This window comes from Bufo bufo, chromosome 1 (assembly GCF_905171765.1).
Source record: "Bufo bufo chromosome 1, aBufBuf1.1, whole genome shotgun sequence".
Lineage (NCBI taxonomy): Eukaryota > Metazoa > Chordata > Amphibia > Anura > Bufonidae > Bufo > Bufo bufo.
In genome coordinates this window covers 460,952,214-461,024,302 of record NC_053389.1, presented here as the reverse complement: position 1 = coordinate 461,024,302, position 72,089 = coordinate 460,952,214, and positions in this window count along the sequence as shown.

Here is a 72,089-nt window from a genome sequence, read left to right as displayed (position 1 = left end):
CTCCCACAGAGGACAGCTTGTCCTTACCTCTGGGCAGCCTGGCACACATGAGCAACTACATGCTGCAGTGCCTGCGCAACGACAGCAGAGTTGCCCACATTTTAACGTGTGCAGACTACTGGGTTGCCACCCTGCTGGATCCCCGGTACAAAGACAATGTGCCCACCTTACTTCCTACACTGGAGCGTGATAGGAAGATGCGCGAGTACAAGCGCACGTTGGTAGACGCGCTACTGAGCGGATTCCCAAATGTCACAGGGGAACCAGTGGAAGCCCAAGGCGAAGGCAGAGGAGGAGCAAGAGGTCGCCAACGCAGCTGTGTCACGGCCAGCTCCTCTGAGGGCAGGGTTAGCATGGCAGAGATGTGGAAAAGTTTTGTCACCACGCCACAGCTAAGTGCACCACCACCTGATACGGAACGTGTTTGCAGGAGGCAACATTTCACTAACATGGTGGAACAGTACCTGTGCACACCCCTCCACGTACTGACTGATGGTTCGGCCCCATTCAACTTCTGGGTCTCCAAATTGTCCACGTGGCCAGAGCTAGCCTTTTATGCCTTGGAGGTGCTGGCCTGCCCGGCGGCCAGCGTTTTGTCTGAACGTGTATTCAGCACGGCGGGGGGCGTCATTACAGACAAACGCAGCCGCCTGTCTACAGCCAATGTGGACAAGCTGACGTTCATAAAAATGAACCAGGCATGGATCCCACAGGACCTGTCCATCCCTTGTGCAGATTAGATATTAACTACCTCCCCTTAACAATATATTATTCTACTCCAGGGCACTTCCTCATTCAATACTATTTTTAATTTCATTTTACCATTATATTGCGGGGCAACCCAAAGTTGAATGAACCTCTCCTCTGTCTGGGTGCCGGGGCCTAAATGTGTGACAGTGGCCTGTTCCAGTGGTGGGTGACGTGAAGCCTGATTCTCTGCTATGACATGAATACAGATTCTGCGCTGACATAAGGCCAGATTCTCTGTTACGGGACCTCTCTCCTCTGCCTGGGTGCCTGGGCCTAAATGTGTGACAGTGGCCTGTTCCAGTGGTGGCTGACGTGAAGCCTGATTCTCTGCTATGACATGAAGACAGATTCTGCGCTGACATAAGGCCAGATTCTCTGTTACGGGACCTCTCTCCTCTGTCTGGGTGCCGGGCCTAAATGTGTGACAGTGGCTTGTTCCAGTGGTGGGTGACGTGAAGCCTGATTCTCTGCTATGACATGAATACAGATTCTGCGCTGACATAAGGCCAGATTCTCTGTTACGGGACCTCTCTCCTCTGCCTGTGTGCCTGAGCCTAAATGTGTGACAGTGGCCTGTTCCAGTGGTGGGTGACGTGAAGCCTGATTCTCTGCTATGACATGAAGACAGATTCTGCGCTGACATAAGGCCAGATTCTCTGTTACGGGACCTCTCTCCTCTGCCTGGGTGCCTGGGCCTAAATGTGTGACAGTGGCCTGTTCCAGTGGTGGCTGACGTGAAGCCTGATTCTCTGCTATGACATGAAGACAGATTCTGCGCTGACATAAGGCCAGATTCTCTGTTACGGGACCGCTCTCCTCTGTCTGGGTGCCGGGGCCTAAATGTGTGACAGTGGCCTGTTCCAGTGGTGGTTGACGTGAAGCCTGATTCTCTGCTATGACATGAAAACTGATTCTGTGCTATGGCATGAAGAGACTGATTCTCTGCTGACATGAAGCCTGATTCTCTGCTATGACATGAAGCCAGATTCTCTGCTATGGCATGAAGAGACTGATTCTCTGCTGACATGAAGCCAGATTCTTTGCTATGGCATGAAGAGATTGATTCTCTGCTGACGTGAAGCCAGATTCTCTGCTATGGGACCTCTGTCCAATTGATATTGGTTCATTTTTATTTTTTTAATTTTAATTTTATATAATTTCCCTATACACATTTGTTTGCAGGGGATTTACCTACATGTTGCTGCCTTTTGCAGCCTTCTAGCTCTTTCCTGGGCTGTTTTACAGCCTTTTTAGTGCCCAAAAGTTCGGGTCCCCATTGACTTTAATGGGGTTCGGGTTCGGGACGAAGTTCGGTTCGGGTTCGGATCCCGAACCCGAACATTTACGGGAAGTTCGGCCGAACTTCTCGAACCCGAACATCCAGGTGTTCGCTCAACTCTAGTCACTACAAATAACTTGACCAGCTAAAACAGTACAGATTTGGTTGAATAGAAATGGTAGGCCTGTTTTTTTTTGCGCTGTGTGACAGGTATAGGTTTAATCACAGAATTTGACTTGTATCTGCAGGGTAGCGTGTGTGTTAAGTTTTTATGAATGACACTATCAGCACCTTTAATGTAAGATATCCTTTTTGGGATAGATTTCAAGTAGGCCTCATATAGCAGAAACTAGTTATTTTGAGAATGGCAAATTTGGGAATAGTTTTTCAACCCAGAACAAAAAGTGTGCTTTTACGGTCACTACAAATAACTTGACCAGCTAAAACAGTACAGATTTGGTTGAATAGAAATGTGAGGCCTGTTTTTTTTTGCGCTGTGTGACAGGTATAGGTTTAATCACAGAATTAGACTTGTATCTGCACGGTAGCGTGTGTGTAAAGTTTTTCTGAATGACACTATCAGCACCTTCAATGTAAGATATCCTTTTTGGGATAGATTTCAAGTAGGCCTCATATAGCAGAAACTAGTTATTTTGAGAATGACAAATTTGGGAATAGTTTTTCAACCCAGAACAAAAAGTGTGCTTTTACGGTCACTACAAATAACTTGACCAGCTAAAACAGTACAGATTTGGTTGAATAGAAATGTGAGGCCTGGTTTTTATTGCGCTGTGTGACAGGTATAGGTTTAATCACAGAATTAGACTTGTATCTGCACTTTAGCGTGTGATTAAAGTTTTTCTGAATGACACTATCAGCCCCTTCAATGTAAGATATCCTTTTTGGAATAGATTTCAAGTAGGCCTCATATAGCAGAAACTAGTTATTTTGAGAATGCCAAATTTGGGAATAGTTTTTCAACCCAGAACAAAAAGTGTGCTTTTACGGTCACTACAAATAACATGACCAGCTAAAACAGTACAGATTTGGTTGAATAGAAATGTGAGGCCTGATTTTTTTAGCGCTGTGTGACAAGTATAGGTTTAATCACAGAATTAGACTTGTATCTGCACGGTAGCGTGTGTGTTAAGTTTTTCTGAATGACACTCAGCACCTTGAATGTAAGATATCCTTTTTGGGATAGATTTCAAGTAGGCCTCATATAGCAGAAACTAGTTATTTTGAGAATGGCAAATTTGGGAATAGTTTTTCAACCCAGAACAAAAAGTGTGCTTTTATGGTCACTACAAATAACTTGACCAGCTAAAACAGTACAGATTTGGTTGAATAGAAATGTGAGACCTGTTTTTTTTTGCGCTGTGTGACAGGTATAGGTTTAATCACAGAATTAGACTTGTATCTGCACGGTAGCGTGTGTGTTAAGTTTTTCTGAATGACACTATCAGCACCTTCAATGTAAGATATCCTTTTTGGGATAGATTTCAAGTAGGCCTCATATAGCAGAAACTAGTTATTTTGAGAATGGCAAATTTGGGAATAGTTTTTCAACCCAGAACAAAAATTGTGCTTTTACGGTCACTACAAATAACTTGACCAGCTAAAACAGTACAAATTTGGTTGAATAGAAATGTCAGGTCTATTTTTTAGGCGCTGGGTGACAAGCTCAACTTGCCCCTGATGTAGTATATGGCTAAAAAATAACCACACTATTGATGGTTAAATGCACTTGGGTGACACAGGCTCAGCCTGCACCTGATGTAGTATATGGCCAAAAAATAACCAGACTGTTGATGTTTAAATGAACTTCGGTGACACAGGCTCAGCCTGCACCTGATGTAGTATATGGCCAAAAAATAACCACACTGTTGATGGTTAAATGCACTTCGGTGACACAGGCTCAGCCTGCAGCTGATGTAGTATATGGCCAAAAAATAACCAGACTGTTGATGGTTAAATGCACTTCGGTGACACAGGCTCAGCCTGCAGCTGATGTAGGATATAGCAAAAAATAACCACACTATTGATGGTTAAATACACTTGGTGATAGCTTGTGCTGGCGCACCACAAGCCTCAAAATGGCCGCCGATCACCCCAGAAAAAAGTGATCTAAAAACGCTTTGGGCAGCCTCAAAAAAGTGAGCAAGTCGATATTAGCACTTCAATGATCCACAGCTGCAGATCGATCACAGAATGAAGTCTTTTGGAGGAGTTAATCTGCCTAATCTCGCCCTAACGTCGCAGCAGCAACCTCTCCCTATGCTTGAATCAGCAGAGTGACGTGCAGCGCTACGTGATCCAAGTTTATATAGAGGCTGGGTCACATGCTGCACTGGCCAATCACAGCCATGCCAATAGTAGGCAAGGCTGTGATGGCCTCTTGGGGCAAGTAGTATGAGGCTTGTTTTTTTGGCTGCTTTGCAGCCTTTCAAAAAGCGCCAAGAAAGCGCCGAACACCGAACCCGAACCCGGACTTTTACGAAAATGTTCTGGTTCGGGTCCGTGTCACGGACACCCCAAAATTCGGTACGAACCCGAACTATACAGTTCGGGTACGCTCATCCCTACTCGTGAATGGTATAAAATTATTTTTCGCTGTTGTCTTATAATGGGTATTGCACCTATATTTGTTATCACATTGTGTGATCTGAATGTCCAGAAATTCTATAGATACCTCTTTTATTTTGGACAGAAAGATCAGGTTTTTGTCATTGTGGTTCAGGGCCTCTAGGAATTGTTGCAACTGATGCATATCTTTTCTTCAAACAAACAGGACGTCGTCAATGTGGCGACGCCATAGGGCCAGGTCCGTCCCCAGTTTGGGGGTGATGTTTTCATATTCCCACTGTGCCAAAAATAAATTTGCATAACTGGGGGCGAACCTGGTCCCCATGGCAGTCCCACATAGTTGTAAAAAATGATCGCCCTCAAAATATAAATAATTATGATGGATTATGAATTGAATCCCCTCCATCAAAAATTCTATTTGTTTGGTACATAGGGTGCCGTCCATTTCTAATTGTGATTTTACTGCTGCCATACCTTGGTCATGTCTTATACTAGTATAAAGAGACTGGACATCTAAAGTGCCAATGATCCAGCCTGGTTCCACATCAAGACCCTCCAACGTCCCAATAATATCCATGGTGTCTCGGATATATGACTGGGTCTTCCTCACTACAGGCTGTAACAGTACGTCAATGTGGTTTCTCCAAGCACTTGTGGATTTTGGGCAGGCAGTAAAAGACAGGAAGTCTCCCCTGCGTGCCCAAAATAAAGTTGCGTTCTTGATCGGACAATATCTTGTCCCTTACACCTCCATCACAATAGCTAGTGAGACTTTTATTAAATTCCTGTCCTGGGTCTGCTTTTAATTTTTTGTATGTAGTAGTGTCTCCCAGTTGTCTGAGACACTCATCAATATACTGTGTGGTATTCATGACCACTATGGCCCCCCCCCCCCCCTTGTCTGCGGGGCGTAATGTGATATTTTCTTGTTTCACAGATTTTTATTAAGTAATAAACATTACAGAAGACATAAAGGAATAATAATATTAGCAGCAGCAGTGCAGACTAGCGCTACGACAAGCAGCTCATTTGTCGAATAGGGGGTGTATCTGATCCTAATACAGGGGGAACATAAATGCCGCAAAAGCAGGAAATATAAGGACAAGCGCCACTTAAATATAAGTAATCCCTATAAATATGTAAAACCACACTAATATGAGCATTATGAGGGCCAACTAGAAAGCACCTCCAACAAATAGCTCATAGGCAGTATAAGAACCGGCATCAGTAGTAATAACAAGCATGTAAAAACCGCAACATATTACCTGAAATGAATGGGATCACAAAGGATCAGACCCTGAATCAAAAAGAGCGCACCCCGACGTACGTTTCGCTCCGCTTCTACAAGCGGCTGAAGCTGTCGATGACTTGCGAAAATGTGCACACACGCGACGCACTGTCACCAGTAGCTCTGGCAAATTGGGATAGGTTTTGAGAAACCGCTGAAGCACTAATTTAAGACTTGGGCTAGGCATGGGATGTGTGTGAGCTTGCTGAGCTCCAAAGCCGGCCATTATCAGACACAACCATGCCTGGTTGAGTGACGAGAGCCACAGCTCAGTCTGGTCTCTTATCCCCTGCCACAGCTCTTCTGCGGTGTGCTGTTTGTCCCCTAAGCATATCAGCCTGTTTCCGCTTCCCCACTGCAGTGATGCACTGCTTCCAGCTACAGACTGGTGCTGCACGTGGAAAATTTGGAGGTGGAAGTGCAGGAGAAGGCAGAGGAGAAGTGGGGGTTGGAGCCACTAACGTAGGTGCTGGCGGAAACCCTGATCGAAGTAGTGCCTGCAATCCTTGGCATCGGTAGCACCTGTGCCATTCCAGGGTACGACTTTCTTCCGGCCTCCACAAAGTTCACCCAGTGTGCTGTCAGGGAAATGTAGAGTCCCTGGCAGAAAGCACTTGTCCATGTGTCCGTGGTTAAGTGGACCTTCCCAGTAATTGCGTTGGTCAGGGCACGTGTAATGTTACGGGACACATGTTGGTGTAAGGTGGGCATGGCACACCGTAAAAAAAAAGTGGCGGATGGGGACTGCGTAACGCGGTACGGCCACCAACATCAGACTGCGGAAGGCCTCAGTTTCCACAAGCCTAAATGGCGACATTTCCAGGTCCAGTAATTTGGAAAGCTGTACATTTAGTGCTATGACCTGTAGGTGGGTGGCTGGGTATTTGTGCTTGTGTTCAAAGGCCTGCGGTAAGGACATTTGGATGCTGCATTGGGACACGGAAGTGGATGTGGTCATGATCATGCTTGCAAAGGTCCAAGTGCAGGGCGGGACGCATCCGGGCCTGTGCCTTCAACAGGGGATTGGTCAGCATGTAACATAGGGGAAGAGGAGGCAGTGTTGTGAGCCACAGACACAGATTGTGGACCCAGGCGTTCGTCTCACTTATTACGGTGCTTGGATGCCATGTGGCGGATCGTGATGGTGGTGGTGAGGTTGCTAGTGTTCACGCCCCAGCTCATTTTGGTACGGCACAGGTTGCAAACTACTATTCTTTTGTCGTCCACACTTTCCTCAAAAAACAACCCATTTGGCAAGGGAGATTTCGGCAAGGGGGTGCTTCGTGGAACAGTTGTTTGGTGTGGCCAGTCTTCTCCCTTTTGCCACCCCACTGCCTCTTCCAGCTTGTTGAGGTGCTGCAAATCCTTTCCCCTCTGTACTGCTGTCCTGGCTCGGCTTTCCACTTTCCCAGGTTGTCTCAGTGACTTCATCGTCCACCACCTCCTCTTCCACTTCCTCACTCTGCTCATCCTCCTGACTTGTTGACCTAACCACAACCTCAGTGATTGACAACTGTGTCTCATACTCTTCATCAACCTCTGAGACAGTAATTGCCATTGACTTATTGGCAACTGTGTCTCATCATCATCCACCTCATTAAACAGTAATTGCCGTTCCTCAACGTCATCTTCTTGTGACTTTGGATGCTCAAGAGTTTGGGAATCAGGGCACAAGATCTGTCCTTGTCAGCATTAAAATTTTGAGATGATGCTTTGTCACAACCGTTTTTAGAAGTAAATAGCATATATGAAAAAATGTGACTTTTAAAAATACCTTTATTTAATATTCAAGCGGGTATAGGTATGTATATACCACCAGTGGTGTACTACAGTTGACAAGATTTCTAAGTAGGGGAGTAGTGGCCCCCAAAAAGAAAAACATTCACGGTGACGGGATAGACACTCGGGTTCGGGTGGGCCCTAACAACTTGGTGTTTTTTGTGGGGAATCCACCATCCTCCTGCTTGCATTTTTAGCGGGATAGAGTTTTCTCTCCTCTTTCCTGGGGTTTTGTGTGTTTTCTTTTGGTTTAGAGAGTGGTGGTGATGTCCATCCAATAGGACAACCAGCCACTCGCTACCACATTATTGTTAATATCTTCCCTGTTGAGGGTTTTCTAGGGACCGGGTAGCATTAGGTTCGGGGACAGGGAACCTCCACCATCAGGGGGTCGCCCTGGGCTTAGCAGTCTTCTAGGGTCTTTAGGGTAAGGTTTTGTCGGCCCTGCCATCTTTTTGGGCTAGACTTACATCCCTCCACCCGAACCCGAGTGTCTATCCCGTCACCGTGAATGTTTTTCTTTTTGGGGGCCACTAATCCCCTACTTAGAAATCTTGTTAACTGTAGTACACCACTGTTGGTATATACATACCTATACCCGGTTGAATATTAAATAAAGGTATTTTTAAAAGTCTCATTTTTTCATATATGCTATTCACAAGATCTGTCCCTCTTCAAGCGTATTTGGCGAGAGGGCCAAATCAAGGAATGGCGCTGAAAAGAGCTCCTCAGAATATCCGAGTGTGGGATCGCTTGTTTGGCAAGACTCTCCATGGTGGGAGGAAGGAGGATCAGGGTGATGATTGTGTTGAGCAGACTCTAGGCTAATGAGACTGGACTTGGTGGAAGACAAGGGTGGTGCTTAACCGACTAGAAGCATTATCTGCTACTATACCAACTGACCACCTGGTCGCACTGGTCTGACTTCAAGAGTGGTGTCCTGCGATGCCCTGCAAACTGGGACATGAAGCTAGGTATCGTGGATGATTGTTTTTCTTGTGCTCTGGCAGCAGGCACAGTTTCACCGCGCCCCAGGCCACGGCCTCTGCGTGCACCATCATCATCACGGCCACTTCCCCGTCCCTTACTGATCGCCTTCTTCATATAAAATGTTAAATATGCTTGAAAGTCTGTCACACGTACAGTAGCGTAGGATTTGGAAGTGTATGCGCAAACAAATTAAAAAAGGTATTTGCCATGTGGAAGCATCACACAGGAGATATCCCGCAGATAATGTCAATGCTGTCACCAGCGGCTAATAAAAAATTACAGGGACTGTCACAGGTATTTGGGATGAAGAAACGTTATACAGGAGAGGTACCACCGGTAATGTCACTGTCCGCAGCGTTTACGGAAAAAGTACACTGGATGTCAGATATTTTTGGGATGCGCACACATTACACTGCAGATGTGGCACTGGTAATGTCACTGTCAGAAGCGGACACCGTCTATTGAAAAAGTACACTGTATGTCACAGATATTTTTTGGATGTGCACACTTTACACTGGAGATGTGGCGCAGCTAATGTCACTGTCAGCAGTGGACATAGTCTACGGAAAAAGTACACTGGATGTCAGATATTTTTTGGATGCGCACACTTTACATTGGGAAGTGGCGCAGCTAATGTCACTGTCCGAAGCGGACACCGTCTACGGAAAAAGTACACTGGGTGTCACAGATATTTTTTGGATTCGCACACTTTACACTGAAGATGTGGCGCAGCTAATGTCACTGTCCGCAGCGGACACCGTCTACGTAAAAAGTACCCTGGATTTCACAGATCTTTTTTAGATGCGCACACTTTACACAGGAGATGTGGCACAGCTAATGTCGCTGTCTGCAGCGGCCTAACTATTGCATGCTATTTAGCGCAGGATGTGCTAAAAATAGATATTGCTGCCACATAGTGATGGACGAACATCTGCCGGCATGGTTCGCGAACGCGATCGCGCGAACATGATCAAATGTTCGCGAACCGCAAGTTTGCGGCGGGTCCCATTCATTTTAATGGCAGGCGAACCTGAAAAACCTTCAGCTCATATTTGCAGCCAAGAAATAATTACTAGAAGTGCACAAATAGTCCGACAACATGGACAGTGACATACCATGTATTATTCGAATTTGCGATCTCCATTCATTTTTTTTTCAATGCAAAATATCGGCAATTAAATTTTCGCGTACGAGCATGCGCAAATGCACTATACAGTACCGAAATGCACTTTAAAGAAAGTATATTGGTATATAACACCCCACTTCAATCTGTTTTTTTGGGGGATGACTGGTATATCACACCAGTAGAAATTATTTGTTTCAATAACGCTTGTCCCTCTATATACCTGCAGTATCGCAGCAGAACCGCACACAACTGCCGCACAATACAAATGTACTATAATATACTTTCTAATATAGAAAGTATATTATAACATTGTACAAGGAAGGCAATCCATTAGAATATACATGAAGATAAAACATAACCTTTAATAATTTTACAATGAGGGTCCATTCACACATCCGTAAGTGTTTTGCGGATCCGCAAAACACGGACACCGGCAATGTGCATTCCGCAATTTGTGGACCGCACAACTCCGGCACTATAATGGAAAATGCATAATCTTGTCTGCAATTGCGGACAAGAATAGGACATGTTCTATTTTTTGGTGGAAAGGGAAGCACAGATGCGGAAGTGCGGATCCGCAAATGCGGATGTGGATCGGCAAATGCAGATGTGGATCCGCAAATGCAGACAGCAAATTCCGGCCCCATTGAAAATGAATGGGTCTGCACCCATTCCGCAAAATTGCGGAACAGATGCGGACCCATTTTGCGGATGTGTGAATGGAAAAGATATCCCTCAAAATGAAAATATATAAAATTATTAAAGTTAACCAAAAAGCATAGATGTGGTAGGCAATAACAAGTGCTCGGCGGCACTAAATCAGGTGCTCGGCGGGACCAAATCAGAAACCATATGTCCTACCACAATCCGGGGGGTTCCAGTGCACATCGATGAATCCAGGAGGGAAAGCAAAAAAACATCCATCCCTGGGCTAGATGATGATGTGGTATTGAAGGACAGGTTGGCCAAATAACTGTCCCTGATATTGCCCTACAGGGGGGTGCTATTCTGGCCCTGATAGCCTAACCACAGACAACCCGCCCTAATGAGAGAGACCTCGCCCGGAACCTTACCCTATAAAAAAAATGGCCCTAGAGAGGTCCCGTAACAGAGAATCTGGCTTCATGTCAGCACAGAATCAGTCTTCATGTCATAGCAGAGAATCAGGCTTCACGTCACCCACCACTGGAACAGGCCACTGTCACATATTTAGGCCCAGGCACCCAGACAGAGGAGAGAGGTCCCGTAACAGAGAATCTGGCTTCATGTCAGCACAGAATCAGTCTTCATGTCATAGCAGAGAATCAGGCTTCACGTCACCTACCACTGGAACAGGCCACTGTCACACATTTAGGCCTTGGCACCCAGACAGAGGAGAGAGGTCCCGTAACAGAGAATCTGGCTTCATGTCAGCACAGAATCAGTCTTCATGTCATAGCAGAGAATCAGGCTTCACGTCACACACCACTGGAACAGGCCACTGTCACTTATTTAGGCCCAGGCACCCAGGCAGAGGAGAGAGGTCCCATAACAGAGATTCAGGCTTCATGTCAGCAGAGAATCAGTCTTCATGTCATAGCAGAGAATCAGGCTTCATGTCACCCACCACTGGAACAGGCCACTGTCGCATATTTAGGCCCCGGCACCCAGACAGAGGAGAGAGGTCCCGTAACAGAGAATCTGGCTTCATGTCAGCACAGAATCAGTCTTCATGTCATAGCATAGAATCAGGCTTCACGTCACCCACCACTGGAACAGGCCACTGTCACATATTTAGGCCCAGGCACCCAGGCAGAGGAGAGAGGTCCCATAACAGAGATTCAGGCTTCATGTCAGCAGAGAATCAGTCTTCATGTCATAGCAGAGAATCAGGCTTCATGTCACCCACCACTGGAACAGGCCACTGTCACATATTTAGGCCCAGGCACCCAGGCAGAGGAGAGAGGTCCCATAACAGAGATTCAGGCTTCATGTAAGCAGAGAATCAGTCTTCATGTCATAACAGAGAATCAGGCTTCACGTCACCCACCACTGGAACAGGCCACTGTCACACATTTAGGCCCAGGCACCCAGGCAGAGGAGAGAGGTCCCGTAACAGAGAATCTGGCTTCATGTCAGCACAGAATCAGTCTTCATGTCATAGCAGAGAATCAGGCTTCACGTCACCCACCACTGGAACAGGCCACTGTCACACTTTTAGGCCCTGGCACCCAGACAGAGGAGAGAGGGCCCGTAACAGAGAATCTGGCTTCATGTCAGCACAGAATCAGTCTTCATGTCATAGCAGAGAATCAGGCTTCACGTCACCCACCACTGGAACAGGCCACTGTCACACATTTAGGCCCTGGCACCCAGACAGAGGAGAGAGGTCCCGTAACAGAGAATCTGGCTTCATGTCAGCACAGAATCAGTCTTCATGTCATAGCATAGAATCAGGCTTCACGCCACCCACCACTGGAACAGGCCACTGTCACATATTTAGGCCCCGGCAGCCAGACAGAGGAGAGAGGTCCGGTAACAGAGAATCTGGCTTCATGTCAGCACAGAATCAGTCTTCATGTCATAGCAGAGAATCAGGCTTCACGTCACCCACCACTGGAACAGGCCACTGTCACATATTTAGGCCCAGGCACCCAGGCAGAGGAGAGAGGTCCCATAACAGAGATTCAGGCTTCATGTCAGCACAGAATCAGTCTTCATGTCATAGCAGAGAATCAGGCTTCACGTCACCCACCACTGGAACAGGCCACTGTCACACATTTAGGCCCCGGCACCCAGACAGAGGAGAGGTTCATTCAAATTTGGGTTGCCCCGCAATATAATGGTAAAATGAAAATAAAAATAGGATTGAATGAGGAAGTGCCCTGGAGTACAATAATATATTTTTAAGGGGAGGTAGTTAATTTCTAATCTGCACAAGGGATGGACAGGTTCTGTGGGATCCATGCCTGGTTCATTTTTATGAACGTCAGCTTGTCCACATTGGCTGTAGACAGGCGGATGCGTTTGTCTGTAATGACGCCCCCTGCCGTGCTGAATACACGTTCAGACAAAACGCTGGCCGCCGGGCAGGCCAGCACCTCCAAGGCATAAAAGACTAGCTCTGGCCACGTGGACAATTTGGAGACCCAGAAGTTGAATGGGGCCTAACCATCAGTCAGTACGTGGAGGGGTGTGCACAGGTACTGTTCCACCATGTTAGTGAAATGTTGCCTCCTGCTAACACGTTCCGTATCAGGTGGTGGTGCAGTTAGCTGTGGCGTGGTGACAAAACTTTTCCACATCTCTGCCATGCTAACCCTGCCCTCAGAGGAGCTGGCCGTGACACAGCTGCGTTGGCGACCTCTTGCTCCTCCTCTGCCTTCGCCTTGGGCTTCCACTGGTTCCCCTGTGACATTTGGGAATGCTCTCAGTAGCGCGTCTACCAACGTGCGCTTGTACTCGCGCATCTTCCTATCACGCTCCAGTGTAGGAAGTAAGTTGGGCACATTGTCTTTGTACCGGGGATCCAGCAGGGTGGCAACCCAGTAGTCCACACACGTTAAAATGTGGGCAACTCTGCTGTCGTTGCGCAGGCACTGCAGCATGTAGTTGCTCATGTGTGCCAGGCTGCCCAGAGGTAAGGAGAAGCTGTCCTCTGTGGGAGGCGTATCGTCATCGTCCTGTGTTTCCCCCCAGCCACGCACCAGTGATGGGCCCGAGCTGCTTTGGGTGCCACCCCGCTGTGAACATGCTTCATCTTCATACTCCTCCACCTCCTCCTCCTCATCCTCGTCCTCCTCGTCCTCCAGTAGTGGGCCCTGTCTGGCCACATTTGTACCTGGCCTCTGGTGTTGCAAAAAACCTCCCTCTGAGTCACTTCGAAGAGACTGGCCTGAAAGTGCTAAAAATGACCCCTCTTCCTCCTCTTCCTCCTGGGCCACCTCCTCTTCCATCATCGCCCTAAGTGTTTTCTCAAGGAGACATAGAAGTGGTATTGTAACGCTGATAACGGCGTCATCGCCACTGGCCATGTTGGTGGAGTACTCGAAACAGCGCAACAGGGCACACAGGTCTCGCATGTAGGCCCAGTCATTGGTGGTGAAGTGGTGCTGTTCCGCAGTGCCACTGACCCGTGCGTGCTGCAGCTGAAACTCCACTATGGCCTGCTGCTGCTCGCACAGTCTGTCCAGCATGTGCAAGGTGGAGTTCCACCTGGTGGGCACATCGCATATGAGGCGGTGAGCAGGAAGGCCGAAGTTACGCTGCAGCGCAGACAGGCGTGCAGCAGCAGGGTGTGAACGCCGGAAGCGCGAACAGACGGCCCGCACTTTATGCAGCAGCTCTGACATGTCGGGGTAGTTGCGAATGAACTTCTGCACCACCAAATTCAGCACATGCGCCAGGCAAGGGATGTGCGTCAAACCGGCTAGTCCCAGAGCTGCAACGAGATTTCGCCCATTATCGCACACCACCAGGCCGGGCTTGAGGCTCACCGGCAGCAACCACTCGTCGGTCTGTTGTTCTATACCCCGCCACAACTCCTGTGCGGTGTGGGGCCTGTCCCCCAAACATATGAGTTTCAGAGCGGCCTGCTGACGTTTACCCCGGGCTGTGCTGAAGTTGGTGGTGAAGGTGTGTGGCTGACTGGATGAGCAGGTGGAAGAAGAGGAGGAGGAAGCTAAGTAGGAGGAGGAGGAGACAGGAGGCAAAGAATGTTGCCCTGCGATCCTTGGCGGCGGAAGGACGTGCGCCAAACAGCTCTCCGCCTGGGGCCCAGCCGCCACTACATTTACCCAGTGTGCAGTTAGGGAGATATAGCGTCCCAGGCCGTGCTTACTTGTCCACGTATCTGTGGTTAGGTGGACCTTGCCACAGATGGCGTTGCGCAGTGCACACTTTATTTTATCGGACACTTGGTTGTGCAGGGAAGGCACGGCTCTCTTGGAGAATTAGTGGCGGCTGGGAACAACATACTGTGGGACAGCAAGCGACATGAGCTGTTTGAAGCTGTGTGTGTCCACCAGCCTAAATGACAGCATTTCATAGGCCAGTAGTTTAGAAATGCTGGCATTCAGGGCCAGGGATCGAGGGTGGCTAGGTGGGAATTTACGCTTTCTCTCAAATGTTTGTGAGATGGAGAGCTGAACGCTGCCGTGTGACATGGTTGAGATGCTTGGTGACGCAGGTGGTGGTGTTGGTGGTACATCCCATGTTTGCTGGGCGGCAGGTGCCAACGTTCCTCCAGAGGCGGAGGAAGAGGCCGAGGCTGCAGCAGCAGAAGAGGCCGGGGCGGCAGTAGCAGAAGAGGTAGCAGGGGGAGCCTGAGTGAGTTCCTTGTTTTTAAGGTGTTTACTCCACTGCAGTTCATGCTTTGCATGCAGGTGCCTGGTCATGCAGGTTGTGCTAAGGTTCAGAACGTTAATGCCTCGCTTCAGGCTCTGATGGCACAGCGTGCAAACCACTCGGGTCTTGTCGTCAGCACATTGTTTGAAGAAGTGCCATGCCAGGGAACTCCTTGAAGCTGCCTTTGGGGTGCTCGGTCCCAGATGGAGGCGGCCAGTAGCAGGCGGAGTCTCTTGGCGGCGGGTGTTCTGATTTTGCCCACTGCTCCCTCTTTTGCTACGCTATTGGCTCGGTCTCACCACTGCCTCTTCCTCCGAACTCTGAAAGTCAGTGGCACGACCTTCATTCCATGTGGGGTCTAGGACCTCATCGTCCCCTGCATCGTCTTCCACCCAGTCTTGATCCCTGACCTCCTGTTCAGTCTGCACACTGCGGAAAGACACAGCAGTTGGCACCTGTGTTTCATCATCATCAGAGACGTGCTGAGGTGGTATTCCCATGTCATTATCATCAGGAAACATAAGTGGTTGTGCGTTAGTGCATTCTATCTCTTCCACCCCTGGGGAAGGGCTAGGTGGATGCCCTTGGGAAACCATGGCAGCAGAGTCTTCAAACAGCATAAGAGACTGCTGCATAACTTGAGGCTCAGACAGTTTCCCTGATATGCAAGGGGGTGATGTGACAGACTGATGGGCTTGGTTTTCATGCGCCATCTGTGCGCTTTCTGCAGAAGACTGGGTGGGAGATAATGTGAACGTGATGGATGCACTGTCGGCCACTGCTGGATGCACTGTCGGCCACCCAATTGACTAATGCCTGTACCTCAGGCCTTACCATCCTTAGAACGGCATTGGGCCCCACCAAATATCGCTGTAAATTCTGGCGGCTACTGGGACCTGAGGTAGTTGGTACACTAGGACTTGTGGCTGTGGCAGAACGGCCACGTCCTCTCCCAGCACCAGAGGGTCCACTAACACCACCCCGACCATGTCCACGTCCGCATCCGCGTCCCTTATTAGATGTTTTCCTCATTGTTCCTGTTCACCACAATTTAGAAAATTGCAAATTTGGGAATACTTTTTCAACCCAGAACAAAAACTGTGCTTTTACGGTCACTACAAATAATTTGACCAGCTAAAACAGTACTGATTTAGAGGAATATAAATGTCAGGGCTATTTTTTAGGCGCTGTGTGACAGGTATACCTTTAATCACAGAATTAGACTTGTATCTGCACTGTAGCGTGTGTGTTAAGTTTTTCAGAATGACACTATCAGCACCTTGAATCTAATATACCCTTTTTGGGATAGATTTAAACTAGGCCTGATGTAGCAGAAACTACCAATTTAGAAAATGGTAAATTTGGGAATACTTTTTCAACCCAGAACAAAAACTGTGCTTTTACGGTCACTACAATTAATTTGACCAGCTAAAACAGTACTGATTTAGAGGAATATAAATGTCAGGGCTATTTTTTAGGCGCTGTGTGACAGGTATACCTTTAATCACAGAATTAGACTTGTATCTGCACTGTAGCGTGTGTGTTAAGTTTTTCAGAATGACACTATCAGCACCTTGAATCTAATATACCCTTTTAGGGATAGATTTAAAGTAGGGCTGATATAGCAGAAACTACCAATTTAGAAAATGGCAAATTTGGGAATACTTTTTCTACCCAGAACAAAAACTGTGCTTTTACGGTCACTACAATTAATTTGACCATCTAAAACAGTACTGATTTAGAGGAATATAAATGTCAGGGCTATTTTTTAGGCGCTGTGTGACAGGTATACCTTTAATCACAGAATTAGACTTGTATCTGCACTGTAGCGTGTGTGTTAAGTTTTTCAGAATGACACTATCAGCACCTTGAATCTAATATACCCTTTTAGGGATAGATTTAAAGTAGGGCTGATATAGCAGAAACTACCAATTTAGAAAATGGCAAATTTGGGAATACTTTTTCAACCCAGAACAAAAACTGTGCTTTTACGGTCACTACAAATAATTTGACCAGCTAAAACAGTACTGATTTGGAGGAATATAAATGTCAGGGCTATTTTTTAGGCGCTGTGTGACAGGTATACCTTTAATCACAGAATTAGACTTGTATCTGCACTGTAGCGTGTGTGTTAAGTTTTTCAGAATGACACTATCAGCACCTTGAATCTAATATACCCTTTTTGGGATAGATTTAAAGTAGGCCTGATATAGCAGAAACTACCAATTTAGAAAATGGCAAATTTGGGAATACTTTTTCAACCCAGAACAAAAACTGTGCTTTTACGGTCACTACAAATAACTTGACCAGCTAAAACAGTACTGATTTGGAGGAATATAAATGTCAGGGCTATTTTTTAGGCGCTGGGTGACAGGCTCAACTTGCCCCTTATGTAGTATATGGCCAAAAAATAACCACACTATTGATGGTTAAATGCACTTGGGTGACACAGGCTCAGCCTGCACCTGATGTAGTATATGGCCAAAAAATAACCACACTGTTGATGGTTAAATGCACTTGGGTGACACAGGCTCAGCCTGCACCTGATGTAGTATATGGCCAAAAAATAACCACAATGTTGATGGTTAAATGCACTTGGGTGACACAGGCTCAGCCTGCACCTGATGTAGTATATGGCCAAAAAATAACCACACTGTTGATGGTTAAATGCACTTGGGTGACACAGGCTCAGCCTGCAGCTGATGTAGGATATAGCAAAAAATAACCACACTATTGATGGTTAAATGCACTTGGTGGTAGCTTGTGCTGGCGCACCACAAGCCACAAAATGGCCGCCGATCACCCCAGAAAAAAGTGATATAAAAACGCTCTGGGCAGCCTAAAAAAAGTGAGCAATTCAATATTAGCACTTCAATGATCCACAGCTGGAGATCGATCACTGAATTAAGTCTTTTGGAGGAGTTAATCTGCCTAATCTCGCCCTAACGTCGCAGCAGCAACCTCTCCCTATGCTTGAATCAGCAGAGTGACGTGCAGCGCTACGTGACCCAAGCTTATATAGAGGCTGGGTCACATGCTGCACTGGCCAATCACAGCCATGCCAATAGTAGGCAAGGCTGTGATGGCCTCTTCGGGCAAGTAGTATGACGCTTGTTGATTGGCTGCTTTGCAGCCTTTCAAAAAGCGCCAAGAAAGCGCCGAACACCGAACCCGAACCCGGACTTTTACGAAAATGTTCTGGTTCGGGTCCGTGTCACGGACACCCCAAAATTCGGTACGAACCCGAACTATACAGTTCGGGTTCGCTCATCCCTAGTCATGGGTCAAAGTTCTTCACAATGTAAAAGAATATGGCGGGCGCAAATTTCTCCATATGTTTGCATGTTCGGCGAATCGCGAACACGCAAAGTTCACCGCGAAACGACCGCCGGGCGAACCACAAGGCCATCTCTACTGCCACACACAACAGTCCATAAAAGGACTGTTGGTTTTGTAAAGTTTTAGCAATTTAGCACAGGTTGCGCCAAAAATACATATTGCTGCTGCCACACACAACAATAGTCCTTAAAAGGACTTTTGGGTCTCTGAAAAGTTTCTCTAATTAAAATATTACTATGTCACTCCCTACACTGTCTGTCCCTTCCTCAGCACAGCTCTACCTAAGGCCTCATGCACACGACAGTTGTTTTTATCGGCCTCCGTTCCGTTTTTTTGCGGATAGGATGGGGAGACATTCATTTCAATGGTTGGATAATTAAATAAATAAGATATCGCACTAGAAGAAATAGAAACCAAAAGGTGCTCCTGTAAATTGAGACCACTCACTCAATAGAAGGATTATGAGAAATATATAAGGTACAGGGCACTCAAGAGACCGTGACCATGTGGTTAACAAATATATAGTTTTATTTAGATTAAGTCAAATAAAATAAATGCAATAAAATACACAATAGATAAATGCTTCTATAATAATATCACTATATTCATGCTATTCAAAAGTCCGCTAACATATAGATTATCATCAAGGCGGACCTCAGTAATATGACCAGCAAAAAAATGGTATCAAAATAACTAAAAGTTCATCCAATATTATGTGCAGTCTTTAAAAATAGATACCTGAGTATAGTTGATATGGACCAAGAAATCAAATGTCCCGTATTTAGTAGCAGCGGCGTCCCGCCGAAAACAGGTGAATTACTTGCAAGTAAAATAAATTGTAATCGACCAAACCTTGACTTTTGACCACTCTCCGAAATGTGCCTCTGGTTTCTGCAGCACTTGTAAAATCAGGAGATTGCAGGCGGCTCTGTAAATCGCTATCCAAGCCTATAGACCTCCGCTTTTAAATCGAAATTGCGCAATGGTATAATGACGGAAAATTTCGTCGGTAAAGGTCCACTTCTGCTTCTGTATATTGGTCAGTCTCCGGTACTTCGGTCTTTCAGTACAAAATTTGGGGGGTGTCGCACCAGATGCGTTTCGGGGTCTAGCTATTTGCCCCTTCCTCAGTGGTATCGTACCTTATATATTATTCATTTCAATGGGTCAGCAACAAAATGCTGAAAGTTCATCCATTTGTGTTCCGCGTCCATTGTCCGTGTTTCCCTTCAGAAAAAAAAAATTGTGCATGTCCTACTTTTTTCACATTTGCAGACAAGGATAGGCATTTATTACAAGGGATCTGGGGAAATAAACAGATCCTCCAGCACCCAATGACGCGTTCTGGCCAGCCAATCACTGTAATGACAGAAACCAACAGGGCTACAGTGAGTGAGGGCAGTACTTACCTGCACGTTTATTGGCAGCCAAGAAATAGGCGGGGAGGAGACTCGAGCATTGCGCTCGAGCACATGCGGTATTCGACCGAACTGAATGCCGCCATGTGCTGAGCATCAAGACACTATTAAATATACCTTATTTGTATTATGTGTGATTATTTGTATTGATGACATGGGCTATAGGATTCTCTGACACTTTTTTAAAATAAACCTTGTGTTCCCAACTTTATGCTACGACAATGGACCATAATGGACTGAAACGCATAAACAGTGGTGCTTCCTAGTTATGGTCTGGCAGACTTTTCTACAAGGATTTAATAAATACCTACATGTTTTACATGCTGGACTTTCCCTTTCCTACTTTCTATTGTTTGAAAGGTTACTAGTGTAAGAAGGTACAAGGAATCTGGTTCCTGGCCTCGGTGGAGTAAGAGCCGGTTTTTATGTGTCAGCAGCAGTTGCTGTTTGACACCTTAATATTTTGTATGGTTGTATAGCTGATCCTGGACGCCTTTAATTGGGAGTAGTCAAAGTGCTGGGTGGGTGACTACTCCCCATGTTACAGGCCGGGTTTGACCAAGCCTAAAAAACAGCCAGCACTGCCAGGTGAGGAGGATTACCTCAGTCTGACAGTGGAGCTCAGGAGGTGTGTGTGCTGGGATCTGAGGCTTGTGCCGTGCTGGAAGGCTGAGACCCATCTGTAAGGGAAACAAGCCCCTAAAAGCCTGCTATGGACTGCTGGAGGCAGAGCTGCCAAAAAGGTGATTTTTTGCTATGTGGACATTCCATTTAGTGTGAACTAACACAAAAATTGCGGAATGCCTTTCATTGTCATCCGTGTGCTGTCCGTTCCGTGTGTCCGTTCCTTTTATTTTAGAACATGTCCTATACTTGGCCGCAAATTGTGGTCCGTGGCCCCATAGAAAGTCATTGGGTCCGTGAAAAACGCATAGCACACGGAAATGTATCCGTATGTCATCCGTTTTTTGTGGACCCCTGGACTGAAAACATTCTAGGAAACCCCATTTCAGTCACATTTCAGTTTTTTGCGGACTGTGAAAAACGGATGACACACGGAAGCACCATGTTCGTATTATACGGACTTACGGAACGGAAACGGAAAGATAACTGAAGACATACGGAACACACGAATCCGTGATTTGCAGACCGCAAAACCAACACGGTCGTGTGAATGCTCCCTAAGCTTGAGTCACGTAGCGCTGTACGTCACTCTGCTGTTACAAGTGTAGGGAGAGGATGCTGCTGGACTTGTGATTTCAGGGAGAGAATAGGAGAGAATCTAACTCAGCCATCTAACTAGAAATAGTTGTGTGGGTGCAGGACACTGAGGGCATTGACAAAAAAAATATAACTTTTATAATTCTGTTTATGCATGCTCAGTGCACCAGCACTGCATCTGAGCTTTTGGGACATTGCAAATCACAATTTTTTTTGGGCAGACTACAACATCTGTATTAGTCAGTGTGCAATTTAAGGTAGAAATACACCCATCATTTTCTGGGGTTTGAAAAACAGACTTTTTTAAAAAAAAACTGTATTTTCCAGATCTGCAAGTGTTAAATTCAAGTTTAATATATACAGCTTTCATATTCTGTTACCAAAAAAAGACTTTTTTGGCAATCTACAACATCTGGATTAGTCAGTGTGCAATTTAAGGTAGAAATACACCCATCATTTTCTGTAGTTTGAAAAACACACTTTTTTTTCCCAAAAAACAGTATTTTCCAGATCTGCAAGTGTTAAATTCAATTGTAATATATACATCTTTCATATTTCTGTTACCAAAAAAACAAAATTTTGGAAATCTACATCTTGATTAGTCAGTGTTCAATTTAAGCTAGAAATACACCCATTATTTTCTGGGGTTTAAAAAACACACTTTTTTGACAAAAAACACTATTTTCAGGCCTTGCAGGATCAGCACGTGTGAAATTACAGGCTTATATACTACTGTCAAATTCAGTTGTTAACCAAACACTCGTTTGGGCACAAAAAATTTAGTTGGCAGCCTTTGATACAGATGTCATTGTGAGATACACACTTAATACATTTGGGTTAGATTCAGAAATTTTAAATACCGCCATTTGGTGCACCAATATTGAATTCAGGCCTACAGTGGTTCAGACCGTGTGAGATACCCCCTCTACATACAGGGGTTTGAATCAGGCATTTGAAATACAGCCATTTAAAATACAGCCATTTTGGGCAAAGAAATATTTACTTCAGGCCTACAGTGGTTCAGGCCTTGTGAGATACTCCCTCTACATACAGGTGTTTGATTAAGGGATTTGAAATACAGCCATTTTGTGCAAAGATATATTTACTTCAGGCCTACAGTGGTTAAGACCGTGTGAGATACCCCCTCTACATACAGGGGTTTGAATCAGGCATTTGAAATACAGCCATTTAAAATACAGCCATTTTGGGCAAAGAAATATTTACTTCAGGCCAACAGTAGTTCAGACCGTGTGAGATATCCCCTCTACATACAGGGGTTTGAATTAACCATTTGAAATACAGCCATTTGAAATACAGGCATTTTGCACAAAGATATATTTACTTCAGGCCTACACTGGTTCAGGCCCTGTGAGATACCCCCTCTACATACAGGGGTTTGAATTAGGGATTTGAAATACAGCCATTTGAAATACAGCCATTTTGGGCAAAGATATATTTACTTCAGGCCTACACTGGTTCAGACCGTGTGAGATATTCCCTCTACATGCAGGGGTTTGAATCAGGGATTTGAAATACAGCCATTTGAAATACAGGCATTTTGTGCAAAGATATATTTACTTCAGTCCTACGCTGGTTCAGACCATATGAGATATCCCCTCTACATACAGGGGTTTGAATCAGGGATTTTAAATACAGCCATTTAAAATACATCCTTTTTGTGCAAAGATATATTTACTTCAGACCTACACTGGTTCAGACCGTGTGAGATACCCCCTACATACAGGGGTTTGAATCAGGCATTTTAAATACAGCCATTTGAAATACAGCCATTTTGGGCAAAGATATATTTACTTCAGGCCTACACTGGTTCAGACCGTGTGAGATATCCCCTCTACATACAGGAGTTTGAATCAGGGATTTGAAATACAGCCATTTGAAATACAGCCATTTTGTGCAAAGATATATTTAATTCAGGCCTACGCTGGTTCGGACCATATGAGATATCCCCTCTACATACAGGGGTTTGAATCAGGGCTTTGAAATACAGCCATTTTAAATACATCCTTTTTGTGCAAAGATATATTTACTTCAGGCCTACACTGGTTCAGACCGTGTGAGATACCCCCTCTACAAACAGGGGTTTGAATCAGGGATTTGAAATACAGCCATTTGAAATACAGCCATTTTGGGCAAAGAAATATTGAATTCAGGACTACAGTGGTTCAGACCGTGTGAGATACCTCCTCTACAAACAGGGGTTTGAATCAGGGATTTGAAATACAGCCATTTGAAATACAGCCATTTTGGGCAGATATATTTACTTCAGGCCTACACTGGTTCAGACCGTGTGAGATTCCCCCTCTACATACAGGGGTTTAAATGAGGGATTTGAAATACATCCATTTGAAATACAGCCATTTTGTGCAAAGATATATTTACTTCAGGCCTACAGTGGTTCAGACCGTGTGAAATACCCCCTCTACATACAGGGGTTTGAATCAGGCATTTGAAATACAGCCATTTAAAATACAGCCATTTTGGGCAAAGAAATATTGACTTCAGGACTACAGTGGTTCAGACCGTGTAAGATACCCCCTCTACATACAGGGGTTTGAATCAGGCATTTGAAATACAGCCATTTGAAATACAGCCATTTTGGGCAAAGATATATTTACTTCAGGCCTACATTGGTTCAGGCCCTGTGAGATATTCCCTTTACATACTGTCGTTCTATTCTACTATTAATTAAACACCCATTTAGGGCAAGATCCTAAATTCGAAAAATATGAGGAGAGCATCAAATAAGGGACGTGGCCAGGTCGTGGTGCTGCTGGTGGAGCTCCTGTTTCAGGGAGAGGACGTGGTCGATCTGTGCCAGCTACACGCACAAGTGAAACCCCTTCCTCTTGTGCGAGTAGGCGACAAAACCTGCAGCGGTATTTGGTCGGGCCTAATGCTGCTCTACGAATAGTGAGGCCTGAACAAGTACAGGCGATAGGGTTGCTGACAGTGGATCCAGTTCCTTCACATTGTCTCCCACCCAGTCTCCTGCTGAAAGACCACAGTTGACACCTGCAGCCGATGTCCATCAGTCTTTCACCTCACCCCATTGCAAATCAGCCGAACAGTCTGAGCCCCAAGTCATGCAGCAGTCTCTTCTGCTTTTTGATTACTCTGTTAGCAGGGTTTCCCAGGGCCATCCACCTAGTTCTGCCCCAGAAGTGGAAGAGATTGAGTGCACCGATGCTCAACCACTTATCTATCAAGATAAGAACATGGGAGGACATCGCAGCATGTCTCGGATGACGACGAAACACAGGTGCCAACTGCTGGGGCTTTCGAAAATGTGCAGACCGACAAGTAAGGCAGGGGTGAAGACTGGGTGGAAGATGATGTGGAGGACGATAAGGTCCTCGACCCCACATGGAATCAAGGTCATGCGAGTGACCTATGTAGTTCGGAGGAAGAGGCGGTGGTCGCACAGAGCCACCAGCACAGCAGAAGAGGGAGCAGGGTGCAAAAGCGGAGCGGCCGTCCTCTAGACAGTACGCCTCCTACTGCCCACCGCAGCAAGGGCCCGAGCACACCAAAGCCAGCTCCAAGGAGTTCCCTGGCGTGGCAGTTCTTCAGACAATGTGCTGACGACAAGACACGAGTGGTTTGCACGCTGTGCAATCAGAGCCTGAAGCGAGGCAAAAACGTTCTCAACCTGAGCACAACCTGCATGACCAGTCATTTAAGTGCAAAACACGAGCTGCAGTGGAGTAGACACCTCAAAAAACAAGAAAGGTCTCTGGCTCCTCCTGCTTCCTCTTCTGCTGCAGTCTCGGCCTCTTCATCCACCTCTGGAATGACAGTGCCACTTGGCACCCCGCAAACAAAGGATCTGCCAGCTACACCAACACCTGGGTCACCAAGCATCTCCACAATGTCCCACGGAAGCGTTCATCTCTCCATATCCCAAACACTGGAGAGGAAGAGGAAGTACCCCCCTACCCACCCGCGATCCCTAGCCCTGAATGCCAGCATTTCTAAATTACTTGCCTTTGAAATGCTGTCATTCCGTCTGGTGGAGACAGATAGTTTTAAAGGCCTTATGGCGGTGGCTGTCCCACAGTATGTCGTGCTCAGCCGCCACTACTTTTCAGGGTGAGCCATCCCTTCCCTTAACAGCCAAGTTGGGGACAAAATTAGGTGTGCACTGAGCAACACCATCTGTGGCAAGGTGCACCTGACTACGGATACGTGGACCAGTAAGCACGGTCAGGGCCGTTATATCTCCATAACAGCACACTGGATAAATGCAGTGGTGGCTGGGCCTGAGGCGGATAGCAGTTTGGCGCATGTCCTTCAACCACCGAGGTTTGCAGGGCGCTTCAGTTTGCCTACTGTTGCTTCCTCCTCCTACTCTGCCTCCTCATCCTCTACCAGCTCCTCATCCGGTCAGCGTAACACCTTCACCACCAACTTCAGCACAGCCAGGGGTAAACTACAGCAGGCAGTTTTACAACTTATCTGTTTGGGGGACAAATCCCACACCGCTCAGGAGCTGTGGACGGGCCTTGAACAACAGACCGATGAGTCGTTTGTGCCAGTCAGCCTCAAGCCCGGCCTGGTGGTGTGCGATAATGGGCGAAATATCGTAGCAGCTCTGGGACTAGCCGGTTTGACGCACATCCCTTGCCTGGCGCATGTGCTGAATTTGGTGGTGCAGAGATTCCTTAAAAATTACCCCGACATGTCAGAGCTGCTGCATAAAGTGCGGGCTGTCTGTGCGCGCTTTCGGCATTCTCACCCTGCTGCTGCTAGCCTGTCAGCGCTGCAGCGTAACTTCGGCCTTCCCACTCACTGCCTCATAGGCGACGTGCCCACAAGGTGGAACTCCACCTTGCACATGCTGGCCAGACTGTGCGAGCAGCAGGCGATAGTGTAGTTTCAGCTGCAGCACGCACGGGTGAGTCGCTCGGCGGAACAGCACCACTTCACCACCAATGACTGGGCCTCCATGCGAGACCTGTGTTCCTTTTTGCGCTGTTTCGAGTACTCCACCATTATGGCCAGTGCCGATAACGCCGTTCTCAGCGTTACTATCCCACTTCTATTCTTCCTTGAAAAAATGCTTGTAACGGTCGCGTACACACACACACAGGGGGGAGGGAAGTGACCAATGCGCTCCACCCTTACCCCTGGCCCTGCCTACTTGCCTCGCGAGTCCTAATGACAGGGGACAACTGGACGGCAATCCCTAACTTGGAGTAAGTGCAGGGATGACAGACAGACAAACAACAGGACGTGAACGGACCGAGTCAATACCAGGAAAGCTGCAAAGTACAAATGGAGCAAGCAGAGAATTGTCAGGAGAAGCCGGGGTCATAAATACCAGGAGAGCAGAGAAGTACAAGAGGAGTCCTAAGAGAGTAGTCAGGTGGGAGCCGAGGTCACAATACCAGGACGGATGCGCAGTACAGGAGGATCAGGCAAAAGGATGGTCAAGGAACAGGATCAGGTAAGTATTCAGCAGTCCAACAAATACCAGGAACCTAGAAATAAACAGGCAACCTGTAGCCAGCAGGCTGCCTGTATTTATAGTGGGGAGTGAGGGTCATGTGACGTGGCCAGCGTCACATGACCGACAGACCAACCAGTCGAGCACCGAGTGATCAGCTCGGCGCTCAAGGCAGACTTAGGAGCAAGGAGCCACCCAGCTAGTAAAGCCGCCCTGGGAATGAGGTCAAACACAGAACCTCATTCCAAAAGCTAAGCAACAGTTCTGCGGGCAATGGGGGACCGAGTGCACCTTCGGAACCCCGTGACAGTACCCCCCCTTTTACGAGGGGCCACCGGACCCAAGACTTCAGGCGATGGCTTTTCAGGGTGTTCTAAATAAAAGTTACGAACAAGTCTAGGAGCATGAACCTCCCTGGCAGGTACCCAAGATCTCTCTTCAGGTCCATACCCCTTCCAGTGAATCAGGTACTGCAAGGAATTACGCACCTTCCTGACATCCACTATTTTAGACACCACATACTCGACAGCATCATTAACAAGAACTGGCGGAGGCGAGGCTTTTGATGGTACTACCGGTTCAAAATATTTTTTAAGCAGAGATTTATGGAACACATTATGAATGTGGAATGACTCAGGCAGCTCCAACCTAAAAGATACCGGGTTAATCACTTCCGTGATCTTATATGGTCCAATAAAACGAGGAGCAAATTTTTTAGAAGTTACCTTGAGAGATAGATTCTTGGAGGACAACCATACTTTATCACCAACCTGAAAGTTTACCCCCCTTGAACGTCTCCTATCGGCCTTGAGTTTTTGAGAACATTGAGCCTTTTCTAGGTTCGATTGAACCCGGGCCCAAACTGTGCACAGTTCGGAGGAGAGTTTATCAGCTTCAGGGTTAGAGGAGGAGACGGACGACCCAGAATGAAAACGGGGATGAAAACCATGGTTACAAAAGAAAGGGGAGACCCCAGCAGAAGAATTGACACGGTTATTCAGAGCAAATTCAGCCAATGGAAGGAATTTGACCCATAATTGCTGGTCATCAGCAACATACAACCTCAGGAATTGTTCCACAGACTGATTAAGGCGTTCAGTCTGCCCATTACTCTCAGGATGGTAGGCGGAAGAAAAAGACAACAAAATTTTACATCTTTGACAGAAGGCTCTCCAGAATTTGGACACAAACTGCACACCCCTGTCCGAAACAATATTTTCCGGGATACCATGCAATCGAACAATTTCTTTCACAAAAATAGACGCCAGGGTTTTGGCATTCGGGAGTTTAGACAGGGGAATGAAATGGACCATCTTGCTAAACCTATCCACCACTACCCACACTACAGTCTTACCCTCCGCCAGCGGTAGGTCAGTTATAAAGTCCATCGAGATATGGGACCAGGGTCTACTGGGAATGGGTAGGGGTCGTAGGTTACCAGCAGGGCGAGTCCTAGGTGTCTTGGACCTGGCACAAACCTCACTGGCTGACACATAGGACTTGACATCCCTAGTTAGAGTGGGCCACCAATAAGATCTAGAAACCAGATCCTTAGTGCCCTCAATACCCGGATGTCCACAAAAGGCAGAATCGTGACACTCACCCAACAGCTGGAGACGAAATTGTACGGGAACAAACAACTTATCTGTTGGGGTGGATACCGGTGCCAGATGTTGTTCCGACCTAATGCGAGCCGAGATATCCTGGGTAAGAGCTGCTAAGAAGATTTTTGCTGGTAGGATGGATTCAGGTGGTACCTCAGTAGGTTGAAAAGCCTGGAAGCTCCGAGATAATGCGTCCGCCTTCACATTTTTACTTCCCGGCCTGAACGTGATGGAAAAATCAAAACGAGTAAAAAACAGAGCCCATCTGGCTTGACGGGGATTCAACCTCTTAGCAGACTCGAGAAGCATAAGGTTTTTATGGTCAGTGACAACAGTTACACAATGCCTTGCCCCCTCCAGAAAATGCTTCCACTCCTCAAATGCCCATTTAATGGCCAGCAGCTCCCTATTCCCTATGTCGTAGTTTCTCTCCGTGGGAGAGAATTTCCTGGAGAAGAAGGCACATGGTCTCAGATTAGTGTGGCTGGCAGGACCTTGTGAAAGGACTGCTCCTGCGCCGTCCTCGGACGCATCCACCTCCACAATAAAAGGTTTCTCCTGATCAGGCTGGATCAGAATGGGAGCGCTACTGAATGCCTTTTTTAATTTTTCAAATGAAGAAATGGCCTCAGTAGACCAATTCTCCAAATCCGCCCCTTTCTTAGTAAGGTCGTTCAATGGTTTAGCAATTACGGAAAAATTAATAATAAATTTACGATAGTAATTGGCGAAACCTAAGAACCGTTGTAAGGCCTTTAAGGATGAAGGTCTTACCCATTCCTTAATTGCTAGTACCTTACCAGGATCCATCTTGAAGGCGTGAGGAGTCAGAACATGCCCTAGAAACAGAATCTCCTGCACACCAAAGACACATTTCTCTTGTTTAGCGGATAGCTGATTCTCCCTCAACACCTCTAATACTTGTCTAACATGAGACACATGGGATTCGAAGTCAGGAGAGAATATCAAAATGTCGTCAAGATAGACAATAACAAATTTACCTAAGAATTCCCTAAGAATGTCATTCATGAAGTTTTGGAACACAGCTGGGGCATTGCTGAGTCCAAAAGGCATCACCTGATATTCAAAGTGTCCTACCGGAGTATTGAACGCCGTCTTCCATTCGTCTCCCTCCTTGATTCGGATTAGATTGTATGCCCCTTTCAGGTCAATTTTGGAAAACCAGGTTGCCCCCAGGACCTGGTTAAATAAATCCGGAATCAATGGGAGGGAGTATCTATTCTGGACAGTGATTTTATTTAATCTCCGGTAATCGATACATGGCCTAAGACCACCATCTTTTTTCTTAACGAAGAAAAACCCCGCCCCCATAGGAGAGACAGAAGGTCTAATATGCCCTTTACCAAGGCTCTCCTTAATATAATCTTCCATGGCCTTGCGTTCGGGCATAGAAAGATTATAAATTCGTCCTTTAGGAAACTTGGCCCCCTCTACTAGCTCTATGGTACAATCATAAGGTCTATGGGGGGGTAGAACCTCTGGGGTTGGTGATGAGAATACATCAGAATATTCTCTAACAACAGAGGGTAAAGTATCAGACTTTACTGAGACCCCAGCCTGTACCACGGACAGGCACGAGTCACACTTAGGCCCCCATCTCACCAACTCCTCATTGGACCAATCAATAGTGGGGTTATGTAGTCGGAGCCAAGGCAACCCTAGTACCACCTCAGCAGGTAGGTTCTCCAGGACTAGAAGCGAACATCTCTCTGAGTGGCACACACCCACGGTTAGAGAAATCTCCGAGGTACATAAGCTCACCGTACCACCAATAAGAGGAGTAGCATCAATAGCCATGACATGGATAGGAGTTGGTAAGGCAAACATAGGAATACCCAATCTAACAGCATACTCAGAGTCAATAAAGCTGGCCGCTGAGCCAGAATCAATAAAGGCCTTACCCGCCCATTTATCTACTCCCAGAGAAATCGTAATGGGTACCGAAAGCTTACATTTAGAAAATTCAGGGTGTACCTGGTCTTTAGGTTGCCTTGCCTTAGGAGACTTTACAGAGAGGACCTTCTTAGGACACTGGTTGATCCAATGGTCAGAATCTCCACAGTAAAAGCATTCTCCATGTCTGCGGCGAAGATTCCCTCGGGTCATGCCAACCTGCATGGGTTCCTCGGTGGAGACCTCAGCATTGTCTCTGGGATAGGCCTCTGGCTGGACCACCATCTGGGAAGAGAACTGTTGTTCCTGTCGTCTCTCTCTAACCCGTCGGTCAAGTCGGACAACAAGGGTCATCATCTCCTCTAAGGTCTCTGGAAGTTGATAACTGACTAGAAGATCCTTTAATTTATCAGACAGACCTGACCTGAACTGACTCTTCAGGGCTGGTTCGTTCCATCCTGAGGGGACACACCACCTTCTGAATTGGGTGCAATAATCCTCCGCTGGTAAATTGCCCTGAACCAGTGCCTTTAGAGCCGTCTCGGCTACTAGAGCCCTGTCTGGTTCATCATAGAGGGTACCTAGGGCCTGAAAGAACCCCTCCACAGAATATAAACAACTGGCGCCAGCAGGTAAAGAGAACGCCCAGTCCTGGGGATCACCCTGTAATCGGGAAATGATAATGCCCACGCGTTGACTCTCGGGGCCAGAGGACACGGGGCGCAAACGGAAGTAAAGTTTGCAACTCTACTTAAAAGAGAGAAACTTCTTCTGGTCTCCAGAAAAGGTTTCTGGGAGCTTAATCTGGGGCTCAAAATGCGGACTGGAGGCCTGAGGAGTGGAAGAGCCTTGCCCTAACTCAAAAGAGCTGAGTTTTTCCCCTAACTCCTGCACCATCTGCGTCAGATTAGAGACGTAGTCAGTCAGGGTCACCAGAGGATTCATAATACAGTGGTTATTGGGCCTGTTAATCTGTAACGGTCGCGTACACACACACACAGGGGGAAGGGAAGTGACCACTGCGCTCCACCCTTACCCCTGGCCCTGCCTACTTGCCTCGCGAGTCCTAATGACAGGGGACAACTGGACGGCAATCCCTAACTTGGAGTAAGTGCAGGGATGACAGACAAACAAACAACAGGACGTGAACGGACCGAGTCAATACCAGGAAAGCTGCAAAGTACAAATGGAGCAAGCAGAGAATTGTCAGGAGAAGCCGGGGTCATAAATACCAGGAGAGCAGAGAAGTACAAGAGGAGTCCTAAGAGAGTAGTCAGGTGGGAGCCGAGGTCACAATACCAGGACGGATGCGCAGTACAGGAGGATCAGGCAAAAGGATGGTCAAGGAACAGGATCAGGTAAGTATTCAGCAGTCCAACAAATACCAGGAACCTAGAAATTAACAGGCAACCTGTAGCCAGCAGGCTGCCTGTATTTATAGTGGGGAGTGAGGGTCATGTGACGTGGCCAGCGTCACATGACTGACAGACCAACCAGTCGAGCACCGAGTGATCAGCTCGGCGCTCAAGGCAGACTTAGGAGCAAGGAGCCACCCAGCTAGTAAAGCCGCCCTGGGAATGAGGTCAAACACAGAACCTCATTCCAAAAGCTAAGCAACAGTTCTGCGGGCAATGGGGGACCGAGTTTACCTTCGGAACCCCGTGACAATGCTCCTGGCGATGATGGAACAGGATGTGGCACAGGAGGAGGAAGAGGGATCATTTTGTAGGGTTTCCGGCCAGTCATTCCCAAGTGGCTCCGAGGGTGGGTTCCTGCACCCACAAACCCAAGGTACACAATCGTCCATCCAGGGCACAGTTCTGGAGGATGAGGAGGTGGAGGATGAGGAGGAGGAGATGCAGGAGGAGGAACCATGTTCACAGCAGGGTGGCACCCAGACCAGCTCATGGCCATCACTGGTGCGTGGATGGGGGGATACAGAGGACAAAGACGATACACCTCCCACAGAGGACAGCTTTTCGTTGCCTCTGGGCAGCCTGGCACACATGAGCGATTACATGCTGCATTGTCTCCGCAACGACCACCGAGTTGCCCACTTTCTAACTTGTGCTGATTACTGAGTGACCACGCTGATGGATCCCCGTTACAAGGACAACGTACCATCCTTAATTCCGTCACTGGAGCGTGATCGTAAGATGTACGAGTACAAGCGCACGCTGGTAGACCTGCTGCTGGTGGCATTCCCACCTGACAGCGGGGGCACAGTGAAAGCACAAGGAAGAGCCAGCACCTCAGAAGGCAGGGTTAGCATGGCCGAAATGTGGAAAAGCTTTGTCAGCACGCCACAACAACCAGCACCACCAGCTGATATGGAACGTCTTAGCAGGAGGCAGCATTTCACCAACATGGTGGAGCAGTATGTGTGCACACGCCTACACGCACTGAATGATGGGTCTGCCCCCTTCAACTTCTGGGTCTCCAAATTGGGCACATGGCATGAGCTTGCCCTTTACGCCTTGGAGGTGCTGGCCTGCCCTGCAGCCAGTGTATTATCTGAACGTGTGTTTAGCACGGCAGGGGGCGTCATCACAGACAAGCGCAGCCGCCTGTCCACAGCCAATGTGGACAAGCTCACGTTCATTAAAATGAACCAGGCATGGATCCCTCAGGACTTGTCCGTACCTTGTGCAGAATAGACATGTATACCGGCACTAAGCAGCCATTGTTATACTGCAGCGCAATTGCTCATGTTTGTATTTTGGATATTTCACACTCTTTTGGAGTGTACCTTAATTTTACTAAATTAAATTAAAACTAAAAACCTGTGTTGGCTATCTTGTCCTCCTCCACCGCCGCTTCCACCTACACCGCTACGTCCACCGCCTCCTCAAACTCTTACTCCATCCCTTTTTTTTTGTACGTGTTTTATTTTATATCATTTCACTACTTTATCATTAACATTTTCTGGTGAAATTCACCAATTTTTGGGTGTATAGTATCACTGCTATACCTAGTAGACCGGTAAAAAAAAAAAAATTGTCAGTTACATTTTATGGTGAAATTAACACATTTTTGGGTGCATAATACCACTGCTATACCTAGTAGACAGGTTAAACAAAAAATTATAATTGTCATTTACTTTTTCAGGTGAAATTAACCAATTTTTGGGTTTATAGTACCACTGCTATACCTAGTAGGCCGGTTAAAAAATAAATAAATTGTCATTTACATTTTCGGGTGAAATTCACCAATTTTGGTGTGTATAGTACCACTGCTATACCTAGTGGAACGATAAAAAAATATAAAAAAAATTGTCAGTTACATTTCCTGGCGAAATAAACACATTTTTGGGTGTATAGTACCACTCCTATACCTAGTAGACCGAAAAAAAAAAAATATGTCAGTTACATTTTTTGGTGAAATTCACGAATTTTTGGCTGTAATATACCCCTCCTCTACCTAGTTTTCAGCTTAAATAAATTTCTATATTTTTTCTGTTACATTCTTGGGTTGACATTATACAATTTTAGACGTGAATAAACACCTGCTATGCATAGGTGACAGGGAATAAAATTTAATAAATTATTCAGGAATTAATGCACACAAATGCTTAAACTTTGAAAAGTTGTCACACTTTTATGCTTTAATAATTTCTCCCATATTTCAACTCTAATTTTAAATTTGAAAAAATGTATCCTCCCTTGGATGTGGTCTCTCTTTCTCACGCTCCCTCTCTGGCCTGGATCCCTGATTCCCCACCACCCGTGATCACCATGGTAGGTGCATAAAAGAACATCGAAAGTTGATATAGCAGATATCAAATTGGATCGTGAACATCACGGGGACATGCGACATGGTGGGGCAGTAAGTGTGCACATACCTACACGAACTGACTGACAGGGGTCAGCGCCTGCTACTTCTGGGTGTCCAAATTGGGCACATGGCCTGAGCTTGCCCTTTACCCCTTGGAGGTGCTGGCCTGCCCTTCAGCCAGTGTATTGTCTGAACGTGTGTTTAGCATGACTGGAGGGGGTTATCACAGGTTATATTTCCCAATGTTTTGGGGTGTACCCTAATTTTACAAATAAAATTAAAAAACAAAAACCAGTGTAGGCTACCTCCTCCTCCACTGCCGCTTCCACCTACACCGCCACATCCACCGCCTCCTTAACCTCCTACTCCATATGGTCCTGGTCCTCCTAGATCAAGATTATTATTTTTTATTTTTACATATTTTATGTTATTTAAAGTCATTTCCCTATCCACATTTGTTTGCAGAGCACTTGTCATTCTCTTAACCACATTTTGATGCCATTTGCAGCCCTCTAGCCCTTTCCATGACATTTTTACAGCATTTTAGTGTTCAAAAGTTCGGGTCCCTATTGACTTCAATGGGGTTCGGGTTCGGGGTCAAGTTCGGGTCCCGAACTCAAACTTTTTTCCGAAGTTCGGCCGAACCCGTCGAACCCAAACATCCAGGTGTTCGCTCAACTCTGACTATAAACTGTTTTGGTGTACTGTACACCTGCCAAAAATCTATCATTGAGGTACTGTATTGCAATAAAGGGAATCAGATTTAAAACAAGTATGATAGAGATGCTTGAACATTCTAGTAAAATACATCTCTCAGGTCTGGTAGATATATAAAAAAAAAAAAAAAAAATTTTATGAATCCAAAGTAGAGATTATCTTTTTGTTTCTGAATGAAACTAATCAATATCTGACACTAAATTTCACAGGGTTCTTTAATAAGGGCTAGCATCAAGCTAAAGCCAGGTGCATAGCTATAATGGAAGTAGGGGAAGCGGCTGCTTTGGGGCCCAAACTCAGAAGAGGCCCACCCAGGAGGACTAAAATGTTTTATTGTCAGGGCCCCTCAACAGTATTATAAAATTACATGATATACACAGACACTGTAGGAAACGGACAGAGTGGCTGCCAAGCCTAGTCTGAGAGAATAATTTTGACTAGCCACAGGATTGGAGGATGCACAGAAGGAGGGGATGCAAAGAAGTTGCTGGGGGGGATGATGGCATTAAAAAATTTGCTGTGGGGCCCAGTCATTTCTAGTTACGCCACTGGCTAAAGCCTTACTTGGCTCTGAATTTGGGTGGATGTAGGGGCATTCCTTACATACTTGCAGACAAAAGGCATGGATTCCAAATCAGTTCATGATGCTTTTGCACTGACAAGAATTCCGATAGACTCACTCACTGGTTGGTCTTTGGGAAAATTCATTTAACATAACTTAAATAAGGAATAGGTAGGAACATGTAGCACTGCAGCAGCCCTTAAAATGCTCTTATTGAGAAGAAGGGAGTGGTAGGCAGGAGTATTCCAGAAAAAAACATAGGTATATATAAGGTTCTTTATTTTGTAGTTCACTAAGCTAAAATCAGGTAACATGCTATGCTTCACTTGCTTTTCAATAGGTAAACAAAACCTGGGGTTAACACAACCAGTCTGGGTGCAATCCACATGGGTGAAAAAGATGACCTGTAATCCACTTGGGTTGGTTCAGTAGGAAGAACTGTAATCGTCCCAACTCTGCACATAAATAGCTTTTTGCCCTCAAGGCAATACAGTAATAGTAATCTGCATGCTATGTGTTACTGTAGTCATAGTTCAGCCTGGCACAGTATGGTATTTGTAATTCACTCTGCTTGGCACAATACAATACTATTGTCTGGAATAATAGAGAAAATGGCAATGCCTACAGGATAAGACAGCGTCCGATAAATCAGTTACAGAATGAATCCACGACAGATGGGTTGCACTACTGTACAGTGCTATATCCCTGAGGCAAGTGCGGATGCTGGGCAATAGCCAAGGCTCTGGGTACCAGTATAACAGTATACTGTTTACACATATGTAAAAAATTATATTTTACTATGCAAGGCTTCTACAAGATCATTAATAAATATATTGAAGATAATAAGACCCAATACTGACCCAATACTGACCCCATTCTGAGTGTGTACCATTAATAACCACCCTCAGTTTTCTATCATTAAGCCAGTTACTTACCCACATACAGACGTTTTCTCCCAGTCCGAGTATTCTCATTTTATATACTAACCTTTTATGTGGTACAGTGTCAAATGCTTTGGAGAAGTCCAGATATACGACATCCATTGACTCACCCCAGTGAAGTCTAGAACTTACCTCCTCGTTGAAACTGATTAAATTAGTTTGACATGACAGATTTCTCATGAAGTAATGCTGAGATGGTGTTATACACTTATACTGTACTCAGAGATAGCATCTCTGAGATAGCCCACAATAGTTGTTAAACGTACCTGTCTCCAGGATCTGATTTTGCCCCCTTTTTGAATATTGTCACCACATTTGCTAAGCACCAATACTTGCATCCATAAAACCAGAGATAGCCATTAGAAATGAGTCCCAGTATAAGCTGCATAAATCTGAAGCTTTAATATAACACCATAAGGTCTAAATCTGCAATTACCACAGTGACTGGGATACTCAATAACTGATATCTGAACGCCACAAAGAATGAGTCAACTAAATTCTCATAAAATGTACTGTTTATTTAAATAATGCCAATAAAATCACATAACATTTTTAGCAATAAATATATGGTCAATATATACTCCCGTAGAGGAGCCAGCGACCACCTTTCTAACCATCTAATAGGTATGATGTGCCTTATCAAATTTACCATCACTTTCTGACATATACAGCAGTTATTTAGATCTGTAAACTCTTAGATCCATGCAGGGGCTGATCCTATAAGTGAGGATGTTTTTCTCAAGGTGTTACTTCAGCTTGCATTGATTCTACCTTTCATATATTATCTAGGACTGCTTGTAAACATTTATTAATTGTGAGTTAAGGTAGCGTTGTTTATTAGATATCTCTACGGGCACCTGGATCTGAAGACTTCTGTAATTGCATGTACTTAATAATTTTGCATAGCCACTGCGTTATTCAATAAAATGTATCTGTATAGTGCCACCTGCTGTTTGTTCTTTTTCTGATTTCTTTGTCCTGCTCGCTGAGATGGACACACATGCTCAGTTACATCCTTCAACTGCCTCCTGAGCTGTGATAGGGAGATATCTGCAGCAGAATAGACACACCCCTTGAGCTGGCAGCTTGCTGCTTTTCCAAGGCTGCTATTTCAAGTGCTGCTTGTCATAAGTGCATTGGAGATATTCAGGAGATACTCAGGAGGTAATCTGGAGGTGGATACAATCTAAACAAGTAAGATTTGTTTGTTTAAAATCTTTCCCCTCTTTACGATGGCAGATCTGGTTCTGTGCAGGAATTGTTGTGCTTTTATTTCAGGTTCCACTCTTCAAAGGTTTGGATACTGTCTGATCTGTAGACAGCTCTCCATAATGCAGCAGAAAATTACCTTTTTGAAATATGAGATTTTAAAATTAACCACTAAACAAACTCAGGCTGAGAACATTGCAATGCCACTGCCACAGAGGCCCCCTAGAAATGGAAGATGGGTTACTGCAGGTTCAGGTAGACTGAGAGTTGTGGATAGAAAGCATGTCCCACAGTCTGTGGCTCTCCATAATTCATTTGCAGCACTTTCAGAGTGCAACATGGAGGATGGCTCAAGCACAGTGGGTGAGAAACAATCATCTCCCACGCCTAAAGTATGTAAGACTGCAGCCAAAGACAAAAAGGAGAAGGTGAGGATTGATAGTAAGCAGCTGTTGGTGGGCGATTCCATCATAAGAGGTGTGAAGTTTGAGGAGAATGGTGTTGTGAGATGTCTCCCTGGTGCTACCGCTAGCAGGGATAGACGACGGATCCTAAATATTGTTAGGCAAGCAAAGCAGGAAAGGGAAGTGGATGTTATTCTCCATCTTGGGACAAACGATCTGGCTTGCAATGAGGTTTCAAAGGTGAAAGAAGCTTTTCATACACTTGGAAAGGATATACGGGAGGTTGCATCAACTGTTTCATTCTCTGCAGTTTTGCCTGTGCATAACCTTCAGCATGACAGGAAGATGTGCATTAAGGAATTCAATGTATGGCTTGGTGAATTGTGTCTGAACCAAGGGTTTGGCTTTGTGTCTCATGATAGCTCTTGTTGGAATGGAAAAGAACTGTACAAGAAAGATGGTTTGCATCTTTCTCTCAAGGGAACGAATGTCCTCGGTGAACAGTTCCAAGTATTTGCTAAGAAGCATTTAAACTAGGAAAGGGGGGCAAAAGAGTGATAATCCAGCAGTCCGACTGCCCCCCGGAACAATGCCAGAAGAGGCCAGTAGCACAAAGGTTAAGAAATGACAAGCTCAGAGTCTTGTCTACAAATGCTCTAGGGAATAAGATCAATGAGCTTGAGGCTATATTGGCATCTGAGAATATAGATGCAGTGGCTGTTACTGAGACGTGGTTCAAGGGGAGTAATGACTGAGATATATCAATACCAGGGTTCTCTCTATACAGGAAAAACAGAGAAGGCAAGAAGGGGGGAGGGGTGGCCCTGTATGTGAAAGATAGCATAAAATCTAATTTGATACAAGTTAGCGAGAACAATTTAGAGTCAGTTTGGGTTACCTTGCAGCTTGATAATCATAAGGTAACTCGTGTAGGTGGGATATATAGACCACCTAGCCAAGTCAAAGAATTAGATGATCTACTAGTTGAGGAAATAGCTAAAATGACATTGAAGGGGGAAGTTATCATTATGGGAGACTTCAATCTTCCAGATGTAAACTGGAAAACCAAAATAGCTAGTTCTGCCAAGAGTACAGATATTCTAAATTCCCTACTGGGATTATCTCTATAGCAAGTAGTGGAGGAGCCAACCCGGAAGGAGGCCATTTTAGATTTAGTATTCACAAATGGGAATTTGTTATCTGATATTACTGTAGGGGAAAGCTTGGGATCTAGTGATCACCAGTCAGTGTGGTTTACTATAAGTACAGTGAATGAGTCACACCACACAAAAACAAAAGTTTTAGATTTTAGAAAAACAGACTTTTCTAAAATTAGATTAGTGGTATACGAGTCCCTATCAGACTGGAACAGTTTAATTGGAGTCCAGGAGAAATGGGACTACTTAAAAGTGGCACTATTGAAGGCAACAGAAGATTGCATTAGGCAATGTGGTACTCAGCAGAAGTGGCCAAAATCATTAAACACAAAAAGATAGCATTTAGGAATTATAAAAAAAAAACAAAACGAGGATGACAGACAAATTTATAAGATTAGGCAGAGAGAGGCCAAACAAGTTATAAGAGCTTCTAAAGCACAGCAGAAGAGAAATTAGCTCAGTCAGGGAAAAAAGCCGATAAGGCATTCTTCAGATACATAAATGAAAAAAGGAAACTAAAACAAGGAATTACCAAATTAAAAACTAAAGAAGGAAGGTATATGGAAGAAGACAAAGAACTAGCTGACTGCCTCAATGAATACTTCTGTTCAGTTTTTACAAAGGAAAATGAAGGAGAAGTACCTCAGTTGGGAAAGAAGACTAATGAATCTTTTGACGCATGTGTCTTTACAGAGGAAGAGGTTCTAAGTCAACTGTCTAAAATTAATACAAATAAGTCACAGGTGCCTGATGGGATACACCCAAAGCTATTAAAAGAGCTCAGCGGTGAACTAGCAAAACCATTAACAGATTTATTTAACCAATCACTGGCAACAGGAGTCGTCCAGAAGATTGGAAATTAGCAAATGTTGTGCCCATTCATAAGAAAGGTAGTAGGGAGGAATCGGGCAACTATAGGCCAGTAAGCCTGACATCAATAGTGGGGAAATTAATGGAAACCATACTTAAGGATAGGATTGTGGACCATCTAAAATCCCATGGATTGAAAGATGAAAAACAGCATGGGTTTACTTCAGGGAGATCATGTCAAACGAATCTTATTGATTTTTTTGATTGGGTGACTAAAATAGATGGAGGAGGTGCAGTAGACATCGCTTATCTAGACTTTAGTAAGGCTTTTGATACTGTCCCACATAGAAGGCTTATCAATAAAGTGCAGTCATTGGGCTTGGACTCCCATATTGTTGAATGGATTAGGCAGTGGCTGAGGGACAGGCAACAGAGGGTTGTAGTCAATGGAGTATATTCAGACCAAGGTCTTGTTACCAGTGGGGTACCTCAGGGATCTGTTCTGGGACCCATAATGTTTAATATCTTTATCAGCGAAATTGCAGAAGGCCTCAATGGTAAGGTGTGTCTTTTTGCTGATGACACAAAGATTTGTAACATGGTTGATGTTCCTGGAGGAATACACCAAATGGAAAAGGACTTAGGAAAACTAGAGGAATTGTCAAAAATCTGGCAACTAAAATTTTATGTTGATAAGTGCAAGATAATGCACCTGGGACGTAAAAACCCAAGAGCAGAATATAAAATCAGTGATACAGTCCTAACCTCAGTATCTGAGGAAAGGGATTTAGGGATCATTATTTCAGAAGACTTAAAGGTAGGCAGAGAATGTCACAGAGCAGCAGGAAATGCTAGCAGAATGCTTGGGTGTATAGCAAGAGGAATTACCAGTAGAAAGAGGGAGGTGCTCATGCCGCTCTACAGAGCACTAGTGAGACCTCATTTGGAGTATTGTGCTCAGTACTGGAGACCATATCTCTAGAAGGATATTGATACTTTGGAGAGAGTTCAGAGAAGAGCTACTAAACTGGTACATGGATTGCAGGATAAAACTTACCAGGAAAGATTAAAGGACCTTAACATGTATAGCTTGGAAGAAAGACGAGACAAAGGGGATATGATAGAAACTTTTAAATACATAAAGGGAATCAACAAGGTAAAAGAGGAAAGAATATTTAAAAGAAGAAAAACTGCTACAAGAGGACATAGTTTTAAATTAGAGGGGCAAAGGTTTAAAAGTAATATCAGGAAGTATTACTTTACTGAGAGAGTAGTGGATGCATGGAATAGCCTTCCTGCAGAAGTGGCAGCTGCAAATACAGTGGAGGAGTTTAAGCATGCATGGGATAGGCATAAGGCCATCCTTCATATAAGATAGGGCCAGGGGCTATCCATAGTATTTAGTATATTGGGCAGACTAGATGGGCCAAATGGTTCTTATCTGCCGACACATTCTATGTTTCTATCTAGCAGGGACTGCGGTCTATTAATTATGCTGTTATAATAGTCAGAAGACAAGTAACACCATATTACATCTGCATATTTTTCAGTTAGTATAACTTTATAAATACTAGATGGCAGCGTAGGAATTCCTAATGTGAAGCTAGTAATATATATAGCCACGGAAATCTTGCTCCCCATATCTTTGTGTATGTGCAATTTGCAGAAAGGACTGTAAGGTGCCTGGGGCTGTTTGTGTGGGGACGATGATACAGTTAGGCCCAGGGGCAGGGTAGAAGGGACATTAGGCACCTAAGGGTGGGGAGAAGAAACAGTGAAACATCTAGTGCAGAGGGGAGCAAAAGGGGCAGTGAGCAGAAAACACAGTGAGGCACTTGGGGGAGGGGGTGGATGGGGCAGTGGAGCATTTAGGGCAGTGGGAGCATAATAGACAGTGACACACCTGGGGCAGGCGGGAGCAGGAGTGTCAGTAAGGTACTTGGGGCAGGGGGGAGCAGGAGGATCAATGAGGCACTTGGGGCAGGGGGAGATGCCGCAGTGTGTCACTTGAGGCAGGGGGTAGCAGGAGGATCAGTGAGGTACTTGGGGCAAAGGGATCAGAAAGGACAGTGAGGCCCTTGGGGCAGAGAAGGAGCAGGAGGGTCAGTGAGGTACTTTAGGAAGGGGGGAGCGGGAGGGACAGTGAGGAACCTGGGGCAAGGGGGGACATAGGGGTCAGTGAGGCATTTGGGGCAAGGGGGAGCAGAGGGGGCAGTGAGGCACTTGGGGGAAGGGGTAGCAGAGGGGTCAGTGAGGCTCCTGGGGCAGGGGGAGAAGATGGGGCAGTGAGGCATTTGGGGCAGGGGGGAGCAGGAGGGTCAGTGATGCACTTTGGGCAAGGAGAAGCAGAGGAGGAAGTGAAGCACTTTGGGCAGAGGGGAGCAGAAGGGGCAGTGAGGCACTTGGGCAGAGGGGGCAGTGAGGCACTTTGGGCAGGGGGGAGCAGAGAAAACACTATGAACCAGTATTAAAGCATTAAAATGCATTAAACGGTGCACAAATAGTTAAAACATTTCAGCAGATTTTTGGAAAGAAAAAAGGTGTAATTGCCAATGAATGCAGCAAGATATATGCTGCTGGAGATACTGGAAATATACCTATAAAACACTTATGAAAAACTTAAACTTAAAAACTTTACAATTAAGTTTTTGAAAAAAAAAAATGGAAAAAGATTACTGTCTCTTTAAATGATCTTTGTGCAGGCAGTGCACAACATGAACAGTTCCAGCAGTTATCCTCGCTGTAAGACACCCAGTTCTGGTACGTTAACTCTCCGTATGCTCTTCCTATTGATAAATCCTAGATTTCTTCATAGTAATTTAATCTACCTAAGTAAATATATCAATACATTGGGGGAGATTATTAATACTGGTGGTAAGGAAAACTGTCTTTTTTGCCCATAGCAACCAATCAGAAAGGCGCTCTGAAAAATGAAAGGTGGATTCTGATTGGTTGCTATGGGCAACTAAGCCAGTTTTTCTTTACACCAGTTTTGATAAATCTCCTCCATTGTCCCTACAATAAGATGGCTGGCTTGTCTCTATAACTGGTGTCTGCCAGAGTTCACAATGGCATTTGTCCTTCCCAGCTAGCACAGAGCATGATAGTCCAGCCAATATCCTTCCTAATTGTCTGTCCTCCTTGCTCTGTTTACCTTGCTAGTGTACTGAATTTTAAAAGTAAAATGGCAGGCTCCATTTTACACAATTTTTCCGAAACAAATCAGCCAAAATTTGGATTAGATTTTTGTGAAATTTCTGACGAATCTGATTTGATTAGATTACCTCTACTAAGTTTAGTATTTGATCTTTTTCCTTTGAAAAAAGAATACCACACTGAAAAATCTAAGCCCTAACAGTTTTTGTCATTTCTTAGCATTGCTTTATCCTCTTCTTTCCACGGATTACTTAAACATTTATTGTTTTATCCATGCTTCTTTCTATGAGGCTCGTTTTACAAATGTGAGTAAAACAAATGAATGTTTCTGCTGCTTTTATTCTATAGAAATATATTGTTCTTTTAGCTACAGTAAAACATCAATACCTTTTTTTTGTCACTTTTTTTTATTTTATGAGTTTCCCCCGGAGGAATGCAAGAGTGAAGTTTTGGAGAAAAGAAATGAAGGAAGTGTACAGTACATCTAGATGATTCTTAGTTTACAACTTTTTGAAATGTAATACATTTGGCTATGGATTGCCAACTACAGTATGCAGTGAACTGCAAAGTGATAAGAACACTGCACATATTAAAAAAACAGTGTCTTGTAAAAAAGCTCTGAAACAGAAGGTGTTAAGTTAATATAATATGAAATAAAGAAAGAAAAATATAGACATAATAAAAATTGTGAACATAATAGGCCTCAAGTACGAAATGATTGTAGTCAAGAGTTACAACTTGGGAGTCATGTTTACTGTAGTATAGAGTTCAGAAATCATATGTATCATTCAGTCCAGTATATTAGTTTAGATTTACAGTAGGTTTCAGTCAATTTAATTTAATGTATGAGTATACATTGGTTTATTAAAGTATAAAACATTCAGCTGCCATCATATAAAAATATCATTTTCTTACTGAAGTTACAAAGCTTTCATGTGAAGAAAAGACTTGGAGAAATCTAAAGTGACACATAGGGTTCAGTTTAGGACATTTCTGTTTTCTGGAAGCTAAAGGCATTGTAGTTCCCTTCAAGCAATGAATTGGTAGATGATGTTTTCTTAAAAAGTGTTGTTATGGCGGAGATTCATTATTAATTCAGTTTATTTCTATGTTCCTTTTATGTTCATATTATGAAGTATTTCCTCCTGTGACTTTTGAGCTCCTACTTCGCTACCAGTATTGACCATTGCCATGTGACTAGAAAATGCAGACAAAAAGTGACCGACTTGGTTCTCTAGTTTATTTTCAAAGGATTGCGGTGTATATACATAGGTAGCAGAAATAAAAACAGAAATAGGAATTTTAAAATAAATGAAAATCAATTGCTAATTAAGTTGTACCAAATTAAAAATAATTTGATTTTGTTGCAAACTTCCCATAGATATTCACATGCATGTGTAGCAAAATAGAAATACAAGATCCCTTACACAGTAGCTTATGATACTCATTGAAACAGTATAAATGTGTATTTTTTAATTGCAAAACAACACAAATTGTATCTGTCAGGAATAAATAGTGCAGAATCACCCTAAGTTAGAAGTACACAGTCTATATTTAGTAAAAAAAGGGGGTCAGTCAGCACATCCCATAGCACCGCAATATTGCAAATGCTATAGCAGCTAGTGTTGAGCGAACAGTTCGAGCATAGTTCGGGTCCGTACCGAATTTTGGGGTGTTCGTGACACAGACCCGAACCCGAACTTTTTCGTAAAAGTTCGGGTTCGGGTTCGTCGTTCGGCATGTATTTTGGCGCATTTTGAAAGGCTGCAAAGCAGCCAATCAAGATGCATCATACTACTTGCCCTAAGATGCCATCGCAGCCATGCCTACTATTGGCAAGGCTGTGATTGGCCAAGTGCAGCATGTGACTCAGCCTCTTTATAAGCTTGTGCGCACGTCGGGACGTGCTCACTCCCGATGTGAATAGAACAGGGATAGACGCAGCTGATGCTAGGGCGAGAATAGGCAGGGATAATTGAATAACTGGAAGCAAATTTCTCTCCTCCACCTGTGATTCATCTGAACAACTGCAGCTGAGCTGCTTTTTTGATAGGGATTGGCTATTTTTAGAGTGGCCAGAGTGATTTTTCCATCCACATGTACCTGGGCTGACCGCCGGCCGCCATTTTGCGACTTGTAGTGCTGCAGCAGAAGCTGCCACAGTGTGCATTCCAAAGCTCCAAACAAGTCAGACATCTACACCTGGGATTCAGACCAATAGCGATTTAGCAGCACAGTCCAAGGCTATTTTTTTTAAAGGTTGTGCAGACCATTTTGTGGCACATGTTACTGGGCTGATAGGCGGCGGCCATCTTGGGACTAGTGCTGCAGCACAATCTCTCCCAACGTCCATTAATCACTTGTAATAGTGGTCTGTGCCATAGAAATCCTACATCAGGGACTTGGGTGTGCTTGTGTCACCCCTACTAATACCAGTCCACCTGTAATCCATACAGTGAAATACCATAAAGTATTCCAGTGAGGGAATTTTTTTTTTATTTAAAAAAGGCCAAGTTAGTTTATCTGGCGTTCAATATACTAGATACAGTTAGGCCTGCGTTTCATACATCTGGAATTAGCAAACTAATGTGCTGGGGTTGGGAAAACATATATGTACCCATACTAGAATCTGTCAAAGAAAGCGGTACTCACATATAACAGTCATTCCATCTGTAATCCATACAGTCAAAAGACTGAAAGTATTCCAGTGAGGGAATTTTTTTTATTTAAAAAAGGCCAAGTTAGTTTATCTGGCGTTCAATATACTAGATACAGTTAGGCCTGCGTTTCATACATCTGGAATTAGCAAACTAATGTGCTGGGGTTGGGAAAACATATATGTACCCATACTAGAATCTGTCAAAGAAAGCGGTACTCACATATAACAGTCATTCCATCTGTAATCCATACAGTCAAAAGACTGAAAGTATTCCAGTGAGGGGATTTTTTTTATTTAAAAAAGGCCAAGTTAGTTTATCTGGCGTTCAATATACTAGATACAGTTAGGCCTGCGTTTCATACATCTGGAATTAGCAAACTAATGTGCTGGGGTTGGGAAAACATATATGTACCCATACTAGAATCTGTCAAAGAAAGCGGTACTCACATATAACAGTCATTCCATCTGTAATCCATACAGTCAAAAGACTGAAAGTATTCCAGTGAGGGAATTTTTTTTATTTAAAAAAGGCCAAGTTAGTTTATCTGGCGTTCAATATACTAGATACAGTTAGGCCTGCGTTTCATACATCTGGAATTAGCAAACTAATGTGCTGGGGTTGGGAAAACATATATGTACCCATACTAGAATCTGTCAAAGAAAGCGGTACTCACATATAACAGTCATTCCATCTGTAATCCATACAGTCAAAAGACTGAAAGTATTCCAGTGAGGGGATTTTTTTTATTTAAAAAAGGCCAAGTTAGTTTATCTGGCGTTCAATATACTAGATACAGTTAGGCCTGCGTTTCATACATCTGGAATTAGCAAACTAATGTGCTGGGGTTGGGAAAACATATATGTACCCATACTAGAATCTGTCAAAGAAAGCGGTACTCACATATAACAGTCATTCCATCTGTAATCCATACAGTCAAAAGACTGAAAGTATTCCAGTGAGGGAATTTTTTTTTTATTTAAAAAAGGCCAAGTTAGTTTATCTGGCGTTCAATATACTAGATACAGTTAGGCCTGCGTTTCATACATCTGGAATTAGCAAACTAATGTGCTGGGGTTGGGAAAACATATATGTACCCATACTAGAATCTGTCAAAGAAAGCGGTACTCACATATAACAGTCATTCCATCTGTAATCCATACAGTCAAAAGACTGAAAGTATTCCAGTGAGGGGATTTTGCTTATAAAAAATAATATATTTCATTGTGGTGCGAGTTGAATCGCAACAATGAAGAAAAATACTATTAAGGGACGAGGACGCGGTCGTGGTGGTGTCCGTGGAGCCTCTGTTGCTGGTAGAGGACGTGGCCGTTCGGCCCCAGGCGCACACAGTAGGGAACGAACTCCCTCAACTAGCCGGCAGAATGTACCGCAATATCTCGTGGGGCCCAATGCCGCTCTTAGGATGGTAAGGCCTGAGCAGGTACAGGCATTAATCGATTGGGTGGCCGACAGTGCTTCCAGCACGTTCACCACATGGTCTTCCACCCAGTCTTCTGCGGAAAGCGCACAGGTGGCACCTGAAAACCAAGCCCATCATTCTGTCACATCACCCCCAAGCATATCAGGGAAACGGTCTGAGCCACAAGTTATGCAGCAGTCTCTTCTTCTGTTTGAAGACTCTGCTTCCAGGGTTTCCCAGGGGCGTCCACCTAGCCCTTCCCCAGTGGAGGAAGACATACCATGCACTGACGCACAACCACTTATGTCTCCAGATGAAGAGGACATGGGAATACCACCACAGCAGAGTCACCGACTCTCTGATGATGACGAAACACAGGTGCCCACTGCCGCGTCTTTTTGCAGTGTGCAGACTGAACAGGAGGAGGTCAGGGAGGGAGACTGGGTGGAAGACGATGCAGAGGACGATGAGGTCTTAGACCCCACATGGACTGAAGGTCGTGGCGATGACTTTCACAGTTCAGAGGAAGAGGTAGTGGTGAGACCGAGACAACAGCGAAGCCAAAGAGGGAGCAGGGGGCCAAAGCAGACGAGCCGCCGCCCCCAGAGTTCGCCTGCTACTGGACATCGCCAACAGGGACCCAGCCCCACAAAGGCAGCTTCAAAGAGTTCCCTGGCATGGCACTTCTTTAAACAATGTCCTACCGACAAGACCCGAGTGACTTGCACGCTCTGCCATCAGAGCCTGAGGCGAGGCATTAACGTTCTGAACCTCAGCACAACCTGCATGACCAGGCATCTACATGCAAAGCATGAACTGCAGTGGGGTACACACCTTAAAAACCAGGCACTCGCTGAGGCTCCCCCTGCTCCCTCTACCGCTGCTGCCTCGGCTTCCGCCTCGAGAGGAATGTTGCCACCTGCCGAGCAGCAAACAGAGGATGTGCCACCGCCACCACCACCACCGCCACCGTCAACTAGCGTCTCCACTATATCACACAGCAGCGTTCAGCTCTCAATATCTCAAACCTTAGAGAGGAAGCGCAAATTCCCCCCGAGTCACCCTCGAGCCCTTGGCCTGAACGCCAGCATTTCTAAACTGCTGGCCTTTGAAATGCTGTCATTCCGGCTGGTGGACACAGGCAGCTTCAAACAGCTGATGGCCATGGCTGTCCCGCAGTATGTGGTTCCCAGCCGCCACTACTTCTCCAAGACAGCCGTGCCTTCCCTGCACATGCAAGTGTCCGATAAAATCAAGTGTGCACTGCGCAACGCCATTTGTGGCAAGGTCCACCTAACCACAGATACGTGGACCAGTAAGCACGGCCAGGGACGCTATATCTCACTAACTGCACACTGGATGAATGTAGTGGCGGCTGGGCCCCCGGCGGACAGTTCCTTGGCGCACGTCCTTCCGCCCCCTAGGATCGCAGGGCATCATTCTCTGCCTCCTGTAGCCTCCTCCTCCTACTCGGCTTCCTCCTCCACTGCTTCCACCAGCTCATCCGGTCAGCCACACACCTTCACCACCAACTTCAGCACAGCCCGGGGTAAACGTCAGCAGGCCATTCTGAAACTCATATGTTTGGGGGACAGGCCCCACAGCGCAAAGGAGTTGTGGCGGGGTATTGAACAACAGACCGACGAGTGGTTTCTGCCGGTGGGCCTCAAGCCAGGCCTGGTGGTATGCGATAATGGGCGAAATCTCGTGGCAGCTCTGGGACTAGCCGGTTTGACGCACATCCCTTGCCTGGCGCATGTGCTGAACTTGGTGGTGCAGAGGTTCATTCACCACTACCCCAACATGTCAGAGCTGCTGCATAAAGTGCGGGCTGTCTGTGCGCGCTTCCGCCGTTCACATCCTGCCGCTGCTCGCCTGTCTGCGCTACAGCGGAACTTCGGCCTTCCCGCTCACCGCCTCATATGCGACGTGCCCACCCGGTGGAACTCCACCTTGCACATGCTGGAGAGACTGTGCGAGCAGCAGCAGGCCATAGTGGAGTTTCAGCTGCAGCACGCTCGCGTCAGTCGTACTGCCGAACAGCACCACTTCACCACCAATGATTGGGCCTCCATGCGAGACCTGTGTGCCCTGCTGCGCTGTTTCGAGTACTCCACCAACATGGCCAGTGGCGATGACACTGTTATCAGCGTTACAATACCACTTCTATGTCTCCTTGAGAAAACACTTAGGGCAATGATGTTAGAGGAGGTGGCCCAGGTGGAGGAGGAGGAGGAGGATGAGGGCTCGTTTCTAACACTTTCGGGCCAGTCTGTTCGAAGTGGCTCAGAGGGAGGTTTGTTTAAGCAGCAGAGGACAGGTTCACAAGTCGCCAGCCAAGGCACTGTACTGGAGGACGAGGAGGATGAGGAGGAGGAGGTGGAGGGGGACGAGGATGACGCAAGTTCACAGCGGGGTGGCAGCCCAGGCCCATCACTGGTGCGTGGCTGGGGGGATACGGTGGACGATGACGATACGCCTTCCACAGAGGACAGCTTGTCCTTACCCATGGGTAGCCTGGCCCACATGAGCGAATATATGCTCCAATGCCTGCGCAACGACAGCAGAGTTGCCCACGTTTTAACGTGTGCAGACTACTGGGTGGCCACCCTGCTGGATCCCCGGTATAAAGACAATGTGCCCACTTTAATTCCTGAACTGGAGCGCGACCGTAAGATGCGCGAGTACAAGCGCACGCTGATAGAGGCGCTCTTGAGAGCATTCCCACATGTCACAGGGGAACAGGTGGAAGGTGAAGGCAGAGGAGTGGCAAGAGGTCGCCAACGCAGCTGTGTCACGGCCAGCTCATCTGAGGGCAGGGTTAGCATGGCAGAAATGTGGAAAAGTTTTGTCTCCACGCCACAGCTATCTGCACCGACACCTGATACGGAACGTGTTAGCAGGAGGCAGCATTTCACTAACATGGTTGAACAGTATGTCTGCACACCCCTCCACATCCTGACGGATGGTTCGGCCCCATTCAACTACTGGGTTTCGAAATTGTCCACGTGGCCAGAGTTAGCATGTTATGCCTTGGAGGTGCTTTCCTGCCCGGCGGCCAGCGTTTTATCTGAACGCGTATTCAGCACGGCAGGGGGCGTCATTACTGACAAGCGCAGCCGCCTGTCCACAGCCAACGTGGACAAGCTGACCTTCATAAAGATGAACCAGGCATGGATCCCACAGGACCTGTCCCTCCCTTGTGCAGAGTAGTCCTTATTAACTGCCTAAAACATGTCTTGTTGTGCTACGGGCCACTTCTTTATTTGATACAAATTTTATGAAACCCACAGTTGAATGAAACTCTTCTCTGTCTGGGCGCCGGGGCCTTACCAGATGAAAGTGGCCGGTTAAACTAACGGGTGACATGAAGCCATAACCTCTGCCATGCTACCTCTGTCTTCTGTCTGGGTGCTGAGGCCTAAGTCAAATAAAGCGGTCTTCTGCTGTGCTGGGGGATATGAAGCTAATCTCTGACCTCTCTCCTCTGTCTGGGTCCAAAGGCCTAAATCACTGAAAGAGGCCTTCTCCTGTGGTGTGTGATATGATGCCAGAATATGTGCTGTGGGGCCTCTCTCCTCTTCCTGGGTGCAGGGGTCAAATAAACTAAATTGTGGCCTACTCCTGTGGTGGTTGATATGATGCCTGATTCTCTGATGTGGAACCTCTCTCCTCTGTTTGGGTGAAGGGGTCAAAGTAACTAAATGGTGGCTTCTCCTGTGGTGGCTGATATGATGCCAGAATATGTGCTGTGGTGCCTCTCTCCTCTTCCTGGGTGCGGGGGTCAAAGTAACTCAATGGTGGCTTCTCCTGTGGTGGCTGATATGATGCCAGAATATGTGCTGTGGTGCCTCTCTCCTCTTCCTGGGTGCGGGGGTCAAAGTAACTCAATGGTGGCTTCTCCTGTGGTGGCTGATATGATGCCAGAATATGTGCTGTGGTGCCTCTCTCCTCTTCCTGGGTGCAGGGGTCAAAGTAACTAAATGGTGGCTTCTCCTGTGGTGGTTGATATGATGCCTGATTCTCTGCTGTGAAACCTCTCTCCTCCATCTGGGTGTAGGGGTCAAAGTCTTTCAAAGTCGCCTTCTCCTGTGCTGATTGATATAAAGCTGATGGTTGTGCCATCTGACATGGTTGCCAGGGTCTGATTCAATGGGGGCCTACTCCTGTGGTGGGTGATCTAAATGCCTGATTCTCTGCTGTGAAACCTCTCTCCTCCGTCTGGGTGTAGGGGTCAAAGTCTTTCAAAGTCGCCTTCTCCTGTGCTGATTGATATGAAGCTGATGGTTGTGCCATCTGACATGGTTGCCGGGGTCCCATTAAATTGGGGCCTACTCCTGTGGTGGGTGATCTAAATGCCTGATTCTCTGCTTTGAAACCTCTCTCCTCCGTCCGGGTGTAGGGGTCAAAGTCTGTCAAAGTCGCCTTCTCCTGTGCTGATTGATATAAAGCTTATGCTTGTGCCATCTGACATGGTTGCCGGGGTCTGATTCAATGGTGGCCTACTCCTGTGGTGGGTGATCTAAATGCCTGATTCTCTGCTGTGTAACCTCTCTCCTCCGTCTGGGTGTAGGGGTCAAAGTAACTAAATGGTGGCCTACTCCTGTGGTGGGTGATATGATGCCTGGTTCTCTGCTGTGGGACCTCTCTCCTTTGTCTGGGTGCTGTGGTCAAAATAATAGTAAGTGACCTTCTCCATTGGTGGGTGACTTGAAGCCTGATTCTGTGCTATGGGACCTCACTCCAATTAATATTGTTTAATTTTTATTTATTTTATGTTAACTCATCATTTCCCTATCTACATTTGTTTGCAGGGGATTTAACTACATTTTGCTGCCTTTTGCAGCCCTCTAGCCCTTTCCGGGTGTGTTTTACAGCCTTTTTAGTGCCCAAAAGTTCGGGTCCCCATTGACTTCTATGGGGTTCGGGTTCGGGATGAAGTTCGGGTCGAGTTCGGATCCCGAACCCGAACATTTTTCGAAAGTTCGGCCGAACTCGTCGAACCCGAACATCCAGGTGTTCGCTCAACTCTAATAGCAGCCAGTTAGAGATATTTGGCAAATCATTTTGTACAAAATTATCTGAGCCCGTCTGCCGAACGTCAAGGCAATCTCTAGTTAGACGGGTTCCTAACACTATATACCTGTTATGTGCCATGGCGGCTAACATACAATTCAGAAGGTGTAGGTTCCACTCACATGCTGGGCTCACCTGAATTTCTGTCATTTTCGGTGCCAAAATGGCCTCCATTGAATCCAGGGAAGACATAAACCAGCATGCACGCTGGGCCCACTCCACACCACCCCCGGCGCCACATGGTCACCAAGGACTGCAATGAGAGTCCACACACTATCTCTCTCCTGGTGCCATATGGTTTCAGTGAGTGAGGGGGAGTGGGCCAAGCTATATACTAACACTAATTAAAATCCACCTGTGAGACAAACGAGCTGGTCAGGAGTGCACGACTGGAGAGGCAGCCACGCCTCCAGGCAAACTGTGAAGTAAAAAAAGGGGGTCAGTCAGCACATCCCATAGCACCGCAATATTGCAAATGCTATAGCAGCCAGTTAGAGATATTTGGCAAATCATTTTGTACAAAATTATCTGAGCCCGTCTGCCGAACGTCAAGGCAATCTCTAGTTAGACGGGTTCCTAACACTATATACCTGTTATGTGCCATGGCGGCTAACATACAATTCAGAAGGTGTAGGTTCCACTCACATGCTGGGCTCACCTGAATTTCTGTCATTTTCGGTGCCAAAATGGCCTCCATTGAATCCAGGGAAGACATAAACCAGCATGCACGCTGGGCCCACTCCACACCACCTCCGGCGCCACATGGTCACCAAGGACTGCAATGAGAGTCCACACACTATCTCTCTCCTGGTGCCATATGGTTTCAGTGAGTGAGGGGGAGTGGGCCAAGCTATATACTAACACTAATTAAAATCCACCTGTGAGACAAACGAGCTGGTCAGGAGTGCACGACTGGAGAGGCAGCCACGCCTCCAGGCAAACTGTGAAGTAAAAAAAGGGGGTCAGTCAGCACATCCCATAGCACCGCAATATTGCAAATGCTATAGCAGCCAGTTAGAGATATTTGGCAAATCATTTTGTACAAAATTATCTGAGCCCGTCTGCCGAACGTCAAGGCAATCTCTAGTTAGACGGGTTCCTAACACTATATACCTGTTATGTGCCATGGCGGCTGCGGTGCTATGGGATGTGCTGACTGACCCCCTTTTTTTACTTCACAGTTTGCTGGAGGCGTGGCTGCCTCCTTAGTCGTGCACTCCTGACCAGCTCGTTTGTCTCACAGGTTGATTTTAATCAGTGTTAGTATATAGCTTGGCCCACTCCTCCTCACTCACTGAAACCATATGGCACCAGGAGAGAGATAGTGTGTGGACTCTCATTGCAGTCCTTGGTGACCATGTGGCGCCGGGGGTGGTGTGGAGTGGGCCCAGCGTGCATGCTGGTTTATGTCTTCCCTGGATTCAATGGAGGCCATTTTGGCACCGAAAATGACAGAAATTCAGGTGAGCCCAGCATGTGAGTGGAACCTACACCTTCTGAATTGTATGTTAGCCGCCATGGCACACAACAGGTATATAGTGTTAGGAACCCGTCTAACTAGAGATTGCCTTGACGTTCGGCAGACGGGCTCAGATAATTTTGTACAAAATGATTTGCCAAATATCTCTAACTGGCTGCTATAGCATTTGCAATATTGCGGTGCTATGGGATGTGCTGACTGACCCCCTTTTTTTACTTCACAGTTTGCTGGAGGCGTGGCTGCCTCCTTAGTCGTGCACTCCTGACCAGCTCGTTTGTCTCACAGGTTGATTTTAATCAGTGTTAGTATATAGCTTGGCCCACTCCTCCTCACTCACTGAAACCATATGGCACCAGGAGAGAGATAGTGTGTGGACTCTCATTGCAGTCCTTGGTGACCATGTGGCGCCGGGGGTGGTGTGGAGTGGGCCCAGCGTGCATGCTGGTTTATGTCTTCCCTGGATTCAATGGAGGCCATTTTGGCACCGAAAATGACAGAAATTCAGGTGAGCCCAGCATGTGAGTGGAACCTACACCTTCTGAATTGTATGTTAGCCGCCATGGCACACAACAGGTATATAGTGTTAGGAACCCGTCTAACTAGAGATTGCCTTGACGTTCGGCAGACGGGCTCAGATAATTTTGTACAAAATGATTTGCCAAATATCTCTAACTGGCTGCTATAGCATTTGCAATATTGCGGTGCTATGGGATGTGCTGACTGACCCCCTTTTTTTACTTCACAGTTTGCTGGAGGCGTGGCTGCCTCCTTAGTCGTGCACTCCTGACCAGCTCGTTTGTCTCACAGGTTGATTTTAATCAGTGTTAGTATATAGCTTGGCCCACTCCTCCTCACTCACTGAAACCATATGGCACCAGGAGAGAGATAGTGTGTGGACTCTCATTGCAGTCCTTGGTGACCATGTGGCGCCGGGGGTGGTGTGGAGTGGGCCCAGCGTGCATGCTGGTTTATGTCTTCCCTGGATTCAATGGAGGCCATTTTGGCACCGAAAATGACAGAAATTCAGGTGAGCCCAGCATGTGAGTGGAACCTACACCTTCTGAATTGTATGTTAGCCGCCATGGCACACAACAGGTATATAGTGTTAGGAACCCGTCTAACTAGAGATTGCCTTGACGTTCGGCAGACGGGCTCAGATAATTTTGTACAAAATGATTTGCCAAATATCTCTAACTGGCTGCTATAGCATTTGCAATATTGCGGTGCTATGGGATGTGCTGACTGACCCCCTTTTTTTACTTCATAGTCTATATTTAGGCCTCATGCACACTACTGTGTTGTAGCTAAATTTCAAACTGATAAGCAGCATGGAACCTACACAGGTGTAGGGCATTTATTTGACCTTCAGTGCTTTTGATTCATGCATGACATGTTCCATCAGATGTTGTATCTATGAAGCATCTATCCCCTCGAATCATTACTTATAGGCAAGAATAACTTACATATGGCACCTGATAAATAATAACATAACGTGCAGGAGGATTTAAAGTGCACCCACTTTGAAAAATTGAAAGCTGTTGTGAATATAATACATATATCTACTAGAAATGTAATGATAGAATATATTCCAATGCACCTTGCATCTTATGATGTTCAAATCATTTACTGCTTAAGTTAATTAAGGTAATTTGGTTGAACTTGATGATCTTCATTGCCCCAAGTGCCAGCTATGATGGGGGTGCCAGACTGTGGAAGGGCGATAGTTCACTGCAAAACTGATAATACAGAGGGGGCCATTATATCTACTAATATTACAGAGGGGTCCATTATATATGCTAATAATACAGAAGGGGGCATTATATCTACTAATACAGTGGGAGCTATTATAAATACAGAGGGGGCCATTATATATATATAGAAATGTCCCGAACTATTCGTCGGCGAACAGTTCCCGGTGAACATAGCTTATTCACATTCGCCGCGGCCGGCGAACATATGCGATGTTCGGTCCGCCCCCTATTCGTCATCATTGTGTAAACTTTGACCCTGTACCTCACAGTCAGCAGACACATTCCAGCCAATCAGCAGCATACCCTCCCTCCCAGACCCTCCCACTTCCTGGACAGCATCCATTTTAGATTCATTCGGAAGCTGCAGTCTTAGTGAGAGGAGGGACAGTGCAGCTGCTGCTGATTTAATAGGGAAATCGATAGCTAGGCTAGTGTATTCAGTGTCCACTCCAGTCCTGATAGACTCATCTTATCTCTGCTGTAAGAACAGCACCCCAAAAAGCCCTAGAACATCAGTCTGCTTTTTTTTTTTCTCTGCAATCTAGTTGCAGTTGCCTGCCAGCGTGTGTGTCAGGCTCACAGCGTATACTGTGCCCACTTGCCCAGTGCCACCACTCATATCTGGTGTCACAGTAGCTTGCATAAAAAAAAACTAAAAACTTTTTGGATTGTGATATAATAGCAGTCAGTTGCCTGCAAGCGTGTGTGTTTCAGGCCCTGCCAGTGCACAGTGTCACACCAGTGCAACTCATATCTGGTGTCACAGTAGATAACATTTAGAAAAAATAAATAAATTTTTGACTGTGATAGAATAGCAGTCAGTTGCCTGAAAGCGTGTGTTTCAGGACCTGCCAGTGCACAGTGTCACACCAGTGCAACATATAGCTGGTGTCAGAGTAGATAACATTTGGAAAAAAAAAAAAACATTTTCTGACTGTGATAAAATAGCAGTCAGTTGCCTGCAAGCGTGTGTGTTTCAGGCCCTGCCAGTGCACAGTGTCACACCAGTGCAACTCATATCTGGTGTCACAGTAGATAACATTTAAAAAAAATAATAATAATTTTTGACTGTGATAATATAGCAGTCAGTTGCCTGCAAGCGTGTGTGTTTCAGGCCCTGCCAGTGCACAGTGTCACACCAGTGCAACTCATATCTGGTGTCACAGTAGATAACATTTAGAAAAAATAAATAAATTTTTGACTGTGATAGAATAGCAGTCAGTCGCCTGAAAGCGTGTGTGTTTCAGGCCCTGCCAGTGCACAGTGTCACACCAGTGCAGCTCATATCTGGTGTCACAGTAGATAACATTAAAAAAAAACCTCAATTTTGACTGTGATAGAATTGCAGTCAGTTGCCTGCAAGCGTGTGTCAGGCCTACAGCGTCTACTCTGCCAACTTCTGCCAGTGCACAGTGCCACTCATATCTGTTGTCACAGTAGCTTGCACGCATAGTACAACTAAACTAATCTAAAAAAATGACAGGCAGAGGCAGGCCACCCCGCAGGGGCCGTCGTGGTGCTGTGATTCCCTTTGGCCCTAGAATAATGCCCAGTGTTCAGAGGCCACATACCCTGAACTCGAAAAGTTCTGAGGACATAGTTGACTGGCTAACACAGGACACCCAATCTTCTACAGCTTCCGCTCGGAACCTTGACGCACCATCCTCCTCCAGCTCAGCTTTGGGCACCTCTTAAGTTACCCCTTGCCCGCCTGCCGCCACCACCAATACGAGCAGCACAGCTGCTTCACTTATTCTGTCAGAGGAGGTATTTACACATCAGTTGGAAGAAATGAGTAATGATGTTGTACCCGCTGCTGCTTCCTTTGCTTAGTTGTCAGATACAAGTGAAGCGGTTGATGATGACGATGTGTCCGTGGATGTCACGTGGGTGCCCGCTCGAAGAGAAGAAGAACAGGGGGAAAGTTCAGATGGGGAGACAGAGAGGAGGAGGAGACGAGTTGGAAGCAGGGGGAGGTCATTGCAAGGAGCTAGTGGCACAGTCAGACAGCATGCATCGCCACCCGGGGTCAGCCAGACAGCACGCCAATCAACGCATGCTGTTGCCACCACCAGAATGCCGTCATTGCAGAGCTCAGAAGTGTGGCATTTTTTTTGTGTGTCTGCCTCTGACAACAGGGATGCCATTTGCAACCTGTGCCAAAAGAAACTGAGTCGTGGGAAGTCCAAAACCCACCTAGGTACAACTGCTTTGCGAAGGCACATGATCTCACATCACAAACGCCTATGGGATCAACACATAAGTAAAAGCAGCACACAAGCTCAAAGCCGCCATCCTCCTCCTGGTCCAGCATCTTCAGCTACGTCAATCACTGTTGTCCTCCTTGCCCCCTCTCAACCATCCGCCACTTCGTCTCTCGCCTTGAGCAGTTCCTGCTCATCTGCCCACAGTCAGGTGTCTGTCAAGGACATGTTTTAGCGTAAGAAGCCAATGTCACAAAGTCACCCCCTTGCCCGGCGTCGGACAGCTGGCTTGTCGGAACTCTTAGCCCGCCAGCTTTTACCATACAAGCTGGTGGAGTCTGAGGCCTTCAAAAAATTTGTAGCTATTGGGACACCGCAGTGGAAGGTACCTGGCCGAAATTTCTTTGCACAAAAGGCAATCCCCAACCTGTACTCGATTGTGCAAAAGGAAGTCATGGCATGTCTGGCACACAGTGTTGGGGCAAGGGTCCATCTGACCACTGATACCTGGTCTGCAAAGCACGGTCAGGGCAGGTATATCACCTACACTGCGCATTGGGTAAACCTGCTGACGGCTGCCAAGCATGTAATGCATGGCTCTGCAGAGGAGTTGGTGACACCACCACGACTTGCAGGCAGGCCTGCTGCCACCTCCTCCACTCCTCCTACTCCATCCTCTTCGATAACCTCCTTGGCTGAGTCCTCTTCTGCTGATGCGTCTTGCTCCACATCAACTGCACCCTCCCCAGCTCCCCAGGGGCTATTCCACATCCCGGATACAACAGTGTCACGCCGTCTTGGGGTTGACTTGCCTGAAAGCAGAGAGTCACACCGGACCAGCACTCCTGTCCACCCTGAAAGCACAGGTGGATCAGTGGCTGACTCCACACCAACTGGAGATCGGCAAAGTGTTGTGTGACAACGGAAGCAATTTGTTGGCAGCATTGAATTTGGGCAAGTTGACACATGTGCCGTGCATGGCACATGTGTTGAATCTGATTGTACAACGCTTTTTGCATAAGTACCCAGGCTTACAGGACGTCCTCAAGCAGGCCAGGAAGGTGTGTGGCCATTTCAGGCGTTCCTACACGGCCATGGCACACTTTTCAGATATCCAGCGGCAAAACAACATGCCAGTGAGGCGCTTGATTTGCGACAGCCCGACACGATGGAATTCAACACTCCTAATGTTCGACCACCTGCTCCAACAAAAAAAAGCCGTCAACGAGTATTTGTATGACCGGGGTGCTAGGACAGCCTCGTTACTGGACGCTCATGCGCAATGCCTGTAGGCTCATGCGTCCTTTTGTTGAGGTGACAAACCTAGTCAGTCGCACTGAAGGCACCATCAGTGACATCATCCCATTTGTTTTCTTCCTGGAGCGTGCCCTGCGAAGAGTGCTGGATCAGGCCGTAGATGAGCGTGAAGAGGAAGAGGAAGAGTTGTGGTCACCATCACCACCAGAAACAGCCTTATCAGCATCGCTTGCTGGACCTGCAGCAATGCTGGAAGAGGAGTCTGAGGAAGAGGAGTCAGAGGAGGAATGTGGCTTTGAGGAGGAGGAGGAAGAAGACCAACCACAGCAGGCATCCCAGGGTGCTCGTTGTCACCTATCTGGTACCCGTGGTGTTGTACGTGGCTGGGGGGAAGAACATACCTTCAGTTAAATCAGTGAGGACGAGGAACGGGACATGAGTAGCTCGGCATCCAACCTTATGCAAATTGGGTCTTTCATGCTGTCGTGCCTGTTGAGGGACCCTCGTATAAAAAGGCTGAAGGAGAACGACCTGTACTGGGTGGCCACGCTACTAGACCCCCGGTATAAGCAGAAAGTGCCTGAAATGTTACCGAATTACCGCAAGTCGGAAAGGGTGCAGCAGTTACAAAATAAATTAAAAAGTATGCTTTACACAGTGTATAAGGGTATGTCACAGCACAACGGGAATCTAACAGGGTAAGAGGTGAAAGTAATCCTCCTCCTACCACGACCACGCCAGCAAGGACAGGACGATTTACAGACGTGTTGTTGATGGAGGACATGCGCAGCTTTTTAAGTCCTATACATCGCTACAGCCCTTCGGGGTCCACCCTCAGAGAACGACTCAACCGACAGGTAGCAGGCTACCTCGTCTTAACTGCAGATATCGACACTCTGAGGAGCGATGAATCCCTTGACTACTGGGTGTGCAGGCTTGACCTGTGGCCTGAGCTATCCCAATTTGCGATAGAACTTCTGGCCTGCCCCGCTTCAAGTGTCATGTCAGAAAGGACCTTCAGTGCAGCAGGAGGTATTGTCACTGAGAAGAGAAGTCGCCTAGGTCAAAAAAGTCTAGATTACCTCACCTTTATTAAGATGAATAAGGCATGGATCCTGAAGGGACTGACAGTGGGTGATACATTTGACTAATAAAGGCCTGCTGATGAGATGAGCTGCCCTGGGCTAAAAATGGTCCACACGCTGCTGTATTTTATCTCTGCATGCCGGATGACTTGCAATTTAATGCACTTTCTGCCTGGAATACATAAATTTTTCGGGCCGCTGCTAACAGCGGCTGCAACAATACCTAATTTTTCAGGCATGTGTACATGCCTAATTTTTCGGGCCTCTGGTGCTGCACTGTGGCTGCAAAAACAAAACAAAAAAAAAGGCACATACATGTGTCAATTCCCCTTCGTGATCGTTACCTTGTTGTGGTGAAGGGGCTTGCGTATCACAAAGAAGCGACCACCTCTATGAATGTGTTGGCACACCCCAGATGATAAGGTCATTGCTTCATTGTGAACAGACCAAAAGCGATCAGCTGAATAATTTTGCATAGAAAAAACATTAATTTTCTTTGTGATCATCTAAGGTGATCATTAAAGCCTAATAGGCCAGCAATGGGCCCACACTGCAGAATCATTGTTTTCTGGGTCACTTAACTGTCATTGAACTACCTCAGCACGACCATAGACTTTGAAAAAACCCCATCGCCTGCAATCTCCCAAACGTGCGCACGAGCACAGTCATCTCTACACCAAGATTGACGCATAGAGGAATAAAATTTATGTCATGAGTGTGTCAACTATTGACAACTCTTTGCGGTTGTCTAAAATCTATTCCATACACGTCCCCTGATAGGGGACGTGACAGGGATTAAACTGATAGGAATAGTACTACTTAACACACCTAATAATAAATAATAATAATAATAATAATAATAGGGGACGTAACAGGGATTAAACTGATAGGAATAGTGCTACTTAACATACCACTCATATTGGGATTGCACAGTACATTACACGGCGCACGCGCAGTGCCCCAAATTGGAAGTAAGAGGACCGACCAAGCATCTTTTTCCATCTCCCGGTTCCTAAAATCTATTCCATACACCGGCCACTGATAGGGGACAAAACAGAGATTAAACTGGTAAGAACAGATTTTTTTTTATTAAAAAAAAAGGGGATAGCCTCTGCGGAGCTATGTATTTTTTGGCCGCGTTACTGAACGCTCATGCACAATGGCTGTAGGCTCATGAGTCCTTTTGCGGAGGTGACAAGCCTGGTCAGTCAAACCCAAGGCAACATCATCGACCTCATCCCATATGCGTTTTTTCTGGGGCGTGCCCTGCGAAGAGTTGGATCAGGCCGTAGATGAGCATGAAGAGGAAGAGTTGTGGTCACCATCACCACCAGAAGCAGCCTTGTCATCGTCGATTGCTGGACCTGCGGCAACGCAGAGAGAGGAGTCTGAAGAAGAGGAGTCAGAGGAGGAAGGTGGCTTTGAGGAGGTGGAAGACCAACCACAGCAGGCGTCCCAGGGGGCTTGTTGTCACCTTTTGGGGACCCTTGGTGTTGTATGTGGCTGGGTGGAGGAAGATACCTTCAATGACGTCAGTGAGGACAAGGAATGGGACATGGCTAGCTTGGTATCCAACCTTATGCAAATGGATTAAAACCCAACTCTGCGTCAACTACGTAATTTTCCATGGGAGTTTTGCCATGGATCCCCCTCCGGCATGCCACAGTCCAGGTGTTAGTTCCCTTGAAACAACTTTTCCATCACTATTGTGGCCAGAAAGAGTCCCTGTGGGTTTTAAAATTCGCCTGCCTATTGAAGTCTATGGCGGTTCACACGGTTCGCCCGTTTGCGAACATTTGTGAAAATTCGCGTTTTAATTTCGCGATATCTCTAGTGATTATGTGGCTGGAGGTACATTAGCCGGTAACCGTATAATAATTTTACTGTTGGCCAGTTAGATTATCTGTCCCAAAAATTATGCATTCATCGTACAGATAAGATCAAGTGATTATGTAGCTGGAGGTATATTAGACGGTCATTGGATAACAATTTTACTGCAGGCCAGTGGAGTAGAAGCCCCAAACATTAGGCATTCACCGGACCGAAAACATCAAGTGATTATGTGGCTGGAGGTATATTAGACGGTCATTGGATAGCAATTTTACTGCAGGCTAGTGGAATACAGGCCCCAAACATTAGCCATTCACTGGACAGAAAAGATCAAGAGATTATGTGGCTGGAGGTATATTAGACGGTCATTGGATAACAATTTTATTGCAGGCCAGTGGCGTACAAGGCCCAAAAGTTAGGCATTCACCGTACTGAAAAGAATAAGTGATTATGTGACTGGAGGTACATTAGGCGGTCACAGTATAACAATTTTACTGTTGGCCAGTTAGATTACATGCCCCAAAAATTAAGTATTCATCGTACAGAAAAGAACAAGTGATTATGTGGCTGGAGGTACATTAGGTGGTCTCCGTATAACAATTTTACTGTTGGCCAGTTAGAATACAGGCCCCAAAAATTATCCATTTATTGTACAGAAAAGATCAAGTGATTATGTGGCTGGAGGTATTTTAGACGGTCATTGGATAACAATTTTACTGCAGGCTAGTGGAGTACAGGCCCCAAACATTAGGCATTCACCGGACAGAAAAGATTAAGTGATTATGTGACTGGTGGGAATATTAGACGGTCATTGGATAACAATTTTACTGTAGGCCAGTACAAATACATGTCAAATACATATTTTTAAAAGAACTAAAAATATAAAATTGGATTAAAAACATGGCTCACGAAATCCCCCCTCTTGAATAAACCGGAAATGATAATAGGTGAAATTCGATAACACGTGGTTGTCATAGGTGTTGAATTCCTCCGAGGCCCCAACAAATAGGCATTCACCGTACAGAAAAGATCAAGGGATTATGTGGCTGGAGGTATATTAGACGGTCATTGAATACCAATTTTACTGCAGGACAGTGGAGTACAGGCCCCAAACATTAGGCATTTAACGGACAGAAAAGACCTATCATGCCGCTGTATTTACATAAGACAGGGACCATTCTTTGTTCTGAGTGGTGGCGGATATGTGTGGGCTGGCATGAGGAAATTCAATTAAACGTGGTCGTCACAGGTGTTGAATTCCTCTGAGATTAATACCTCATTCGTTTTTAGCAATGTGAGGTAGTCCACACTGTCGCGAGCTAGGCGAGTGCGCTTATCGGTCACGATCCCCCTTACTGCGCTGAACGTTCTTTCGGACATAACACTGGACGAGGGGCAAGCCAAGACTTCCATGGCAAATCGTGCCAGCTCTGGCCACAGGTCAAATCTGAAGAATCAGTAGTCCAGGGGTTCCTCGCTTCTCAGAGCGTCCACATCGGCCGTTAACCTGATGTAGTCGGACACCTGTCAGTCTAGGCGTTCCCTGAGGATGGATCCGGAGGACGGCTGTCGATGGATTGGCTGCAAGAATGATCTCATATCTGAACTGATCAACACATCTTCAAGCGGCCCTCTTCTTGCATGCGCGGTAGGATTGGTACCCGCAACAGTTTCTCTGTGGTGGAAATTCCTCTGCCAGCGCCCCCAACAGCAGAATGCAGCATCTCTCGCAGCATAGAAACATAGAAACATAGAATGTGTCGGCAGTAGGGATGAGCGAACCCGAACTGTATAGTTCGGGTTCGTACCGAATTTTGGGGTGTCCGTGACACGGACCCGAACCCGAACATTTTCGTAAAAGTCCGGGTTCGGGTTCGGTGTTCAGCGCTTTCTTGGCGCTTTTTGAAAGGCTGCAAAGCAGCCAATCAACAAGCGTCATACTACTTGGCCCAAGAGGCCATCACAGCCATGCCTACTATTGGCATGGCTGTGATTGGCCAGTGCACCATGTGACCCAGCCTCTATTTAAGCTGGAGTCACGTAGCGCCGCACGTCACTCTGCTATGATCAGTATAGGGAGAGGTTGCAGCTGCGACGTTAGGGCGAGATTAGGCAGATTAACTCCTCCAAAAGACTTCATTCTGTGATCGATCTGCAGCTGTGGATCATTGAAGTGCTATTATTGACTTGCTCACTTTTTTGAGGCTGCCCAGAGCGTTTTTAGATCACTTTTTTTCTGGGGTGATCGGCGGCCATTTTGTGACTTGTGGTGCGCCAGCACGAGCTATCACCAAGTGTATTTAACCATCGATAGTGTGGTTATTTTGTGCTATATCCTACATCAGCTGCAGGCTGAGCCTGTGTCACCGAAGTGCATTTAACCATCAACAGTCTGGTTATTTTTTGGCCATATACTACATCAGCTGCAGGCTGAGCCTGTGTCACCCAAGTGCATTTAACCATCAACAGTCTGATTATGTTTTGGCCATATACTACATCAGCTGCAGGCTGAGCCTGTGTCACCCAAGTGCATTTAACCATCAACAGTGTGGTTATTTTTTGGCCATATATTACATCAGGGGCAAGTTGAGCCTGTCACCCAGCGCCTAAAAAATAGACCTGCCATTTCTATTCAACCAAATCTGCACAGTTTTAGCTGGTCAAGTTATTTGTAGTGACCGTAAAAGCAGACTTTTTGTTCTGGGTTGAAAAAGCATTCCCAAATTTGCCATTCTGAAAATAACTAGTTTGTTGTATTTGAGGCCTACTTGAAATCTATCCCAAAAAGAAAATCTTACATTGAAGGTATTGATAGTGTCATTCAGAAAAACCTAAGACACACGCTAGCGTGCTGATAGAAGTGTCATTCTGTGATTAAACCTATACCTGTCACACAGCGCAAAAAAAAACAGGTCTCACATCTCTATTCAACCAAATCTGCACTGTTTTTGCTGGTCAAGTTATTTGTAGTGACCGTAAAAGCAGACTTTTTGTTCTGGGTTGAAAAAGCATTCCCAAATTTCCCATTTTCAAAATAACTAGTTTCTGGTATTTGAGGCCTACTTGAAATCTATCCCAAAAAGAAAATCTTACATTGAAGGTATTGATAGTGTCATTCAGAAAAACCTAAGACACACGCTAGCGTGCTGATAGAAGTGTCATTCTGTGATTAAACCTATAACTGTCACACAGCGCAAAAAAAAACAGGTCTCACATCTCTATTCAACCAAATCTGCACAGTTTTAGCTGGTCAAGTTATTTGTAGTGACCGTAAAAGCAGACTTTTTGTTCTGGGTTGAAAAAGCATTCCCAAATTTGCCATTCTGAAAATAACTAGTTTGTGGTATTTGAGGCCTACTTGAAATCTATCCCAAAAAGAAAATCTCACATTGAAGGTATTGATAGTGTCATTCAGAAAAACCTAAGACACACGCTAGCGTGCTGATAGAAGTGTCATTCTGTGATTAAACCTATAACTGTCACACAGCGCAAAAAAAAACAGGTCTCACATCTCTATTCAACCAAATCTGCACAGTTTTAGCTGGTCAAATTATTTGTAGTGACCGTAAAAGCAGACTTTTTGTTCTGGGTTGAAAAAGCATTCCCAAATTTCCCATTCTCAAAAAAACTAGTTTCTGGTATTTGAGGCCTACTTGAAATCTATCCCAAAAAGAAAATCTTACATTGAAGGTATTGATAGTGTCATTTAGAAAAACCTAAGACACAAGCTAGCGTGCTGATAGAAGTGTCATTCTGTGATTAAACCTATACCTGTCACACAGCGCAAAAAAAAAACAGGTCTCACATCTCTATTCAACCAAATCTGCACAGTTTTAGCTGGTCAAGTTATTTGTAGTGACCGTAAAAGCAAACTTTTTGTTCTGGGTTGAAAAAGCATTCCCAAATTTGCCATTCTGAAAATAACTAGTTTGTGGTATTTGAGGCCTACTTGAAATCTATCCCAAAAAGAAAATCTTACATTGAAGGTATTGATAGTGTCATTCAGAAAAACCTAAGACACACGCTAGCGTGCTGATAGAAGTGTCATTCTGTGATTAAACCTATAACTGTCACACAGCGCAAAAAAAAACAGGTCTCACATCTCTATTTAACCAAATCTGCATAGTTTTTGCTGGTCAAGTTATTTGTAGTGACCGTAAAAGCAGACTTTTTGTTCTGGGTTGAAAAAGCATTCCCAAATTTGCCATTCTCAAAATAACTAGTTTCTGGTATTTGAGGCCTACTTGAAATCTATCCCAAAAAGGATATCTTACATTGAAGGTACTGATAGTGTCATTCAGAAAAACCTAAGACACACGCTACCGTGCAGATAGAAGTCTGATTCTGTGATTAAACCTTAACCTGTCACACAGTGCAAAAAAAAAACAGGTCTCACATTTCTTTTCAATGGTCTGCCGGGTGTTCACTCCAAGGTCATGGAAGTCACGCCTGCGGCCACCCCGTTCTCCGACGGATATGTCCTGAAATCCAGCTGAAAGCTGCAGAACATCAGTCGGAGGTCTCTCCACTACTGGCGGGCCTCTCTGGCGCCCTCTTCCCACAAGCAAAGGCTCGGCTGGTGGCTGCTGGGGTCTTTCAATGCGTCTAGGTTCTTGAGCCTCTTGCTCCTGTCCAGGCTGTCCTTGGCTGGGCTGCCCCCTGGCACGTGCTCTTCCGCGGGCTCTGGCTCGTCCACTCATCTTCTATTCCTGAGAGGATATAAACCGCTAATAAGGTCAATCTGCCGCCTAGCAGCTCCGCCGTTGCACAATCACCTCAGAACTCGCACACTGGTGACTTTAGGTATCTTCACTGGTCACTTTGAGCAGAATGATGACATCCGAGTCACGGCACCAAATGTAACCCTCTTTTCCTTGCACCATCTGCGACACCTCCAGCTTTCACACTACTCGGTCACCAGCTCCTCCAGGCATAAACTCTAAGTGGACTCTAAGGGACGACACTCAGGTCTTCTGTGGTTTAAAGCTTTATTGAGGTGTAGTGCACTTGGCTGGAGCCTGTAATACAACAGGGAAACACTGCCACTATGTGGTATACAGCCAGGTCACCAGCCCACCTATATCATAACAGGCAGTCATTATATTACATTCCCACATACATGTTACAGGATATAACAAAGCATACAGAAAAATGAACAAGAGAAAATCATTTACAAAGATATTGCAGCAGGGTGACCTGGAATACAGCATGTCTTGCAGCCATTTTAGGAAGAACACATGTCTCTTTAACTGTACATCATCTACTCAGCCTAGCATGTGCTGCAGGGTTTAAAGGCTGCTAAAAAACATACAGTCACCTCTTTACATTCTACAGAACTATTATGGGTATATATTATAACTTTTTACAATAGATAAATGAACTTTAGCTTTAGAGAACTTAGACAGAGATCCTACCTCCTTCACAGTAAATGTCTGCACTGAGGAGACCAAACCAAGTAGCAGAATACACAGGGGACTTTCTGGAAGAGTCCACTGTAAAGACTCTGTCTGTTAAAACTTTCCTCAGTTATCTAATAGCACATTTGAAGAGGTTTATTTAGCATGTCCTGACTCTCTGCTAACAGCTTATGAATATATGGAACTATATTTAACAAGTGATCATTGCTGCAGCTCCTGTATATTGGTATGACCCTATTGCAAACCTGCAGACTGGATATTTGATGAAACTTCATGTGGTTCATATCGACTGTACTACACCACTGACTTGGTGCCTGGGCCTAAATATGTGACAGTGGCCTGTTCCAGTGGTGGGTGACGTGATGCCTGATTCTCTGCTATGACATGAAGACTGATTCTGCGCTGACATAAGGCCAGATTCTCTGTTACGGGACCTCTCTCCTCAGCCTGGGTGCCTGGGCCTAAATGTGTGACAGTGGCCTGTTCCAGTGGTGGGTGACGTGATGCCTGATTCTCTGCTATGACATGAAGACAGATTCTGTGCTGACATAAGGCCAGATTCTCTGTTACGGGACCTCTCTCCTCTGCCTGGGTGCCTGGGCCTAAATGTGTGACAGTGGCCTGTTCCAGTGGTGGGTGACGTGAAGCCTGATTCTCTGCTATGACATGAAGACTGATTCTGCGCTGACATAAGGCCAGATTCTCTGTTACGGGACCTCTCTCCTCTGCCTGGGTGCCTGGGCCTAAATGTGTGACAGTGGCCTGTTCCAGTGGTGGGTGACGTGAAGCCTGATTCTCTGCTATGACATGAAGACAGATTCTGTGCTGACATAAGGCCAGATTCTCTGTTACGGGACCTCTCTCCTCTGCCTGGGTGCCTGGGCCTAAATGTGTGACAGTGGCCTGTTCCAGTGGTGGGTGACGTGATGCCTGATTCTCTGCTATGACATGAAGACAGATTCTGTGCTGACATAAGGCCAGATTCTCTGTTACAGGACCTCTCTCCTCTGTCTGGGTGCCGGGGCCTAAATGTGTGACAGTGGCCTGTTCCAGTGGTGGGTGACGTGATACCTGATTCTCTGCTATGACATGAAGACAGATTCTGCGCTGACATAAGGCCAGATTCTCTGTTACGGGACCTCTCTCCTCTGCCTGGGTGCCTGGGCCAAAATGTGTGACAGTGGCCTGTTCCAGTGGTGGGTGACGTGAAGCCTGATTCTCTGCTATGACATGAAGACTGATTCTGCGCTGACATAAGGCCAGATTCTCTGTTACGGGACCTCTCTCCTCAGCCTGGGTGCCTGGGCCTAAATGTGTGACAGTGGCCTGTTCCAGTGGTGGGTGACGTGAAGCCTGATTCTCTGCTATGACATGAAGACAGATTCTGTGCTGACATAAGGCCAGATTCTCTGTTACGGGACCTCTCTCCTCTGCCTGGGTGCCTGGGCCTAAATGTGTGACAGTGGCCTGTTCCAGTGGTGGGTGACGTGATGCCTGATTCTCTGCTATGACATGAAGACTGATTCTGCGCTGACATAAGGCCAGATTCTCTGTTACGGGACCTCTCTCCTCTGCCTGGGTGCCTGGGCCTAAATGTGTGACAGTGGCCTGTTCTAGTGGTGGGTGACGTGATGCCTGATTCTCTGCTATGACATGAAGACAGATTCTGTGCTGACATAAGGCCAGATTCTCTGTTACAGGACCTCTCTCCTCTGTCTGGGTGCCGCGGCCTAAATGTGTGACAGTGGCCTGTTCCAGTGGTGGGTGACGTGAAGCCTGATTCTCTGCTATGACATGAAGACTGATTCTGCGCTGACATGAAGCCAGATTCTCTGCTATGGCATGAAGAGACTGATTCTCTGCTGACATGAAGCCAGATTCTTTGCTATGGCATGAAGAGACTGATTCTCTGCTGACGTGAAGCCAGATTCTCTGCTATGGGACCTCTGTCCAATTGATATTTGTTCATTTTTATTTTTTGAATTTTAATTTTAATTCATTTCCCTATCCACATTTGTTTGCATGGGATTTACCTACATGTTGCTGCCTTTTGCAGCCCTCTAGCTCTTTCCTGGGCTGTTTTCCGGCTTTTTTAGTGCCCAAAAGTTCGGGTCCCCATTGACTTCAATGGGGTTCGGGTTCGGGACGAAGTTCGGTTCGGGTTCGGATCCTGAACTTGAACATTTACGGGAAGTTCGGCCGAACTTCTCGAACCCGAACATCCAGGTGTTCGCTCAACTCTAGTCGGCAGATAAGAACCATTTGGCCCATCTAGTCTGCCCAATATACTGAGTTCTATGGATAGCCCCTGGCCCTATCTTTAATGAAGGATGGCCTTATGCCTATCCCATGCATGCTTAAACTCCTTCACTGTATTTGCAGCTACCACTTCTGCAGGTAGGCTATTCCATGCATCCACTACTCTCTCAGTAAAGTAATACTTCCTGATATTACTTTTAAACCTTTGCCCCTCTAATTTAAAACTATGTCCTCTTGTAGCAGTTTTTCTTCTTTTAAATATTCTCTCCTCTTTTACCTTGTTGATTCCCTTTATGTATTTGAAAGTTTCTATCATATCCCCTCTGTCTCGTCTTTCTTCCAAGCTATACATGTTAAGGCCCTTTAATCTTTCCTGGTAAGTTTTATCCTGCAATCCATGTACCAGTTTAGTAGCTCTTCTCTGAACTCTCTCCAAAGTATCAATATCCTTCTGGAGATATGGTCTCCAGTACTGCGCACAATACTCCAAATGAGTTCTCACTAGTGCTCTGTAGAGCGGCATGAGCACCTCCCTCTTTCTACTGGTAATTCCTCTCCCTATACACCCAAGCATTCTGCTAGCATTTCCTGCTGCTCTATGACATTGTCTGCCTACCTTTAAGTCTTCTGAAATAATGACCCCTAAATCCCTTTCCTCAGATACTGAGGTTAGGACTGTATCACTGATTTTATATTCTGCTCTTGGGTTTTTACACCCCAGGTGCATTATCTTGCACTTATCAACATAAAATTTTAGTTGCCAGATTTTTAACCATTCCTCTAGTTTTCCTAAATCCTTTTCCATTTGGTGTATCCCTCCAGGAACATCAACCCTGTTACAAATCTTTGTGTCATCAGCAAAAAGACACACGTTACCAGCGAGGCCTTCTGCAATTTCTTTGATAAAGATATTAAACAATATGGGTCCCAGAACAGATCCCTGAGGTACCCCACTGGTAACAAGACCTTGGTCTGAATATACTCCATTGACTACAACCCTCTGTTGCCTGTCCCTCAGCCACTGCCTAATCCATTCAACAATATGGGAGTCCAAGCCCAAAGACTGCAATTTATTGATAAGCCATCTGTGTGGGACAGTATCAAAAGCCTTACTGAAGTCTAGATAAGCGATGTCTACTGCACCTCCTCCATCTATTATTTTAGTCACCCCATCAAAAAAGTCAATAAGATTAGTTTGACATGATCTCCTTGAAGTAAACCCATGCTGTTTTTCATCTTTCAATCCATGGGATTTTAGATGTTCCACAATCCTCTCCTTAAGTATGGTTTCCATTAATTTCCCCACTATTGATGTCAGGCTTACTGGCCTATAGTTGCCCGATTCCTCCCTACTACCTTTCTTGTAAATGGGCACAACATTTGCTAATTTCCAATCTTCTGGGACGACTCCTGTTGCCAGTGATTGGTTAAATAAATCTGTTAATGGTTTTGCTAGTTCACCGCTGAGCTCTTTTAATAGCTTTGGGTGTATCCCATCAGGCCCCTGTGACTAATTTGTATTGATTTTAGACAGCTGACTTAGAACCTCTTCCTCTGTAAAGACACATGCATCAAAAGATTCATTAGTCTTTTTTCCTAACTGAGGTCCTTTTCCTTCATTTTCCTTTGTAAAGACTGAACAGAAGTATTCAATGAGGCAGTCAGCTAGTTCTTTATCTTCTTCCATATACCTTCCTTCTTTTTTTTTAAATTTAGTAATTCCTTGTTTTAGCTTCCTTTTTTCATTTATGTATCTAAAGAATGCCTTATCGCCTTTTTTCCCTGAATGAGCTAATTTCTCTTCTGCCTGTGCTTTAGAAGCTCTTATAACTTGTTTGGCCTCTCTCTGCCTAATCTTATAAATTTGCCTGTCATCCTCGTTTTTTTTTTTTTTTTATAATTCCTAAAAGCTATCTTTTTGTTTTTAATGATTTTGGCCACTTCTGCTGAGTACCACAGTGGTCTCTTCCTTTTTTTGCTTTTACTGACAAGCCTAATGCAATTTTCTGTTGCCTTCAATAGTGCCTCTTTTAAGTAGTCCCATTTCTCCTGGACTCCATGGAAACTGTTCCAATCTGATAGGGACTGAAAAATTCTGCATTCTGACAGCCCTCTGTGATGCTGGTAACATGTCCGCCTTTTTGTGTTTGTACCGGGGGTCTAAGTACGTTGCCACCAAGTACTGGTCCTTGCCCTTTATGCTTTTTACATGGGGGTCCCTTTTCAAACACTGGAGCATGAAGGCCCCCATTTGCACTAAATTGGAAGCAGTGGAGCGCCCTGGCTCCTGCTCATCGCCTAGGAGAATGTCATCCTCGGTCATCCCCTCCCCATCCACGGACAACACCAGGGATCCCTGAAAAGTTTAAAGCCTGCTCTTCTTGCTCCTCATCCTCCCTTTCCCCCTAGGCACCACCCTCCTCTGACTCCTCTACAGACTCGTGCTGACCTGTCTCCGATGGAGTCTTTCCCCCTGGGAATTCATTCAGCATTGCGACTTCCTTATCTTCCTGCTCCTTTTCCTCGATTACCTGATCAATAACACAAAGCAATGCACACTCCAGAAAGAAGGCGAAAGGCACGATGTCACTGATGGCGCCCTGGCTGACCAGTTTGGTGATCTCATCAAATCATCGCAAAAGTCTGCATGCGTTGCGCATGAGCAGCCACGGGCGTGGTGAAAAGAAACCAAGATCCCAGGAACCTGTCCTGCTGCAGAGTTCGTACAGGTAGTCGTTAACTGCACGTTGCTGCTGGAGCAGCCTATCAAGCATATACAAGGTGGAGTTCCAGCGCGTCGGGCTGTCACAAATCAGACATCTGACGGGCAGGTA